This window comes from Ovis canadensis, chromosome 5, assembly GCF_042477335.2.
Source record: "Ovis canadensis isolate MfBH-ARS-UI-01 breed Bighorn chromosome 5, ARS-UI_OviCan_v2, whole genome shotgun sequence".
NCBI lineage: Eukaryota > Metazoa > Chordata > Mammalia > Artiodactyla > Bovidae > Ovis > Ovis canadensis.
The window spans coordinates 39,126,873-39,198,961 of NC_091249.1; the positions used below are offsets into that span (position 1 = coordinate 39,126,873).

Here is a 72,089-nt window from a genome sequence, read left to right on the forward strand (position 1 = left end):
AGTTAAATAAGCAGGGTGACAATATACAGCCTTGACGTAATCCTTTTCCTATTTGGAACCAGTCTGTTGTTCCATGTCCAGTTCTAACGGTTGCTTCCTGATCTGCATACTAATTTCTCAAGAGGCAGGTCAGGTGGTCTGGTATTCCCATCTCTTTCAGAATTTTCCACAGTTTATTGTGATCCACACAGTCAAAGGCTTGGCATAGCCAATAAAGCAGAAATAATGTTTTTCTGGAACTCTCGCTTTTTCCATGATCCAGCGGATGTTGGCAACTGATCTCTGGTTCCTCTGCCTTTTCTAAAACCAGCTTGAACATCAGGAATATCATGGTTTACATATTGCTGAAGCCTGGCTTGGAGAATTTTGAGCATTACTTGACTAGCATGTGAGATGAGTGCAACTGTGTGGTAGTTTGAGCATTCTTTGGCATTGCCTTTCTTTGGGATTGGAATGAAAACTGACCTTTTCCAGTCCTGTGGCCACTGCTGAGTTTTCCAAATTTGCTGGCATATTGAGTGATTCAGTGATGCATATGTACACATTCTTTTTATATATATTTTCCATTATGCTTTATCACAGGATATTGAATGTAGCTCCCTGTTCCATACAGGAGGACCTTGTTGTTTATCCATTCTATGTACAATAGTTGCATCTGCTAACCTCAAATTCCCATTCCATCTTTCCTCCCCCTGCTTCGTTCATCACAAATCTGTTCTGTCTGTGGTTTTTTTTTGTAGATAGGCTCATTTGTGGCATCATTCAGAATCCACATGTAAGTGATGTCATATAGTGTTTGTCTTCTTTGACTTACTTCACTTAGTATGATCTTCACTAAGTCCATCCTTGTTGCTCCGAATGTTATTATTTCAGGCTTTTATATTGCTGCATAGTATTCCATTGTATATATGTACCAGAGTTTCTTTAAAATAAATTTTTTTTTTCGGCTGTGCTGGTCTTCATTGCTGCCTGAGCTTTTCTCTAGCTGCGGTGAGCAGCAGCTACTCTTTAGCTGAGGTGTGCAGGCTTCTCATTTTGGTGGCTAGTCTTGTTGTGGAGCAAGGGCTCTAGGCACATGGACTTCAGCAGTTGTGATATGTGGGCTCAACAGTTGTAATTCCCAGGCTTAGAGCACAGGTTCAGTAGTCATGGGGCCTGTGCCTAGTTGTTTCAAGGCATGTGGAATTTTCCCAGATCAGGGATTGAACCTGTGTCTCCTGCATTAGCAGATGGATTCTTTACCACTGAGCCACCAGGCAAACCCAGCACTACAACTTCTTTATCCGTTCGTCTGTCAAATCAAATGGACATGCAGGTTGCTCCCATGTCTTGGGTACTCTAAGCCAGGCTGCAATGAACATGAGGGTGCAGATAGCTTTTCAAGCTATTGTTGTTATTTACTTTGGATAAATGCCCAGAAGTAGAACTGAGGGATCCATGCAATAGTTCTATTTTTAACTTTGGGGGGAACCTCCATACTGTTTAATAGCAATTTGCATTCCCATCAACAGCGCACAAGTGTTCCCTTCTCTCCACATCCTTGCCAACACTTGTTAATTTTTTTCCAGTTTTATTGAGGTATAATTGGCATACACCACTGTATACATCTAAGATATAAACCATTACAATGGTTTGACTTACTGTGAAATGAACCCTGCAGTAAGTTTACTAAGCATCCCTCATCTCACCAAGGAAACATTAAAAAGAGGAAGCCAAAAAGAAAAAAAAATTTTTTTTTTAATGATAGCTTTTTAGGATGTACTTTCTTTACAGCTTTTATATATATCATACTGCAGTATTAAGTACAGTCACTCTCTTATACAATATCCCTAGTACATCCTAGTCCCTAGTCCCTTTTGATCATCTTGATTCAGTTGTCCCTTCCCCCAACCCCGTCTTTGGTAACCGCAAATCTGATCTCTTTTTCTATGAGGAGTTCGTGGTTGCTATTATTGTGCTGGTGGTTGTTTTGTGGTGGCGACATCATTTAGTATTTGTCTTTCTGTGGCCTGTATTATTTAGCCTGATGCCCTCAAGGTCCATCCATGTTGTTGTAAATGGCAAGATTCTCCTTCTTTTTAAATGGAATAATATTCTATTTCCTATATGCATCACATCTATATTCATTCATGCATCAGGGATACTTAGGTAGTTCCACATTTTGGCTATTATAAATAATGTTGCAAGGAATATGAGGGTACAGATAACTTTTTGAGTTAGTGTTTTCTTTCTGTCTTCTTTCATTTGGATAAATACCCAGAGTGGAACTGGTAGATCATGAAGTAATTCTATTTTTAATTTTGGGAGGAAACTCCATACTGCTCTCTGGTGGCCATGTGTGTGTCTTATTTGGAAAAATGTCTACTTAGGTCTTTTGCCTGTTTTGTTTATGGTTTCCTTTGCTGTACAGAAGCTTGTAAGTTTAGCTCCCATTTTTTAATTTTTGTTTTTTTTTCTACGCCCTTGGGAGACTGACCTAAGAATTGTTACAGTTGTTACAATGTCAATTGTTACAATTGACATAAATCGTTACAATCTATGTCAGAGAGTGTTTTACCTATTTTTTTTCCTAGAGATTTATGGTTTCATCTTATATTTGAATCTAAATGACTTTGATTTAATCTTTGTGTATGGTCTTAAGAGTGTGTTCAGTCTTCATTGATTTTCCTGGGACTCTCCAGCTTTTCCAGCACCATTTGTTAAAAGAGATTGTCTTTTTCACATTGTCTATTCTTGCTATATTGGTCAAAGATAGATTCTAGGTGTTTGTGTTTATTTTAGGGCTCTCTATTCTGTTCCATTAATCCACATGCCTGTTTTTGTGCCAATACCATGCTAGTTTCCCTGGTGGCTCAGACGGTAAAGCATCTGCTTACAATGCAGGAGACCCAGGTTCAGTCCCTGGGTCGGGAAGATCCTCTGGAGAAGGAATTGGCAACCCACTCCAGTACTCTTGCCTGGAAAATCCCATGGATGGAGAAGCACGGTAGGCTACAGTCCATGGGGTCACAAAGAGTTGGACACGACTGAGTGACTTCACTTCACTTCACATGCTAGTTTGACTTTGCAGTATTGTCTGAAGTCTAGGAGCCTTTTGCCTTCCACTTTGACCTTTTCCTTCAGTATTGCTTTGGCATTTCTGAGTCTTTCACGGTTCTATATAAATTGGGGGGAGGGGTGCTATTTGTTCTAGTTCTATGAGTAAGTGCCATGGGTAATTTAATTGAAATCACATTACATCTGTACATTGCTTTGGGGACTAGGGCCATTTTGTAAGAACACTAATCCTTCCAACCCATGAGAATAGGATGTATTTCCATTATTATTACATTGCTATTTATTTCTTTTTAACTCTGTTAGCAGTCTCTGTCTTTAAAAAAAAAAATCTCTTATAGGCAGCAAATCATTGGATCTTATTTTTAATGCATTCATTTAATGCCTTTTGATCAGAGAATTTAATCCATGTATGTTTGAAGTCATTGTTGATAGGTAAGGACTTACTTATTGTCATTTCCTTAATTTTTTATGGCTGTTGTATAGAATCATTCCTGGTTTCTTATCCTGCTGACTTCATTTTGGTTTCTTTCGGTATCCATATGCTTGATCTCTTTATCATGTGGTTTTTGTGTAATTACTGTAGGTTTCTCCCTTTTGGTTACAGTGAGACTTACAAAAAATATTTTAAAATTAAAACACCTTATTTGAAACTGATAACTTTCTACAGCATTCCTAAACTTGACCCTTTCTCCTTCCCTGCACACTTTAGATTACTGATGTTACCAATAACACCATTATTAGTGTTATTTTATTAATATTTTAATAGCCATTAATATTTTATATAAACAATTATAGTAATCATTATTTGAGTTATGGTTACTTTCACTATTTTTTAAACTTTTATACTAGAATTTAAGTGCATTAAGCACCACCTTTTCCATATTACAAAATCTAACTGACGATATACTTACCATTACCAGTTAGTTTTACACTACCTCCTTATATTTTTTAAACATGTTAATTGGCATCTATACTTTCATTCAGAGAACTCCCTTTAGCATTTCTTGTAAGCAGGTCTAGTGGTGATGAACTCCCTCCACTTACGTTTATTTGGGAAAGTCTTTTATCTTCTTCATTTCTGAAAAACAGTTTTATCAGATAAAGAATTTTAGGTTGACCGGGTTTTTTATTTCAGTATTTTGAACATAACATCCCATTCTGTCTTGGCCTGAAATTTTTCTGTTGAGAAATCTGCCTGTAACCTTATGGGGATTCCCTTGTATGTAACGTCTCTCTCTCGCTTACTGTTTTCAAAATTTCCTTCAACTTCTAACAATTTAATGATAATGTGTCACAGTCGAGCCCTACTCAGGTTCAACCTCTTTGGGGTCCTTTGTGGCTCACGGATTTGGATGTCCATTTCTCTCCCCAGGTTTGGGAAGTTTTCAACCATTGCAACTTTAAATGTAATTTCTGTCCTTTATCTTTCCCTTCTGAAATCGTCATAATGCAGATACTGTTTCTTTTGATGGCATCCCATAATTCCTGAAGGTTTTTTCATTCCGTTTCTGCCCTCTGACTCAATAATTTCAGTGTCCTGTCTTCTAGATCATTGATTATTCTGCACAGCCAAGTCTGCATTTGAGCTTCTGAATTTAAATCTTCAGTTTAGTTACTGTGCTTTTCTGTTCTAAGATTTCTGGATTATTTATTTTCAGTTCAGTTCAGTTCAGTCGCTCAGTCGTGTCCGACTCTTTGCGACCCCATGAATCGCAGCATGCCAGGCCTCCCTGGTCATCACCATCTCCCAGAGTTCACTCAGACTCACATCCATCGAGTCCGTGATGCCATCCAGCCATCTCATCCTCGGTTGTCCCCTTCTCCTCCTGCCCCCAATCCCTCCCAGCATCAGTCTTTTCCAATGAGTCAACTCTTCTCATGAGGCGGACAAAGTACTGGAGTTTCAGCTTTAGCATCATTCCTTCCAAAGAAATCCCAGGGTTGATCTCCTTCAGAATGGACTGGTTGGATCTCCTTGTAGTCCAAGGGACTCTCAAGAGTCTTCTCCAACACCACAGTTCAAAAGCATCAGTTCTTTGGTGCTCAGCCTTCTTCACAGTTCAACTCTCACATCCATACATGACCACAGGAAAAACCATAGCCTTGACTAGGACCTTAGTCGGCAAAGTAATGTCTCTGCTTTTGAATACGCTATCTAGGTTCGTCATAACTTTTCTTCCAAGGAGTAAGCATCTTTTAATTTCATGGCTGCTGTCACCATCTGCAGTGATTCTGGAGCCCCCAAAAATAAAGTCTAACACCGTTTCCACTGTTTCCCCATCTATTTCCCATGAAGTGGTGGGACCAGATGCCATGATCTGTTTTCTGAATGTTGAGCTTTAAGCCAACTTTTTCACTCTCCACTTTTGCTTTTATCAAGAGGCTTTTTAGCTCCTCTTCACTTTCTGCCATAAGGGTGGTGTCATCTGCATATCTGAGGTTATTGATATTTATCCTGGCAATCTTGATTCCAGCTTATTTTAGTGATTTCCATTTTTTTGAACTTCTCATTTGTTCAAGCTTTGTTTTCCTAACTTGGTTTAGTTGTCATTATTTCTACAGTTCACTGAACTTCTTTGAGGATTATTCGTAATTATGTCTGATGGTTCATAATCTCCATTTCTTTACAGTTACCATTTAGGTATGTATGTTTCCTTTGGTGGTGTTATGTTTACCTCCATTTATGTGATCCTTGATTCATTACATTGGAATCTGTGCCTTTGAGTAAGCCGTCTTCTTTTCCAGAATTTACAGGTCCACATTGGCAGAGAAAGTTAATCACTGGTCAGCTCAGTTTGAGTGTCTGGCCATGTCTGCTGATAACATTCTTGGGCAGGTGGTACTTGCTATCAAGGTATATTTTGGGGTGAAGTCACTGCCAAGTTGTGAGGCTCAGTATGAGGGTACCACTGGCTGAAAACAGTTGGATAAAACTTCTGGCTTGATATTCTGTCCAAGTGAGGCTACAGGATGGGCTCTGCAGCTATCTGGATTCTCTGGTCAGGCTTACTAGGCAGTCAGGGTTGGATATATACTCAGCAAAGATGGAGCAATGAGTTAGCTTCCTTGCTATGGCAGGACAGCAGAACAGACCCCAGGGCCTGTACAGCTTGTTTTCTGGAGACCCAAATCAAGCAAGACTAAATGAATTCCCTGGTCAGGTGGGGCCAGTGGCTTTGCTTGCAGATGGGGAAAACCATGGGCTGTGTTCTGTGTGTCAGGTTCCACTGTAAGCATGGCTGTTGGATGGACTACACAGCTTCCTGTGTGTTCTAGTTAGGGTCCCTTTGAGTAGGCTGATGGTTGTATCCAGGAATTGGCGGTGCTTCAAATTTGTTTCCCTGTCGGGACACAGTGGGAAACCAAACCTCAAGGCCAGTAAGGCTCGTAGTTTGTGATCATGACTCAGGTCGTCCTGTGCCCAAAATCCTCTGGCTGAACAGAACCACTTGGCTTGCTCTACACTCTAAACTCTGCTGGCCAATCCTCTGCTCAAGTATTGCTGGGCTGTTCAGTTTCTAGGCATTCATGCCAGCCTTTCTGGTCAGGCAGGCCTTGTCTCCTGGCCTGTGGCTAAACCCCTTTGTCTGGACTGGGGCAGAGCAGGTTCCACGACTGATTAGGCTTTTCATGTGAGGACCTGAATTGCACTTGCGGCCTCCCTGGTCAGACTGCTCCACTGACTTGGTTCTGTAGATAAGCAAAGCTGCTCTTAGCACTTGAGTACTATAGGTATGAACTCGGTTTCCCAAGATCTAAGATCTGGTTCTTGCTTCTCCCTTCTCCATCACAATCAGATTCCCAGTGGGTCACGCCCTGAAGATTCTCCTGCACCCTCCAGTGGAGACCAGAGTAGCAGCTTCCGCAAAACCACCCACAATACTGGGTGTCACTCCTAGGCGTTTTTCCTACCACCGGCTCACAGCATGGTGCTGTTCCAGCCTAGGAGAGGAGCAGTGCAGTTGGTGTGCAGCCATTCCTTTTTACCATCTAACGTGGTGTTTTGGTCTCTGTGGCACTGGGAAATGCTCAAGAGCCTCATCTCCACGACTTGGGATTCTCTTAATGGTAGCTTGTCCATGAATAATTCTTAGTTGGTCTTCTTGTGAGAGGAGGCAAAGTCAAGAACAACCTGTGTTGCCATCTTGGTGACATGGCTCTCTGAAATATCTTAGTAAATGCAGAATGAGTCAGGATTTATACTATAGCGGTGATTCTCAAAAAGATATTTCTAAAGCACCTGTAGGTCTTTTTATAATGTTTAATAATATATGTGGTCATTATCTTTCTTGAAAACTAGTTTAACAATGACATTTCTGGCATTTATCCTAAAAATGATACTCAAAGGTAAACCTAGTTTATGGTTTCCTAATTTGGGGAGTTAGAATAATCAGACATCAGAAGTATATTTTCCTACCAGCAGCAAAGCCCAAAATAGCCCTCTCAAATGAAAAATAAAAGCATAGTTTTCCTTAAACATAATATTGTAAAATTAAAAGTACACTACCACTCCCTGGTGGCTCAGAGGTTAAAGCATCTGCCTGGAATGCGGGAGACCCAGGTTTGATCCCTGGGTCAGGAAGATCCCCTGGAGAAGGAAATGGCAACCCACTCCAGTACTGTTGCCTGGAGAATCCCATGGAGGGAGGAGCCTGGTAGGCTCCAGTCCCTGGGGTCACAAAGAGTCAGACAGGACTGAACGACTTCACTTTATCACTTTACTTTATCAAAAGTACACTAGGGCAAAGTCCTCATGCCACTATTTGAATTCAGTTAGATTCAACAAGTAATTGTAAGTGATTTACCCGTTAATTTCCTGAAGCAAATATTCAGGCTATCTTGGAAGAAAATGTTTTAGCAAGTCACACCCTCCATTTGACTTCTATCTTTGTAATTCGTTTGTTGTGATGATACTGGAAAAGCAGCTTAGTGTGATTCAGTTATGTCATCTATAAAAGTTAAGTGTCTACTCCATTGTCTAACTGTAGGTACTTATCTCATAAATGTTAGCTCCTCTTTCCTTTCTGACTGCTTTAAATCCTTAAAATGAGTTCACTTTATGGACTGTTCCAAAGATTTCCTTCATCCTTAAATTATTAAATTTCCTTAATAATGACTTTGCCAATTTTGTTTCTGCTGCCAAATATTTTTTCCCCTCTTCCAGTTCCAAAGTATGAATTCAACAGGGCTTTTCCTGGGCTCCAAACTGCTTTTTTCTTGTCTACTGAAAACAATACTTTGTTGTTATTCAGTCCCTAAGTGTGTTGGAACTCTGCCACCCCATGACTGTAGCACACCAGGCTGCACCGGAGTTTGAAAGTGAAAATCGCTCAGTTGTGTCTCTTTGCAACCTCATGGACTATACAGTCCATGGAATTCTCCATGCCAGAATGCTGGAGTGTGTAGCCATCCCCTTCTCCAGGAGATCTTCCCAGCCCAGGGATTGAACCCAAGTCTCCCACACTGCAGGCAGATTCTTTACCAGCTGAGCCACCAGGGAAGCCCAGGAATACTGGAGTGGGTAGCTGTTCCCTTCTCCAGGGGATCTTCCTGACCCAGGAATTGAACTGGAGTTTCTTGCACTGCAGGCAGATTCTTTACCAGCTGAGCTACCAGGGAAGCCCCGGAGTTTGCCTTTTGGCAAATAAACAAAGCCCTCAAATCAATATCCTATTGTGTTTGGCATGTACCCCCTCCCCACCAAAACAAAAGAAAAATCTCTTATCTTAGGATCCAAGACTCAGAATAGCAAACAGAGTAAGAAATAAACTTTTTTTTTTTTTTTTTTTTTTAAGGAGGATACTCCTGGAGGTCACGGGTAAATTAAACTCATGACCAGAGAGGGTTCCTCATGAAAACAGCCTTAACTTCTTGCCTTCTACCTCCAATGTATCCTTTTCCCCCAAATATCCTGATTTCTTTAACCTTGAAGTTAGAAACTCTGGCACACAGTTGTCCCTTGAACAACATGGGTTTGCACTGTGCAGGTCCACTTATACACAGTTTTTTCAATAAATATGCAGAACAGTACTACACAATCAGTGGTTGGTTGATCTCTGATGTGGAATTATGGCTATGGAGAGCTAACTATAAAGTATGTGGACTTGATGTGGACTTGTATGTTTAGGGGTCAGCTCCCCAAAGCCTTCATTGTTCAAGGGTCAGCTGTATTTGAATGTTACCATTCCACTTGAAAGATGGGCAAAGTTGCTATTCCGTAATTCTTGGCAGCCAGTAGCAAGTTGAGACAAAAAGGAAAATGGGCACTTCTAATATAACATGAATATGATTAACATTTGAAAAATCACTTGGGATATAAGTTGAGGTATTATTTATTTATGACATATTTACATATGTACAAAATTGGCTTTATCCAATACATTATCCTGCATCAGTTCAGTTCAGTCGCTCAGTCATGTCCGACTCTTAGTGACCTCATGGACTGCAGCATGCCAGGCTTCCCTGTCCATTACCAACTCCCAGAGCTTATTCTCCGTATTCTGGGAGTAAAAATCCAAGTTTCTTAATTTATGTATAACCCAACATCTTTTAGAACATAGAATGTTACCAGTTTGGCTTCACAGAACACAAATTCCTGTTTAAAAATTTTTCTAGGCAAGAAACAAAGTAAATTTCAACAGCATCTTAAACTAATTTAGCTGGCCCTGAGTGTATTAGTAACTTGCATGATTTTGAATTAATGTATGCAATACACTTTCATCTGTTATCTACTTATATTTACTATCATACTACCATTCTGTCTATATCCATTCATCTCAATTTTCTACCTCATTAACCTTTGAGAGAAAGCACATAGAAAGGGGAAGTAATAATAAGAGACTCAGAGGAGAAAACTACTGATACTGGCTCAATCTTTTCTACTCAGAATCTGGGGCCCAGCTCTAGGTTACCCAATATACTTAGTAACAAGATGCTATTAATATGAGTAATCTGAGTACCTTCTGTCAATTGAGGTTGATGTAAAATTACTCGTCCTGCATTTTTTTCCTATTTTCTTTCACACTTCTTAACTAAAAAGTATACAAACTTCTCAAATTCAGTAAGTAGTTCTGGGAGCACTTCAAAAGAAAAAAACAAAACACACACACACACACACACACAAACATGACCAAAACAGTAGTGGCAAAGAACTGTGTTAAAGATAAGTAGTCCCAACATGCTTGAGGGTAAAATGAAAGAAACAGTCTCAGCTCAACTCACCCTGAAAAATGCTATGAGGAGTTATGAGGAAGCAAGCAGGAACAGAACAGGATGGCTGGATAACTGGTGAAGGGATCTGGGGCCTTAGGCTGATGAGCAGCATGTCTTGTGCTGTTACCAACAGTAAAAGGCTGCCTGGCCCAGGATGCCGTGGTGTGTGAGAGATTACTTTTCTTGTACCTTGTACGACAAGGAAATCCAAACATGAAAAAATAAACAAGAAGCTGGGAAAGTTGACTGTGTGGAATAGGTGATGAGCATCAGCCTTTCAAAGGTAACTCTGGGCCAAAAAAGGAATAAGTGGCCAGGATGAGATTATGTATTCATCTTTTCCATCTGCCCTTCCCTAGTCCTTACCCACTCACAAAGAGCAGAAGGTGCAAATTACCATCTACCGGGAAATCAGCTGCACCCAAACCACAGGATAACTCGCATTGCTATCTGATGACCTGAAGACTCTCCTTTAATGGGATGTCAATGTTAGTTATTTTATGAAAACAATCCCCAAAAACATCAATTAAGATATCTGACATTTGGTAAGATCAAAGGAAAACTCGGATTATTTTTAGGATCTGTAAAATTTCCCTATAATAGAAGGGAAAAAAGCAGAAATACGAAGTATGGACATATGTTCCTTCATGCCTAACAGTGATGTGTCGTTAGTCTGACACCATGATTAAGGGCAGCTTTTTAAAATAAATGTTAGAGAAAGGCTTCCCTTAATCATGGAAGATGGAGAAAACACAGATGAAGTGTTCCATAAATACCAGTAAAAAGGGAAAATAAGTATTCTGTTCCTGTTATGCTATAGCAACTGGCCGCATCTTTCTTCTCTCTCTCTCATTAATTTTAATGACACAGATATCTGAATTGCACTCAACAGTCATTATATAGGGCATGGAAATTAACACATAACATAGGTGGGAAATTAATAGGTAATCTTATTACCCTCAGGTTAAAAAAAACAGAAGTCAAATAAGTACTTGAAATGATATTAAAACAAAGCAAACGACACATAACGACAGTACAGGATAACAGCTTCAACACCTTAAAAGATTTTATAAGATTGTGCTAATTTTTTTTTTACCTCTAAAGAATTATATAGAAGAGTAAATAAAATTTAAATTACATTTATATAAGAAACAATCTTCAAAAGTTATTTAAACTTTCATATATAGAGTTCAAAAGTATATGACAAAGTATTTATTTTTGATTTGTATAAATCCCAAATTGGTAAAATATATTATTTGGGGGGGGGGGGAAGCTTTCGTTAAATACAAACATAATACACTGAATAAACCAGGTTCACTATAAAATCGTTTCTTTGAAAACTTGCATAAAAAGTAAAGGCAGAAGGGCACAAAGTTAGAAAAGCAGTGTTTAAGGCAAACTAAATAAGAAGTATCCTTAAAGTAAGTCGTATAATCTCATAAACAATAACTTCCTCTCAAAAATTTATCCATTACAGCTGGAGAAATAAGTTAAAGCAGAAATAATGGCTGCTGTCAAGACTTTACTTGGAAGTGCTGAAGAGTATTATGCAAAAAATACCCAATGCTTCTAATTTAAATAGACTGGAATCCTTTGCCACTTAGTTGTCACAGATCAATGAAAAAATCAAATGTATCATCCCAATGTTTAGCATATAGTATGAATGTGAAATGCTGAAACTTACTTGAAAAAAAAAATTTTTTTCAGACCATATGTGTATAGTATGATAACCAAAAAGAAAATATCAATTCTGCTATTGTGGCCCATGTTAAAAATATGCATAGAAAAGTGCACCATCTCCCTCCAAGTAGGTGTCTTACAGTCTGTTGGTGAGCCCACAGCTTAGCATCAGACCTGATCACATGCACACACAAAAAGCTTCAAAGACTGGCAGGGAAGATATTAATCATGAATTAAAAGAAACAATGCCTTTAAACAATATTCAGTAAATATGTTCTTTAGTCAACTATTTCTTAAAAAACAAAATAATAATCAAGTACACATCATTAAGTTAAATACCTCAGCACATGAATTTGCACCTTATAAATCTGGTATATCAAACTGTCCTATAAAAATATTTATGCATTTTTTGAGAACTATGGTACGTGAAATTATATAATCATAAAAAGGACATGTTTCTTTTCATCTACTGGAATGATACCACACCTTTCTAGAAAAGAAAAACTGCAGCCTACAGGAAATGATCAGAACAGCTGGACTGACCAAAGTTGTCCAGTTTAAGGGTCTGTCTCTTCTCTACCAGTAGCTCCAAGTGAGCAAGTGTCAGTAGCCCAGGGCCAGGCTTCTCACACGGTCCTGGGGGGCAGGCGCTGTTTATACATGCCCGCTATCGCTTTGGCCGCGCTGTAGATCATCTGCCGACGAGACATGCCAGTGAAAGCCATATGCCAATCAGTCCGGCTGACATTGAGTAAACTCTTCTCCAGGACTTCACCCACTGTCACCAAAAGGCCAGACCACCTCAGATTGTAGTCCTGGGGAGTCAGACTTTGAGCCTCAAGAAAAAAGAAATTGAGATTTTGTTAATACATTAAAAATAAAATCACTGGAACTAGCTCTAAGTGACATTTCAAAGTCCCTCAAGTTACTTTTAGTAGAGATTATGACAAACCATGAGAAACACAGCTATGCTGCCAAATGTATGAAATTATAAGGCAACAACAACAAAAAAAATTGCACGCATGTACTTGATTTAAAATGCCCACACTAACACACTAAACTCGTGGTTAAAATACAATCTAGATCTTTAAAAAATTTTTAAAGATGTTTCTTTGGGGCTGTGCTGGGCCTTCGCTGGTGCGGAGGCTTTTCCGTAGTTGCATGTGCAGGCTTCTCTTTGCAGTGACTTCTCTTGCTGTGGAGCACGGGCTCTAGGGTGCGCGGGCTTCAGCAGCCACGGCACATTTGCAGTTCCCAGGCTCTAGAGCACAGGCTCAACAGTTGTGGTGCCTGTTGGCCATCTGTACGTCTTCTTTGGAGAAATGTCTATTTAGGTCTTCTTTTTGATTGGGTTGTTTTCTTTGATACTGAGCTTCAAAAGCTGTTTGTTTATTTTGGAGATTAATCCCTTGTCAGTTTGTCATTTGTAAATATTTTCTCCTATTCTGAGGATTGTTTTTTCATCCTATTTATGATTTCCTTTGCAGTGCAAAAGCTTTTAAGTTTCATTAGGTTCCATTTGTTTATTTTCATTACTCTAGAAGGTGGATCCAAAAAGATACTGCTGCGATTTATGTCAAAGACTCTTCTGCCTATGTTTTCCTCTAAGAGTTTTATAGTGTCCAGTCTCACATTTAGGTCTTTAATCCATTTTGAGCTGACTTTTGTGTAAGGTGTTAGGGCATATTCTAACTTTGTTCTTTCACATGCCGTTGTCCAGTTTTCCCACCACCACTTACTGAAGATGTCCTTTTTCCATTTTATATTCTTGCCTCCTTTGTCATAGCTTAGATAACCATAGGTGTGTGTGTGTATCTCTGCACTGTCTATCCTGTTCCACTGACCTGTGTGTCTGTTTTTGTGCCAATACCATACTGTTTTGATTACTATGAAGTCAGGGAGCCCAATTCCTCCAGTTGATTTTATTTTCTCAAGATTGCTTTGGTTATTTGTGGTCTTTTGTGTTTCCATACAAATTGTAAAATTCTTTGTTCTAATTCTGTGAAAAATGCCATTGATAATCTGATATGTATTGCACTGAATCTGTAGACTGTTTTGGGTACCACAGCCATTTTCACAACATTGATTCTTCCGATCTAAGAACATGGTATATCTCTGCATCTGTTTGTGTCATCTTTGAGAACTCTAAGATATTGATTGAAGAACAGAGTATAAGTCTCTGTCTCCTTAGGCAGGTTTATTCCTAGGTATTCTTTTTGATTCGATGGTAACTGGGATTGTTTCCTTGATTTCTCTGATATTTCATTGCTAATGTATAGGAATGCAACAGATTTCTATGTATTAATTTTGTATCCTATATTTTGACTGAATTCATGGATAAGCTCTAGCAGTTTTCTGATAGCATCTTTAGGATATTCTATATATAGTATCATGTCATCTGCAAACTGTGACAGTTTTACTCTTTTCCAATTTGGATTTATTTCTTTTATCTTCTCTGGTTTCAGTGGCTAGGAATTCCAAAATGTAGTTGACTAAAAGTGCTGAGTGGACATACTTGTCTCGTTCCTGACTTTAGAGGAAATGCTTTCCATTTTTTACCACTGAGAATGACTGCTGTGCATTTATCATATATAGCCTTCATTATGTTGGGGTAGGTGCTCTCTGTGCTCACTTTCTGGAGAGTTTCTATCATAAATGGGTATTGAACTTTGTCAAAAGCTTTTTCTGCATCTACTGACATGATCGTATGGTTTTTATTCTTCAATTTGTTAATATAGTGTATCACACTGGTTAGTTTGCAGATACTGAACAATTCTTGCATCCCTGGGATAAATCCCACTTGATCATGGTCTATGATCCTGTTAAGGTATTGCTGGATTCAGTTTGCTAGTATTTTGTCAAGGAGTTTTGTGTGTATGTTCATCAGTGATACTGGTTTGTAATTTTCTTTTTTTGTGATATTTTTGTCTGGTTTTGGTATCAGGGTAATGGTAGCCTCACAGAACATGTCTGAGTGTTCCTTCCCCTGGGATTTTTTGGAAGATTTTAAGAAAGATGAGTGATAACTCTTCTCTAAATGTTTGATAGAATTTGCCTGTGAAGCCATCCGGTTCTGAAGTTGTTTTTTAATTATTATTATTGGAAGATTTAAAATCATAGTTTCAATTTTAGTACTTGTGACTGAACTGGTTGTATCTTCTACTTCTTCCTGGTTCAGTCTATAAAGGTTGTACCTTTCTAAGAACTTGCCTGCTTCTTCTGGGTTATCCATTTTATTGGCATACAGTGGCTTATAGCAGTCTCTCATGATCTTTTTATTTCTGCTGTGTCAGTTGTAAACTTCCCCTTTTTCATTTATAATTTGATGGATTTGAGTCCTTTTTCTTGACGGCTAAAGCTTTGTCAATTTTGTTTATTTTTTTCAAAGAACTGGCTTATGGCTTCATTGATCTTTCCTATTGCTTTCTTTGTCTCCATTTCTGCTCTGATCTTTATGATTTCTTTTGTCCGCTAACTTTGTGTTCTGTTTCTCCTTCTTTATCTAGTCCCTTCAGGTGTAAGGTTAGGTTGTTTATTTGAGGTTTTTCTTATTTCTTGAGGTAAGACTGTATTGCTATAAACTTCTCAGAACTGTTTTTGCAGACTCCCACAGGCTTTGGATTGTGGTTTTGCTGTCATTTCTCTAGCACTTTTTAATTTCCTCAGTGATACACTGGTTATTTAGTAACACTGTTAATCCTTCTGTGTCTGTGCTTTTTTATAGTTTTTTCCCCCTTACCTAATTTCTAACCTCATAGTGTTGTGATTAGAAAAGATGTCTGCTATGGTTTCAATTTCCTTAAATTTACGGATGCTTGATTTGTGACCCAAGATGTGACCCATCCTGGAGAAATGTCCCGTTTGCACTTTGAGAGGAATGTATATTCTGCTACTTTCAGATGGAATGTCCTATAAATATCAATTAAGTTTATCTGGTCTAATGGATCAATTAAGGCATGTGTTTATTAATTTTCTATCTGGATGATCTAACCAGTAGTGGGTTGTTAAAAATCCCCCCTACTATTGTTATTTTTTTCAATTTCTCTTTCTATGGCTGTTAATATTTACATTATATATTGAGGTGCTCCTATGCTATGTGTATATATGTTTACAACTCTTGTATCTTTTTCTTGGACTGATCCCTTGGCCATTATATAGCGTCCCTCCTTGTCTCTTATAACAGTTTTTATTTTAAAGTCTATTGTGTCTGATAGGAGTACTGCTACTCCAGCTTTCTTTTGATTTCCAAGCATGGTTGTTACCTCTAGCAAATTCCAACTAATGAAATCCTTTTTCTCCCTTAATCTGTTCATATATTCACCTCATAAATTGATTCACAGGCATTTGAACCAACTGGCCAATTTGGGACAAATCCTTGGTCAGAACAGAATGTTTGAGATTCTGTGACTTATAATTTAAGAAATGCATATTTGGTCTTTGTCCCCAGTTTCTGACAACAAGCTGCCCTGGACTTTCTAAGCAATAAGGGCCATACAAAGGTTATCTTTTGTTGTGTTGAGGGGATATTTGAAAAGCTCTCAGGTAACCTAAGGACAGAAGTTTGTAGCCAAGGGAACCAACTCTGTGACAAGAGTTGGAACTTTCATTCCTGTTCACAACCTGCATCCCACCCAACCTCTGGGGAGGGGACAGAGGCTTGAGGTTCAATCAGTCATAAAGCCTCCATAAAAACTCAAAAGCAGAGGATTTGCTGATTCCAGGTTGGTGAACATGTGAAGATTTGAGAAGAATGGGGGTCAGAGATGGCTAAGAAACTGTATGTCTTTATCCCATACCTTGTCCTATCCATCTCTTCCATCTGGCTGCTCCTGAGTTATATTCTTTTGAAGAAATTGGTGATTGAGTGAGTAAATGGACTTCCTAAGGAGGAGGTTGGAGAAGGAAATGGCAACCCACTCCAGTGTTCTTGCCTGTAGAATCCCAGGGACGGAGAACCTGGTGGGCTGCCGTCTATGGGGTTGCACAGAGTCGAACACAACTGAAGTGACTTAGCAAGGAGGAGGTAACTGCAACTCTCAGTCTATATATAGTATGCCAGTGAGAATTCCAGGTGATAGCCTAGGCTTGCTACTGGCATCTGGGAACTGGGGACAGTCTTATAAGACAGAACCCTCGGCTTCTGGTGCTATCTCTTGGTAGACAATGTCAATACTGAACTATAGTACACTTAGCTATGTTCTAGAATGGCTTGGTAGTGTGGGGGATAAAACCCTCCCAAACATTAGAATTGGATTTAAAACCTACATAACTGCTATCCAAAGTAGTATTTTCAAGAATGAGCCTGGCTCACAGAACTGTGTGGTTTGAGAAGAAAGGATGAAAGACTGGGGGATGAGGAACCTGATTTCTGGGTGGTATGGAGCAGCAGCTGTGCAGCAATCAATTATTCAAGGTAAAAAAGTTGATAATGGAGTGTAGAGATGCATCCAACTCCTGGGGAGCAGGCTCACTGAATGCATAACGAAATGAGAACTAATTTTTTGAAAAAGGTAACTATTCAATCTTTGGTTACAATTATGTACAACAGCTAAACTAAAAGAAAAAAATGCTGGTTTGGGCCTTGGAAAACAGACCAAGCTCAGATTTTGATTAGTCTGAGCTTTGGTCACTTGTCTAAAAGTCATCTCCTCCCCAGGGAGAAGTTGCCCAGGGACAACAGAAAGATCTCTAAGACCTCTGGTCACTAAACAGATAGTCACTAGGGAGGGGAGTCAAAATCAGGAAACTCATGAAACCAGGGGTACAGTGTGGAGGAGCCAGCTCATTTTGTGGATTCAGTAATAGTTAACCTTTGCTAAAATAGATCGTGAAAATAACCAATTTAGGGGCTAGTCTTTGGTTTTTAATGCTGCAGAACAGAATAGCATGTTTGTAACAATGCAGGACCCACAGTTTGTTGCAGAACCATTAGAGACAATTATATATGATCCAGACACACAGGAGACTACTTCTGAAGGAAAAGCCAGTCTGGTCAACTAGATAAAAGCACTGTAAGGTTTATTTACCCTGAGAGGGGTCTGTCCATCATGCCATTATAAAAGTCAAGTGGAACACCCAGATGAAGCAGCCAATATACCTCCTATGCAGGCCATGTGCAACCAGCTCTGTGATGACCGAGCTATTCACCTGCTCATATAATATGGCTGTTTCTCAGGTCATGGTGGCACATCCCTGGTGGCAAAGATGGTAAAGAATCTGCTTGCAATGCAGGAGACCTGGATTTGATAATCCTTGGGTCAGGAGTGGCAACCACTCCAGTATTCTTGCTCGGAGAATTTCATGGACAGAGGAGCCTGGTGGGCTACAGTCACTGGGGTTGCAAAGAGTCAGACACAATTGAGTGACTAACACTTTCACTTTCATAATGTGCTTATACGTGAAAGAGCTAAATCGTGCAGGATAACTAAGTAGGAAATCAGTATGTACAAGAGTGGAGAACATAAGTTTCCAGGACTTGACACGGGAGTCCCTTGAGTTGTGTTACCAAAGTCCACTGGTGAAGGTCTGAAATGTGCTACAATCAGACTGAAAATAAAAATGTAATCACTGATGTGATTATGAAGTTGAATATTTAAGCAGGTGTAACAAAGCTGGGTCTCTCTTACACAGCTGGACGGATATCATGTCTGGCTGGGGAACATGTCCCCTATCTAGTATTACAAAACCAAACCTGTTGATGAAGTCTCAGTGGTCAGTGCAGTGAGGAACAGAAGTGATGATGGAATCACAATATGTGTAAGTTTGTAGAATTGGTGTTTGAGCAGGTTTTGTTAAGTGACTGTGTTTTGTCTCTTTTTAACCGGATTGTACTTTGAGGATGGAGACTCTCTCTCATTGGAGAATGGTTCCTCTCTAGCTATTGTTGTAAAACAGAAGGGATGGAAAACCACGCTTCAAGCGTTTTCAACTGAACATGCTATTCGGAACCAGTGATATTGTCTGAGCCCGCAGCGTAGAATAGAAGCTGCAGTGCTGGTAGGGACAAAATTCTCTGTGCCATAGTCCTATGTGAAGGGCAGACTGAGGCTTATGGCAAAAATCTGAGTGCCTCCCAGCAAAGACGTCTTGGACTTCAAACGAGAGAGTTTCTACTTAAAGGGTGTTTACTGCTAGTCTAGGATATTATTAATTAAAGCTACTCATAAACTAAAGGACATAAACTGATCTTGAAATCTGAAATACCCATAACATCTGGGATGATGCAGAAACACCCATATAGGGAAGGCAGTGCCTAGAAGTGTTCCGTAATAACATGGAAATGGTTTATAAAGAAGCATGCTCTCTGGGGAATATGAGGAGGAAACACTCACAGCTCCAGTGTCGCTGTTCCTCTAGGACAGACTTTGGAATCAACAGAGGACCTGCTGGAACCAACTGCCAGGTAGACAGCACACTATGAACAGCTCTAAAGTGAACAACCAAGAGCTGCTGGGATTACGGATGGCAGCTCCAGGGTGAATAGATGACATCCTATTTGGAAGTCCACCACTCTGACTGGGGAAGTTAAAAACAAATCAGTTGGATCAGTAAGGTTGAAATGCATGCTGTTTTCCCAGCAGTGATGGAAGAACTGAATGGTGCTATCCCTTATCTTTGACTTTTACTGACTCATGGGCAGTGGCCAATGGCCTGGCCATATGGTCAGACAGGAGGGCAGTGGCAACCTGGCCTATAAAAGGGATGTCCATATGGGCCACATAGCCCTGTGGAAATCTGTGGGAATTAGAGGGATGCATTAAAGTAGGACATGTTGATGCCCATCAGAAGAACTCCTTTCCAGGCTTGGAAGGTGAATGGAATCACAGGCAGATATCCCCCTGTGCTCTCCTGAGACAGCCACCTGCATCCAAGAAGTAAGTGGATACGGGGTTAGTGCAGCAATGTGAGACTGGCTTAACCTAGACACACTCTTCTTTTTGTGCATTTTGATGCACAAAATGCCAAGAAGAACTGTTCTGTCTGCCAGCAAAAAAGGACAGAGACTGCAGATGGCTGTGTGGCAGCTTCCCGGGAACATATTCCCAGATATGTTCCCAGCCCTGAACATTTATTGGCAAGTTATCGGGTAGCCCTGGGTGACTTTGCTGACTCCAGGCCAGGCTTTTCTCACCCAGCGGTAGAGGCAAGTGTTCAGAGTGTTGTAAGAGAACTGGAACAGAAGACAGTGCACCAGTTTGGATGGCTGAGCCCCATTTCTTCAGAATAAGGAAAACACTTGTACAGCCCATAATGTCCAGTGGGTAAAGGCAGCCCCTCAGAGAGAGTCTGATAGAGAACTGAACAGGTAACCGAAACCCTAGTTGTCTAAATGGGGAGAGAAAGGTGAGAGAGGCTGGCCTGCAAGACAAGAAGAGCTAGAGGAGGGTCTGCACAGGGTAGAGTCCAGCGTTGTTCCGGGAGGGAGGAGGTGGCGGAGGGTGCTAGTGTGATCAGGCAGTTCTTACCAAGGGCAGAGGACACTGCGATAAGAACTTTTTTTTTCTTTCTTTCTCAGATCACCTCAACCTTTTTCTCCCTCTGAGGTAGCAGTGAGATGACCAAAGTGGCAAGTGCAAGAAACAGAGATGCTTTCTAAGCCAGAAACTGTAAATGTGTGTCTTAATCTTTGTTACAGTTCCTAAGGGCCTGGATGAACCTTCACTCCATGGAGCAAAACCAGGGCTGACAGTGATTGCCTGGTGGTGAAGACAGCCCACCCACTCTGCACCCCTGTAACTTTACCTTGTTTGAGAAGCGGATGAGGGGGAGGCACTTGCCAGACTAAGTACTGCTGTCTGTAATCTAGACTGGCCCAGAGGCTGAACCTAAGTCACTTCGAAAGGTAGAAAAATTTGAGTACGAATGAAGGAAAAAAGGGGGGGAAAAAAAAAAAGACTCAGAGCATTATACCATATGTTTGAAAGGGTGAAGCCATATCTTACTTCTGAAAGCACTCCTGCTTGTTTTCTAATTGAGGCGTTGTTGATTTACAATGTTGTATTAGTTTCAGGTATACAGTGAAGTAGTCCAATTATATGTACATATGTATATATGTTATTTTCCAGATTCATTTTCACTATAGGTTACAAGACACTGAGTAGTTTCCTGTACTGTGCAGGCTATATCGTTATCTATTCTATACACAGTCGTGTACAGCTACTAACCCCAAACTCCTAGTTTATCCCTGCCCCCAACGCCTTCCCTTTTGGCAACCATAAATTTATTTTTCATGTCTGTGAGTCTATTTCTGTTTTCTAAATGAGTTCATTTGTATCTTTCTCTTTTTTTAACATGTACATGAGATCATATGCTACCACTTATGAGATCTGGACTTGTACTGACCCCTTAATCTGTGGGATCCAACACTCTTTATAGGTAGACAGTGTCAGAATTGGGTTGGATTATAGGATATCCAGCAGGTATTGGATAACAGCTTGGTGGTGTGGGAAGAACCACCTCACCTCCTCACACACACAGAGGAACTGGTTTCAAAACCCTTTTTACTGTTCTGTTTCTAAATTTTATTAATTTTACCAATTAGTTCTTAAGTAATACTGTATTACTGTTTTTGGTTAGGTTACAAGCCAGACTCACAGAATAAACTGGAAAACTTCTACCTCTGTGCATTAGATGCATCAGTCATCTATTCTTTGAATATCTTTTATACCTCACTTATAACACCACTGTGTGTGTGTGTGTGTGCGTGCTAAATTGCTTCCGTTGTGTCCGACTGTGCAATGCCATAAACCGCAGCCTGCTAGGCTAATCTTACAACTCAATTTTGGGGGAGCTAGGTGAAATTCTTGCATTAAAAGGCTTCACTAAGATAGTCAACTTAAATCACATCAAACTGCCAACATGTAGCTGTTAACTTCAAAAAGCAATTTTGTACGGTTCAACCTAATAGTTATAAACTGCCATTGTTAATTCAAGAATATTTTCCTAGAAAATCAACAATAGTATGTAATTTTTCTAAATTATTGGTATAGCAGTAGGCATAGCATTTGTTTACAATATTTTAACGACCCTCATATTGGAGTGAATTTAACATTACCGTGTATATAAAAATGCTTTCTTCAACTCTTAAAGAGAAATTGTGGTAAAAATTATGGTATCAGTGGTATGGTATTATGAAACAAAACTTTATAAGCATCAATTCTTATTTCCCATCTAAAATGTAAAGCCCTAAGAAGGTCACAGGTTGCTTTAAGGGGCTCCATAAACACATAAGCCAAATTTATATGTGAGTGTATACATCATACATACTTTCTCTTGGGGGAGAACCCCAGGAGAATTCTCAAAAACCTAAGGTCCCAAATAACTTTTGAGAGTTTTGACATGACATTTATGAGTATAAAGAGTCCAATGTAAATAACTCATATTCCATTTTGTTCAAGAAAGGATTAAAAGTAACAAAAATGTAGATGGAATGAAACTCATTATCGCTTAATGCTTACATTCTTCTGGAAACTATGTGGATAAGTAAACATTTTTCAGCAGACTGGAGAGACATTTGCCTTTCATCCAAGGTTTGTAAACTTGCTTCTAAATATGTTTCCACATGTCTTTACCGATGAACAAATTAAAGACGAAGATAAGGACAAAGAAAAAGGAACTAGAGTAACCAGGAAGAAGGACAATGTGAGACAAATGAGACAATATATGAAGGGTTAACCTAAAATCAGAATAGGTAAATTTTTTTCTAACCCAAAGGTAATGAACACAATCATAAAAACAAACAAGCAAAACAATGAAGAAAAGAGCAAATAACCATGTAATAGATTTACCTTTGCAAAGACCGCTGGAAAATAAAAGTAGGGAGGTACTGAAACAACGTGAAAGGGACAGAAAATTGAAAAAGAGAAAAGATTAAAAGGGAAAAGAGGGAAGAAAAATCAAGAATATACCATATTTCCAATAAAAATCTTATTTTGAGGACAATATTTCAAGCTTTTCTGGAGCATAATGAAAAAGGATAAAACCAACCTGTTGCACGAACTCCAAGGGTACTGGTGTGGCTTGTGTAAATGCTTCCAGATGAATGCCATGCACAGGGTCTTCAACGATCAGGCAGCCAATGTCAAACCACCTGCAACAGAATGTATGCGTTTCAAGCTGTGTATGTGCTAAGTAAGTTCTATGAATTGGCAAAGTACTGTCCTTTGGATAAAACACTAGCAGACTGATTAAAAGATAACTCATAAAAGCAACATATAAAATTGCCCTGTTGGCTTAATTTCAAGAGGAGGGGGAAAAATGGGGAAGAACAACAAAAATAACTGAAAACCATGCATCATGGAACATTCCTTTTCTTGCTAAGATTTAGGGAGAAGAATGTCAATTAGAGGTGCTCAAATATGCAACAGATAAATTTATTCATCTGAAAATGCGAATAGCTTATCATAATTAAAAACATCATTTGCTAATACATGGGAAATTTTATACTACCAACTCTATGATTCGTATATACCCAAGCTGCAAAGTTACTAGCTGACTTAAAAAATAAGCTCATTCAGGAAATAACAAACCCTCTCCTCATTCCTGATAAATTTTTCTAATCACAATTTCTGAACTGTTCACAATGAATCAGACTTTGAGGACAGCTTCATGAAATCAAGAAAAATTTCTTCCATTTTAAGATACACATTAAAAAGTGAAAAATTTTAAAACTGACTTAGGTGAGGTTATCCGTACATCATCAACATTTTAATTAACCAGAAGCAGGAAATCATGGTTTTAGATGAGAAGATACAGAGCAAGAAAATTTTTAAATATGCAGATTAAAGTGCTATGAAATATAATACAGATTAGGAAACTTTTTTTTAACATATTCAAAGAAACAACAAAACAGTAAACAGAATAACAACTTTGCTTGAGTGGTAAAATGGCAGTTCATTATGTCTACAGTATTCATATCCCAAAACTGCTTCAAATCGAGAGCCTTAGATAATTATCTTATATGAATCATTATTTTAAGTATCTGGGATATGAATCATTATTTTAGTTGGGATATGACTCAGTATTTGATTGTACACAGCTGTGTGTCGTGCAGACAGCAGAGGACTGCAGTGACTCAGCCCCCAGGCACAGCACGGACTTCCTGGAAAGCAGGAAAGCACCCTGAAGGTGCGAGCAGTCTTCGCACGCTGCCTGTGAGCACACTCCCCGTCTCCACACCGCTCTCGTGCCCCGTGTGTCTACCTGAGCATCCCATTCTGCTCCAACTCAAATCTAAAGTGCCGTCACTGTCATGGTCAGAGACCTCTTCAGCACCTCTCCCTGGTGCTGCTGGCCGAGGAACTCTGCCTTCTCCCTCCGCCCTCCTGTCCTTCTACCCAAGCTCCACTCTCCACCCAGAGGAGGAAGAGCGGCAGTCTCCACTGTTCATGCTCAAGGACAGCCACCAAGGAACTCTCTCCTCCTCACCCTCTCCTTGTGGCTGGTGAAATAAGGCAGACTTGGCCAAATCCTATAAGGAAGTCACCTGGACTTAAGCAGAATGGTAGTTCCAAGACTCTGGATTTTATGTAACAGAAAAAAATCGAAAGAGAACCTGAGGAGCTAATACAGGTATGCCAGTTTGTATTTTACCAAAGAAAGACTATCCACTATCACCGGTTACTTCCCAAAAGGACATTTTAATCCATTTCACACATAACCCAAATATTTTTAAACTTGATAGGTTAATTTCAGAATAAGGACAGTTCATGCTTACATAGGTATTTTTCCATTTTGGTACAGAAGATGCTCATTTTCCCCGTGGAGCATGAACTGATGCAAAGGCCATCACAGAGAGCTAGATCTTTACTCTGTTAGGCTCTGCACTGTTAGGGGCCAAACAACACTGGTCTTTTCTTGCCTTTGTTATAAGCATGCATTTCTCTATCTTCTGCGCATTTATTTCCTACGGGAACATCACAAAGATTAGTAGCCAAAGCAAACTATCAAAGTGTTGTGGGTTTGCTCTCATGCACTACTTATTTGCTCCTCTTCTGCCCAAAAAAGCATTAATATTTGGCAGGAAAAATACCATGTCTAGATATGATGGTGCAGTTGATGGTGGACCAATGAAAAGCTGGATGAGGTTATAAACTATAACCAAAGGTATCCGAGAGCTGCAGGAGCAAGGAAGACAAAATGGAGTAACGTTTTCGACAGAGACAACTTTATAAAGGTACCCTTTAAGACCTTCAGCTGATGCTGAGCACTACCCAGCCTGGACTCAGGTCAGTCATGACTGCAGTGCACCAAACCACCCTTCACACACCTCACGACTGTTTACTACAGCAAACAGTGAACCTTCTCAGGATTACCTGAAGACTCTCGAGTTGCTTAATACCCAGCTCTAAAAGAGAGGAGGCATCGACAAAGACAGTGCCGTATCGTTACACCAAAGGGAGGTTAAATGAGGCCCATACATTGGACTCAGTAGACAAGGATCTTTACTGACTCACACTACAGAAAACAGAGGGAAAGGTAGTCACAACAGAAGAAAAGATATATTCAACAGATAAACTGAATCTATTAAAAAAAGTGTACAGGCTACACAGCAGCAGACAGGTAAATGGAAGATCCTCAGTTAAAGAATAGAGAGGAAAACTAGAGTGAGCAAGTAGAGGGAAGTGGGGACTGACCACCTGAGAAAAGTAGGGTACAGTCAGAAGGTGAACAATGTGTCACTGGAGTCCGAGAAAGAGAAAATGGGCCAGAAGCCAATGCTGATGTAAAATGGCTAAGAACTTTCCAAAACGGACAAAAGACATAAGTCTAGTGAAAGAAAGAATCAAGCTCGGTGAATCCACAGAGGTTTAAAACATAAGCAAACACAGCACACCTATACATACCATAGTAAAACTGCAAAAACACAGTGACGAAAAGAATCGTAAATGCAGGAAAACAACACACTCTCTTCACAGAAACAACAAGCTGGATACCTGATGCAGCAGAAATGATGGAAGCCAGCAACAGTACAAGGGCAACTTTAAAGTATTACATAAGAAGAATCTGCCCATCTTTTCCAGAGAAAACACCCTACGGAAACAAAGGTACGTAAAGGTATTTTCGGACAAAAGCTAAGAGAACTCGTGGCTAAAGTCTAATGTAGTACAAAGAATGGTTTTAAGCACAGTGAGAATGATCCCAGACTTAAAACCAAAAATGAAGGACGGTCTTCAAAGCGTAAATGTAAGTGAACAGAATGCACAGAATACTAACAATATCTTGAGTTTAAAATATATGCACAATTAAGATAACTTACAATACTGCACAAGATGTAGGGGGTAAATCATATTATCAACAGTCATAATTTGTACGGTAATGTAACACATGGAAAAGGCATGATGGAATCTCTAAGGTAACCCTTACATCAATATTAAAAGGTTAATAGAGGGGAAAAAATGAAATAATAATGATCAGTGGATTGTTGCTTGGTGCTTATACAGAAAGTTCAAACTTCCCAACCGAACAGTCAAAGCTCTTTAATCTGTCCCCAAACTACTCCTGACTTTCTGTCCAACAATGTTCAGCCAACCTGATATAATCCCTGACACCCAAATGTATCTTAATCATCTTTACACTCTTCCTCCACATAGCATGTCCTACCTATTCTTTTTCACTTATCCAAATTTTAACTACTCTTCAAACTTCAGTTCAAGTACCAATCATTCATGACTCTTATTTGACACTATTTCACATCAAATTATTTCCAGTGAAAAGGTATGTAACATTTCCTATAAGTAAAGATTTACACACCTACAGAGTCATTTAAAACTGTTTATCTGTGTATATATTTTCTCTCCCACCTGGTCTATAATAGACCCTCAAAGCTGCAGTACATTTTTGTATACTATAGCTACAAAGCACTAAGCACAGTGTTACTCAATACTAAAACAAAAATTAAATGTGTCAAAGTCAAAGTCGCTCAGTCATGTCCAACTCTTTGCGACCCCCTGGACTGCACAGTCCATGAATTCTCCAGGCCAAAGTACTGGCGTGGACAGCCCTTCCCTTCTCCAGGGGCTCTTCCCAACCCAGGGATACAACCCAGGTCTTATGCACTGCAGGCTGATTCTTTACCAGCTGAGCCACAGGGGAAGCCCCAAAGCAACAAAATCACACGGTAAATAGGAAAAAGTTAGCTCTCAACGGTTGGGAAGCTATTTTAATATAAGGCAATTCTGCAAATTAAAAAAAATTCTCTGATCAAAAAATCCATCTATTAAAAGTTTAATGCCCTCAAAAACAATGGCAAATTATGCTGTTAGAGGTTTTTTCCCAACCTACATAGATGAGAGGTAGTGCTCAACAGAACTCTAACCTGGTGACTGCCTCTAGGCCATCTTGCCAGACCTCCCATTACCCTGACAGCTATGCAAGATGATTGTGTTTGTTACCGAAGTCGGCATTCAAGTCAAAGCTACACCACTGTATCTTATTTAATTGATAATTAACACAGTCTTAGAATTCAGGCAACACAATGTAAATTTTATAATTAAAAAGGAGAAAACAAGAGTAGAAATGTGAGCTAGGCTACACAGGTCACATAATGAGATGATACAGCTAGACCATAACATATTTTCTGTCTAGTTCTAAAATAAGATACATTTTTTACCAGACATTCAGTGTGAGCAATACTATTTTTGCTCCTAAGAGAAATGTAATAAGCCACTCACTGAACCCATTATACACCAACGAACTGGACAACCTAGAAGAAATGCATAAATTCCTAAAAACACACACAATCTACTAAGACCGAAGCATTGCAGCATTATTTTCAACAACCGAGGCATGGCAGCAACCTAAGTGTTTGTCCATGAAAAACAAAATGTGATTTACATATATACATTCAAACACACACACATATACATACATGTGGTGTGGTATATATATTTATATGCATGTGCATATAAAATAGTATCTTATTCCATTAAAAAGGAAGGAAAACCTTGCCATTTGCAATAATATGGATGGAATTAAGGTAATTAAAGTAAGTCAGACAAAGATAAATACCATATGCTCTCCCTCACCTGTGGAGGGGGTGGGGGGGGGGGGAGTAAATTCACAGATACAAAGGACAGATTGGTGGATGTAGAGGCAGGAGTGGGAGGCAGGGTAAATGGATAAAGGGGATTAAAAGGTACAAACTTCCAGTTATAAAATAAGTCATGAAGATGTAATGTACAGCATGGGGTTAATAATGAATTTTGCATATTTGAAAGTTGCTAAGAGAAAAGATGACAAGATCCTGTCATGAAAGTTCTCTTTATAAGAAAAAAACACTTATAACTATGCTTTTTTTTTTTTTTACTTACTTGTCAGGAAGCAATTCTGCAATGAAGTTTTCCACTGACACAGCAGTCTGTTTTTCATGAATCACTCCAGTCCGACGCAAGCTATCTATCCGTTCCTGGGCACCCTGAATAGAAACAGCGTATATTAGAAACTATTTCAAGTTGATCAGTATGAAATACGCTAACTGATGATTATATAAGTAATATGTGTATACATTTATACCCAAATACATGTATACTCATTATAAACATGAAAATATACAGAACAACAGAGAGTAAATAGTGAAGACGCTCGCTCATACTCCCCTTAGTATTGATAGTCTGCAACACATCCTCCAAGTTATTCTTATACACATTATTTTGGTTGCTATTGTGAAATGAATAATTTTATATTCCATGTTCTAATTGGTTATTACTAATATAAGAAATCTATGTGCTTTTTAATGTTTATCTGGCAAGAGGCCATCTTAAATGTTTCAGTCCTAGCAGTTCTTTGGTTGATTCCCTCAAATTTTTCTAGGTAAGCAGTCTTATCAATAGTAAATATGTTTTTTTCTCTTCTGAGTCCTTTTATATATATGGCCATGGATGGAGGAACATGGTAGGCTACAGTCCATGGGGTTGCAAAGAGTCGGACACGAGTGAGCGACTTCACTTTTAAAATATGCACCAAAATGACAGTCTTTTTGACTGCAATGTATTCATTACACCAAAGCTTATTCAAGAAAATAATTGCCATTTATGAAATAAAACTGAGGGGCTGAGAATACTATACAGATAACTCAAAAATCATGAATGAAATATATATCGATAGTAGGAAACTAAAAGCTGGATTAACGAGGACAAGGCTGCCATTCACTACTTTCATTTTAATCACTTCAATCACTTCATTCAAGTACTCATGAATGATGTTGTGAGAATGAGTTCAAAAAGCTAGATAAAACACTTCTGAGTAAAACTAGTCATGGATAATACACCTATTTTTATCATGAACAGCAGGACTAAGCAGTGAATGAGATTATGAGGTCAATTCTTCAAAAACAAAAATTAAGAAAGCAAAGGCACTTTTAGAAACAAAAGCAGCTACTTCAGAGACAAATAAAAAAAAAGAAGTGACAACTGTGTGAGAACATGTAAACCAACTTGTCATTAGTTGCTAAACATGAAAGATCAAAGAAGATGTGACTTAAACGACAACGGAATCCAGCTGTATTTCTGCTTACTCTGATATCTCGGCTACCTAGCATAGCATCTAACTTAACAGGTACTCAGTAAGAACTTACAACGTGAAAAAGTGAACAAGAGAAACATCAAGGGCTTCTCAAGGCCTACAGAGCTAACATTAGGAATCTAAGTATGTAAATATGGCATCACCAAATTGAATAAGGACGTCACTACTGAATTTGGAAGAAAATACAACAGCTAAGATGAACTTAATTCTTTGTATGGGATAAAGTAAATCTGCCTGATTCACTCCTCCCAAAAGGTAGTTATGGCTAACTTTTATTATAAAAATGTGTAAATAAATGTTAATTCAGTAAAAACTATTAGGGGATTAGCGGGCTGTTTAATTCATTTGCAACTTTTTAAAGATGGTATCTCAACTATGTACCATAAAAAGTAGTCCTAGATTTCATGCTCCCAGGAAACAGAAACTCAGTCGGTTCATTTTTAACTACTCTATAGCACAAGGCTTATACTGCATAAGGTTCACAAAATATTTACCTGAAATGAACTAGTACCTATGAAAGACAGGATAGTGAGTTTACTTCTTGTTTCTATTCATGGAATCCAGAAAACGCAGAGTGGGTAAATCAGCCTCTCTCCTCCTCTGACCACAGCATTTACTTAAATGCACATCTTTTAGAATCACAAGTAGAGACACTTTGATATTCATCCCATCTTTTGAGAAGGGAATTTTAACTTTATTTTTCAGCAGTGAAAGTGAAGTCGCTCAGTCATGTCTGACTCTTTGTGGGCCCATGGACTGTAGCCTACCAGGCTCCTCCATCCATGGGATTTTCCAGGCAAGAGTACTGGAGTGGGTTGCTATTGCCTTCTCCAGAGGATCTTCCTGACCGTGGGATCGAACCTGGTCTCCCACATTGTAGGCAGACGCTTTACTGCCTGAGCTACCAAGGAACTTAGCAGTGAAGTGGAATAAAAAACCAGGTAGTTTAAAGGCTTGGATAATTTGAAGTAATTATCTCAGAACTAAAATAAGATGCAGAAAGGCCTCTAGAGCTTACACTGTGCTCTGAGAGCTTAAACTAAGCAACTTGGTCCAAATAACCAAAATTCCACACTTCTTCATAACTTCTAATGGATAGTAACAACATGTCTGTTGAATATAACCTAAAAGACAGTGGTCATAAATATACCTGGTTTTTCAGTAAAAGTTAATACTTAGCATTAGAGAAGTCTCGGAGCTTCCTAACTTTAATTATGGTTGATTGATTTCCTTTACATCGAGAAAGCAAGAGAGTTCCAGAACAACATCTACTTCTGCTTTACTGACTACGCCACAGCCTTAGACTGTGTGGATCACAATAAACTGTGGAAAATTCTTCAAGAGATGGGAATACCAGACCACCTGATCTGCTTCCTGAGAAATCTGTATGCAGGTCAGGAAGCAACAGTTAGAACTGGACATGGAACAGACTGGTTCCAAATAGGAAAAGGAGTACGTCAAGGCTGTATGTTGTCACCCTGCTTATTTAACTTATATGCAGAGTATATCATGCAAAATGCCAGGCTGGATGAAGAACAAGCTGGAATCAAGATTGCCGGGAGAAATATCAATAACCTCAGATATGCAGATGACGTCATACTTATGGCAGAAAGCAAAGAACTAAAGAGCCTCTTGATGAAAGTGAAAGAGGAGAGTGAAAAAGTTGGCTAAAAACTCAGCATTCAGAAAACTAAGATCATGGCCATCTGGTCCCATCACTTCATGGTAAATAGATGGGGAAACAATAGAAATAGTGTCAGACTTTATTTTGGGGGGCTCCAAAATCACTGCAGATGGTGACTCCAACCATGAAATTTAAAGATGCTTGCTCCTTGGAAGAAAAGTTATGACCAACCTAGACAACATATTAAAAAGCAGAGACATTACTTTGCCAACAAAGGTCCATCTAGTCAAAGTAGTCATCTACAGATGTGAGAGTTGGACTATAAAAAGCTGAGTGCCGAAGAATTGATGCTTTTGAACTGTGGTGTTGGAGAAGACTCTTGAGAGTCCCTTGGACAGCAAGGAGATCTAACCGGACCATCCTAAAGGAAATCAGTCCTGAATATTCACTGGAAGGACTGATGCTGAAGCTGAAATACCAATATTTTGGCCATCTGATGCAAACTGACTCATTTGAAAAGACCCTGATGATGGCAAGGATTGAAGGCGGGAGAAGAAGGGGACAACAGAGGATGAGATGGTTGGATGGCATCATCTACTCAATGGACGTGAGTTTGAGCAGGCTCTGGGAGTTGGTGATGGACAGGCAGGCCTGGCATGCTGCAGTCCATGGGGTCACGAAGAGTCAAACACGACTGAGCAACTGAACTAAACTGAAACAATCTCATATGAGTAAAGGAAAACTTAGGTTTAGTTCAAAAAACCACTCACTTCAAATAAAAGCAGATAGATAGAAAAAAAATCTGGTTTGAAATTTTAATATTCTGCTTTATTTTCTTCTCATTAGCTCCCTCTAGTGTACCCAAAATAAACAACAGATAAAATTACAAATCAGTTTGATATTTGTTATCAGTTTCAATGAATTTGAAGCTTGTATTAAAGACTGTGGAAAAGGAAACCATGTCTAAATTTGAAGGGCAAAAACCAATACTAAAACAAATCTGTCAAATAATAACAAAATCACAACATAAACTAAACTATGTTCATAAAATAAGGTTTTTACAGAAAAAAATCTCCATCAGCCTTTCAAGTTATGTACTCATCTGAAGTATCTTTGATGTAATGATATTTAGCACAACAAAATATTGAAGACTCAAGCCTTAAAAACCATTAAATTTGAGTTATATTCCAAAAATCATGTAGTGATCTATCATTAGAAAGTATTAACAACTTATCAGCTGACAACTTTATCTGGTCCTTTTTCTGTTTTGTTTTGTTTTTTTCCCAGAACAATCAGAAACCACATGACTTGCCAGAAGATTTTAGTGAGTCACTCTGTTATTTGTGTCCATAACACCCAAAACGTTATCTGAAGTTGTCCCTTTGGATGACGCTTGGGAGGATTTCACATTCTGAGGTAATCTGGGGACATGAGGTATGTCTTTATTTTCTAATGGGAGAGGGCAGAGCTTATAAAGAGGAGGTGAGAAAGGAGATTCCATTACAAGTATGTATTCAGTCAGAACGTTTTAGGAAAGAATGCATGTGGAAATTGAGGGAGGAGAAGCAGAGTTCCTAAAAACTCTCTGGGTCTCCCTCGACCTTGCACTGTCTTCGTGTCTCACCAGAAGCGCACAGAGACAAGTGTGAAGACGGTGCACTGTCTGATGGCACAGGCACTATCCCAGTATGGCAGCAGATGGGCAGCTAGAGCTCTCTTAAGGAAAAGATCTCTGCTGGTAAGGTTTGTTTACCCCAAACTTTGAAACAGCTCCCAGAGTGAAAACGTCTTTTGCATTAGACTGTTTAGTTGAGAAAATTACTTTGAAAAGTTTACCCTAGCACTTTGAATTGTAGTGTTTGTGGTTTGATACCAAATTACCTCCATAAGGCTGCTAGACATTCATTCAAAAAAAAAAAAAAAGGCACTATTCTAAGAGTTCATCTCTGTAAGCAAACAAAGATCTATGCTCCTGTAGAACAAATTCTAGTGGGAAAAAAGGCATTAAAAATAAAAATGATACAGTAGATCAGAAAATGCTGAATGCTATAGAAGAAAAAAAAAGGAGGGCTAGAGGGATCAGGAGTGCAGGATCAGTGGGTGCAGCCTGCAGTACTGAACCAGACAGTGAGGACAGGCCTCGCTGCCCAGGGAAGACTCGAGGACTTGAAGGAGGTTAGGGAGTCAACCAAGTAGCTATGTGAGAAAAGTGTCTCACAGAGAGCTAGTGCAAACACTGTAAGAGAGCAGCCGGATAGACAAGGATGAAGACCTGCAAGGAGGCCAGTACAGCTGGCATGGAGCGAGCAAGGGGGAAGACTAGAGGAGACGAAGCCAGAGGAAAAACAGAAGGCCACTGGTGTTGCTGCTGTGGAGAACAGTATGGAGGTTTCCTAAAAAACTACAAACAGCATTACAATATGATTCAGCAACCCCACTCCTGGGCATGTATCTAGAAAAGACAAAAACTCTGTCTTGAAAAGATACATACACCCCAATGTTCATCAATAGATGAATGGATAAATAAGATGTGGAATGGCCATTTGCAGCAAAATGATGGACCTAAAAGATTATCACACCAAGTGAAGTAAATCAGAGAAATACAAACATGATACTGCTTATGTGAAATTTAAAAAGAAAAAGTACAAATGAACTTATTTACAAAACAGAAACACATTCGCAGACATAGAAAACAAACTTATGGTTACCAAAGAAGAAAGGGGATGTGGAATAAATTAGGAGTTTGGGATTAGGCTTCCCTGGTGGCTCAGATGGTAAAGTGTCTGTATGCAATGCAGGAGACCCAGGTTCAATCCCTGGGTTGGGAAGATCCTCTGGAGAAAGAAGTGGCAGCCCACTCCAGTACTCTTGCCTGGAAAATCCCACGGACTGAGGAGCCTGGTAGGCTATAGGCCATGGGGCGGCAAAGAGCCAGACACAACTGAGTGGCTTCACTTTCACTTTGGGATTAGCAGATACACACTACTATATATACAAAACAAACAAACAATAAGAACCTACTGTATAGCACAGGGAACTATACTCAATATCTTCTAATAACCTATAATGGAAAAGAATCTAAAAAAGAACACACACACACATATATATGGTATAACTGAATTATTTTGCTATACACCTGGAACATTGAAAATCAACTATACTTCAATCAAAAAAAAAAAAAAATTGGCCAGTTCAGACAGGTCATATGGTGCTATGGAAACCATGGTAAGAAATTTGGACTTTTACACTAAGGGAAACAAAGTTCTGAAAAGAACAGTGACATGGGCTGACGTAGTGTGCTGAAAGAATTATCCTGGCTCCTCTGTTGAAGATAACCTACAGGGCTACACGGGTAGAAAGTGATGACCTGTTAGAAGGTGAATGCAAGATTTCAGCAAGACCTTGTGATGGCTTCACCCCAGGGTGGGGGCAATGAAGACACCGACAAGCAGTCGGATGCTGGATGTACTCGAACGTACAGAGAACAAGATTTCTTGATGAGTTGGACATGGGTAATGAGAGAAGTCAGGGATGACTCCAAGTTTCTCACCTGAGAAAATGGAAGGACACAGATGTCATCGACTGAGATGGAGAAATCTTGGGGAAACAGATCAGAAGGTAAGAAAAGTAGCTGAGGACTAGACATATTGAGACATTCAGGTGAAGGTGTCAAAAAGGCAACTCTTATATAAACCTAGTTTACATGAGAGATCTGTGCTAGAGATATAAACTCAAATCTGTGAGCACACAGCGGCTATTCAAAGCCATGGGGCTGGATGAGATCACCAGCACAGTGAACATAGATGAAGGGACAGAGATCATCAAGAGGCTGGGGAGAAAAGGAAGTGCCAACCAAGAAAGCATAAAGGAACGAGAGAGGCAGGGAAGAAACCGAGTGTGGCGCCCGTGAGCATAGAAGCCATTAGAGAGGAGGCTTAAAGCCCACGCTAGAGCAAAGGAGACGGAGCTACACTCGTGACCGTGAGCGCATCCTCAGTGGAGTGGCGGCAGGTGGCCCCTGGCTGAGGTGAGTGTTAGGACAGCATGAAGACAAGAACTAGAGATAAAAGGGTCGGCAACTCTGGAAGTTTTGCTGCAAAATGAAGCAAAAAGCTAAGGTAGGAGGTGATGGTGAAAGAGGGGTAAAAAAACTAAGGTTTTCTTTGGTTTTTCAAGGTGGGGGCAGTGTTTGTATGCTGATGAACTGTTCCTTTGTTCTTGCATGTCTGTATACTGATGGTGACGATAAAACATGTATGAGAGGGAAGGCAGAACTCTTGGAACTTAGCACCTGGAAGGCCAGAGGGGACTATGTCTAGTATGGTAACAGGATTGGTTTGGATAACTGACAGTTTTTTGTTTGTTTGTTTTTAATGATTATAGGCCAGAAGACAAAGTATGTGAGATTCAAGTGGAGGTGTGAGTATGCAAGTGTATGAAATCTGTCTTCAAAATAAGCCATTCTATCATCTGCCACTGTTATGTAAGGATTATAGACACCTACAGATGCAATCACAAGGTTGTCTTCCTTTACCAAAAAGTTCAGCAGTGTCTTACTTTTGGTGAGTGCATTATAAGATTTAATAGGTTTCTACACACTGGTGAGATCCTGGCAAACTCTGGTTATACACAGGTATTGTGCCTATAACTTGCCAGGTAGTTGGGTCTCTAAGGTAAATTAGTTAAAAGGACAAGGAAAGAGAAGACTCAAAGTAAGCAAGCTAAGAAAGATTTTTCAGTGAGTGGCTGAGTCCCTTTACCAAACACAAGAGAAAAGGGGGAATCGCCAGGTAAATTTAAAACCCTGCTCCCAATAATCAGAACATATTTTTAGGTTTCTTTAAAATTCCACTGTATCGTTGTAACACTAGAGAGTTGTCCAATTAAAATCCAAATCAGTATTTCAGTATGTAAAAACCCAACAGCTCCACAGAGACCATCAAATTATCATCAAAATTATGAAAAAATAAACCAGCAGTTTCTATATCCTAAAAAGATGTTCTATTACTCACTTTTAATCCTGCTGCATAGCCCACTGGTTGTGGGGCAATGTTGGACTGTCCAGCTTCCCCTATAACCACAGCTAGGCCAAAGACCTCTTGGAAGGCGTCTCGGACGGCAGCAACTTTTACTTCTTTATTCGAGGTCACTACAATATCCAGTTCACCTCCAGATTCTAAAAAGACCAGAAGAAAAATTCAAATTAATGAAATTCTCATATTTACTACATGCACTAACATTTTATGACATCATTAGTACCAACCTGGCACAACGACACAAGATATAGATTAATCTTTTAATTGGCTGAGGAAACTGAGGCCAACAAGGTCTTGCCCAAGGTAACACAGCTACTTAGCAGTGATATCAGGACTCAACCCTAGGCCTGTACATTTTGACTCTACCATGTGAGGTAAGCACACACACTTCACCTGTCATCTAACATCTTGTCCTGAAATTTCTCAGAAAAGCTGTGAAACATTTGCTCTTGAAACAACACTATGCTGTTCCTTAGTAACTGTCTTCTGGAGCAGTTGAAAGTATTTTCCAAATATCTGAGCTTTTTATTATGAACTTTTTCCTGATTGAAATAATGTTCCACAGATCCCATCTTTATTGGAATTTCTTAAGTCATCAAAACCTAAAAGCAATGGGTTACATAGGAAAGAAAATGTCTTTTTTTCCCCTCCATGTGGGACATAGCTCTTGACCCAAGCAAAGTACTGTTCCATTAGGCTTCAGCTCAAAAAGCTGTTCAGTTTGTGATGACTCATGTCACTTTTAATGATTATAAAGACAGCTCATCAAAAAAAATGTAGAAACTTAAACTGTGTTAAAACCCATTTCTAATAGTTCCTATGCTTTCTTGATGCATTTGAAATTGTTATAGTGATTTTCTAAAATATTTGTATAAAAATATGGTTAAGTTCCGCTAGAGTTTTGTTAGATCCAAATGGTCTAGTTTTTGTTGTCAATAGCTTTTTCACACTCAAGTCTTACTGCTTTTTATCTGCTAATAATAGAAATTTCATTTTGTATCTTTCTCTCCTTTTTTTTTCCCCTTTTTCTAGATGTCATGCAGAGCACTAGCCTGAGGAAAGTCTTGGGTTTGAGTCCCAGTTTTATCATTTACTAGCTCCATTACCTTGGGGAAGTCACGGAGCTTGTTTCCTTATAGAAAAATTCCTGCCACCTCACAGAGCTTGCTCTAAGGATTAATAAGGTAAATGTTTCAAATAGGTAATGGGTCTAACACAATACCCATTCAAACAACAAGAGCTCCAAAAATACTAATTCTCTTCTTCTCATTAAAAATAAGATCCTGTAAAAAGAATATATATACTACAAATTATATCAAACTTGATTACTATGAATATATAAAATCAATACACATGGTAGGGTCCAATTCTAAATAGTGACAATTAGAAACACAGAGACCAATTCAACTGAATTAATTCTTTGATTCAATTTTCTACTTAAAGGGAAGCAAAGTGGCTGTTAGCTCCACCAAGTTGTATGACAGAGAATAATAATAAATTTCTCTGAACACAAGTTCCTCATCTAAAACTTGGGGAAAATAACACCTAGCTTGCAGATCTCTTATGAGAATTAGTATCTGGCAGATCATAAATGGTACTTATCATTAGTAGGTCTTATCTTTTGACATTTACTAGACAGTCAATTATCAAGAGACTCAAGACTTGAGAAAGTTATTAACTTTTTATTGCTACTGAAAATCTCTGTTCAAGCACCTGGTGCATAGCTTTGGCCACTAATTATTATCTTCAATAGATTTACTAATAATTGGTCATAAATCCTGCTTAGAGATTATGTTATTTTACTTATTGGATATGTATATTAACCATCTGGAGAATTCTTGGTAATGAGGGTTCCAAGGTGGTTAAAATTAAAATAGCTTTCCTAGCAAACCCAGTAATAAGATATTATTAGTAAACAGACTAACAGCCTCTAAAAATTTTATTCCTGAGTTACACATAAACACATGTAATTAAAATAGATAATTGGAGAAATGTCAAAAGCCAAATATGAACAAAACAACACTTCAAATGTCAATAGTGATAGTAAAATTCATATAAAGCAACACTAACCATATTTATAATTAAAATCAGCAAGTATACCAATAATTCAAATAATTTTTACTCCTGCAAAGTTCGTGCTGTGACGTTTTCAAAAATTTTAATGATGACTAAGGAAAACATGAATTAAAAGCACCAAGACTAACAATCAACTAAGAACATAGGATTGCCACTGATTACAAGACCTGTAGGATTACATTCAGTGGCTGACATGAGCACATACTTTACATGGCAGATGGTGCTCTAGTTTAAGTACATACTGATATACGGAGCCATGCCAGGGTCCAGCGTTGTAATCATGCTTTCTACTGAATGTTTTGTTTTATCAAGCACGGATTTCACCATAGGGTTCCCAGCCACACCCTGCACAGAACAAATTCACATGTGAATACTCATTCTAAGCAAAAATCACTGTGATGGTGAAAAAAATTTTAAGTTTCCAATGCACTGCAGACCTATGCGTCTCTAAAGTGTAAGAAAAATAAGGCTATGGCAAAGTCAAATTGCTATGAAATTTCAAACGCTTCCTCTCAACTTCTCTTTATCTCATTGTGGATTGACAGCAACCTACAGACCCCATTTCAAGCAGCACTGACCTGGAAAGTATGTTTATTGTATATATGCATATGTGTATGCATATATGTTAATTTCATTTCTATGTATATACATATATTTTTACTTCACTTCATTATTAGTTATCTATTTAAAAGACTAGGCAAAACTTGTCCATTAGGGTCCCAAATAAAGACTGTAATCAAGTGTTTCTCCAAAGACTCATATTTTGTTCCCTAATAGTAAAAACAATTTATCTTTACTTCCCAGAAAAATTACTTATTACTTTAATATTTAATACTTTATATTCTATGAAAGTTTTCTTTTTTCCTACTTCCTATTTGTTTTGTTCCCCAACTCTCACTTTTAAAAAAGTCAGACCTATCCCTCTGAATTCTTAAAACCACACTATTAGATAGAAAGAACCAGATCTGAGGAGTTCCTTCCATGTATGCTTCTCCCACAGTCAAAGAGACTTAGAGGAAGCAATGCCTCCTGAGATGGCATCTGGCTAACAGGCCATGATTCCATCTGTCTCAACCTACTATTAAACCAAGGTGATTCAAAACATTCATAACATTGATATTTAAGACTGTCAACCCATCTTATGCTGAATATTAGAAGAGTTATTTACAAAATCTGTACAGCTGAACTATTACAACTGGCAACTGACATGCTAACACAGGCTCTTAACAAGAAGAAGTGATAGTTCCTACACAAAGAAAACTTTTAAAAAGCACAAAGTGATAAAAAGAAGCAAGCTTAGGAAAAAATGCCATCTAATACATAAAGCTCAAATGCTATAAATCAGTTTAACTACCTAACAATTAAAAAATATGTTTGACATATAATCAAATTGCAACCAAACCCTCAGAATACTGAAGAGAACTTGACAAAGTGACTTTGGAATCATTCAAGAAAGTGGTTAAGAAAAATAAATGGAAAATACCAGTAGAGAAAAATTTTGAAGGAAAAAAACAGAAAACTTATACAACCAAGTGCTGATCTGTCTTTAAGAATGCAAAGACTGCAAACTTACCTTTCTATCTGACTCAACAGATATTCCGATCCCCACCTCAGCACAGAGTAGGCTCTCAATAAATATTAGTGTAATAAACAGTTACAATTATTAAAACAGTGTGGTACTGCTGCAAGGACAGGCAGAGCACGGAATAAAATACAGAGCCCACTAACTGACATTATCACACAATTTAGTAACTAAGGTGAAGGTGACATCAAATCACTGGGATATGATTGTAGAATACTCGATTAAGCGGTTGGAAAAAAAGTAAGTTTAATGTTATGGAGGCAGACATCAAAGTATCAGCTATATCAAATGGTATGGTAAAAAAAAATACTGCCGTAAGAAAATTAAAAGAAATCATAAACAATTATCACAATGTAGTAGGTAAAGTTCATTTTTATCATTTAAAAAAAACTCCCAGAAATGACTCCCAAAAATTTAGAAGATTTTGTCAATAAAGCATAATAAAGTTGAAATGTAAGATAAAAATGGAGAATATGGCAATGTATGACAGCATAAAATAAAATATTACGAGTTCTTATGAAGTCACTAAAGAAAGTAATCCCAATTCAAAACTGGGCAAAGAATACGAATATAGACTTCACAAAAGAAAAATACAAATGGTCAAAAATCACAGTTTAAAAAAAACTCAAATTCAGTAACAAAGTAATGTAAATTTAAACAAGGTATTATTTTCTTTGCCTATCAAATTAGAAAATACTATATTTCAATTAATAATCACTTCTCACAAGTGAAAGATCTTACAGCAGGGTGTTCTGGTATAATTTACCTGGAGAGCAATATATATCTGTAGTTTTAAAAATGTTCACACTGACACTTATTAGGAATTAACTCTGATAAAGCAAAGGTACACAAAGATTTGCATACAAGAGGCTCATCATAATTTCATTAATAAGAATTACAACCAGAAAATGCCAATAACGGGTTAGTGAAATACAACATGGGAAATCAATGAATAACGTGTTGGGCAAAGTATACTGAAGAATATGTTATGGTTGGGAAAATGTTCATGATCGCTAAGTAAAGATAAACGAAGGACACAAAACTGTGTCCACATGTCACTACTCCACTCTGCTTTTAATTAGAGAGATGTAGCTACCTAGAGATGCACATCCAGAAGACTAAGAGGAACTATAGGGAAAGTACAGTGAAAGTGAAAGGCACTCAGTCATGTTCGACTCTTTGCAACCCCATGGACTATACAGTCCATGGAATTCTCCAGGCCAAAATATTGGAGTGGGTAGCCTTTCCCTTCTCCAGGCGATCTTCCCAACCCAGGGACTGAACCCAGGTCTCCCACATGGCAGGTGGAATCTTTACCAGCTGAGCCACAAGGGAAGCCTAAGAATACTGGAGTGGGTAGCCTATCCCTTCTCTAGTGGATCTTCTGGACCCAGGAATCAAATCGGGGTTTCCTGCATGGCAGGCAGATTCTTTACCAACTGAGCTATCAGAGAAGCCCAGAAGTGTAATAAGACTAAAAAGATATTTTACAATGATTTTTCCTTATACTATTCTTTTTTATTTTCAAAATTCTCTTAAGTTTTATAATTAAAAACTTACACACGGTTTTTAAAGTAAATACCCCTTACCTTAATAAAACCCCAGAGTCCACCAGCTGAAGCTTCATCCTGACTTCTACCAATTCTAGGGTCTTCCTGCTCCTCTGGGAAAGTGATGGCTGATGTGGTTCCAGTTCCCTGTGCCACAGATGTCAAACCAGCTTGCTGAGTAATAGGAGTTGGCAAAATACCTAGTTAATGGCAAAAATGTTAACATATGTAATTTATTCCATAAAATATCTCCTATAAAAAAGATGATACAATATACGAAATGAATAGTTCAAAACAGCTTTAATCATGTTACTATATACTCAAGCATTTCAACACTGAGATATGAATTCAAAGAATCACCTAAATTATACAAACTCCAAAAAAGAAATTTCTTTCCCTCTTCTTAGGCTTATTATCTAGTGCCCTGAAAATGGACCAAAAAAACACCCAAAAGTACTTCATGTTTGCCCAATGTAGCACATGGACGCAAACAGCTATAGCCTGATTCTCCTTAAAGCATAAAAATAGCTGATTTAAGCACTCAAGCTCATCATACAAAATGCAAATAAAAATTAGTAAACATATCCATATACAATATTTTAACTCAAAAAGAAAATCCACATATACATAAACATGGGCGTCATACCTGCACTCTGCAAAAATTTTTGTTAAAGTAGATAATCCAAACTGGATTAAAAAAAAAAATTACAACAAAGGTGTTTCTTTTCCTAAAATTAGAGAAACAATAGGAAGAATATGACAGGATATAGTTTTAATACTGATTTCCAACAACCATTCCAGGGAAGCCAAAAAAAAGAAGATGTTCTTGACCTAGAAAATAAAATAGTCCGATACCACCAACTTACGGTACATACACTTACTTGATTTTGATCTTTTACATGGCTAAATAAAACTACTCCCTGGATCGTTGAGTCCTGATAATTTTTAAGTAAAGCTATACTCAGGACTTCACCTTGGTGTTTCTCTATAACTGCACAAAATGTTAGGACAAAATTTTGTAATTTTGTCTTACATTTCCCTTTCTTCGTGGCTCAGCTGGTAAAGAATCTGCCTGCAATGCAGGAGACCTGGGTTAGATCCCTGCGCTGGGAAGATTCCCCTGGAGAGGGGAAAGGCTACCCACTTCAGTATTCTGCCCTGGAGAATTCCATGGACTGTATAGTCCATGGGGTCACAGAGTCAGACATGACTGAGCAACTTTTGCTTTCACATACTAACCGTGTTCTAAGTTTTATATCATATAAAAATCATATTAAGTAATATCAGTTTTATTTCAATACTTTAAATGAAAATAGGAAGCTCTGAAAATCAAGGAAAAGGGAATAAAACATTCATGCAGAGTAACAAGAACCCTCCTTTACTGGTGCTAAGAAAGTAAAATGAATGGTGCAGCTGCTTTGGACAGTAGTCTGATAGCTGTACTAAATTCAGCAATTCTGACATGCACCCCAACAGCAGCACTATTTACAGGAGCCAAGACATGGAAGCAGCCTAAATGTCTATCAACAGGTGATTCAATAGATGTGGTGTATGTATACACAACAGGATATTACTCAGCCATAAAGAAAGAATGAGATAATGCCACTTGCAGCAACATGGATGGACCTAGAAATTATCATACTAAGTGAAGTAAATTAGACAAAGACAAATATCACATTATTACTTACATGTGGAATTTAAAAACATGATGCAAATGAACTTATTCACAACACAAACTCACAGACAGACCAAAAAAATTTTTTTTAATTAATGGTTATCAAAGGCGAAGAGGAGGGGAAAAATTAGGAGTTTGGGATTAACAGAAAAACATTGCTATATATATGTATAACAGATAAATAACAAGGACCTACTGTATAGCACAGGGAACTCTACTCAATATCTTGTAATAACCTATAATGGAAAAGAATCTGAAAAAGAATAGATATAGATATATGTATAACTGAGTAACTATGCTGTATACCTGAAACTAACACAATGTTATCAAGCAACTTTACTTCAATTTATTTAGAAAAAAAATAAAAATGAAGCCCTTCAGGAAAAAAAAAAAACTCAGCAATTCTGAACCTAGGTACATACTCAAGAGAAATGAAAACATTTCCACTTAAAACTTGCACACCAAGGTTCATAAAATCAGTACTCACCATAGCCAAAAAGTGGAAACAACCCAACAGTTTATCAACTGATGAATAAATAAAACATGGTATATCCATACAATGGAATATATTTCAGTCCTAGAAAGGAAGAACGCTCTGACACCTGTTACAACATGGATGAATCTTGAAAACATCACACTAAGTGAAAGTGGCCTGTCACAAAAGACTACATATTAATACAAGTCTATTTATATGAAATGTCCAAAACAAGCAAATCTACAGAGACAGGAAGTAGATTAGTGGTTCTGAGAACCATGAGGATTGGGAGAAGTATGGAGTGACTGCTAACAGGTATGCAGTTTCTTTAGGGGTGATTAAAAGCTTCTAAAATTGACTGTGGTGATGGCTGCACAACTTGGTAAATATAGTAAATACTATCAAACGGTACATGTGAAAGTGAATTGTATGGGAATTACACCTCAATAAAGCTGTTTAGAAAAACAAAACAGATAAAACATTCCCCATATATAGCCACCTGTTTCAAAGTGTCAATGAGAGAATACCTGTCACTGGAGGTGCAGAAAACGACGGCATCAGGGGTGTCTGTGGAGCTCTTCCTGCATGTCCCCTCGTAATGTCGTAAGCTGAGCCAACAGAGAATCCCGAAGTGGGAGGACCCGAAGGGGGTGCAGATAAGAGAGTGTTTGGGGCAGAGGTGGAAGGCGGGAAGTGGGATAAAGGAGGATGACTGAAGGCAGCACCAGTCGGTGGAGAAACAGGAGGTGGCAGAGAGGTGACGAGCGGAGGAACCGAAGGAACTGGTGAAGATGGCACAAAGGGCAAGGGTGCCGCAGGCTGCACAGGAGGCAGGGACGGCTGGGGGGTGGAGAACACCTGTGGCGGCAGGCTCTGCACAGAGGACCCGCTTGGAGAAGAGAAGGTGCTGGCTGCGGCTAGGAAAGAGGGGAGGAAAAATCACGCTTCAGTGACATGCTTTTCACTTAGTTTTCAAAGTATCTCATTATCATCTTGGAAGATTTTTAAATTTAACAGATCCTATTCCCAAGAGTTACCTTTAAATACATAATTTAAAATACATGAGTATGACTGAGTGCAAATGATTCAATTCCCATCAGTAAAAACAGCAGGTATATACAACTAGGTTACAGTATTGCAGATCTTTGTGTTTCCGTTTGTTTTGTTGTGCTTTTAATAAAATAGACCTGCTTTTCATCTCTGCTAATACGAGCATAAAACCTCACAATTTAGGGCTCAAAAACTTTGGTCAGAAGGTTAATCTCCACGAAGTCACAGAACATTAGACAAAGCTAACGTGCTTTTTAGGATATTTCTGTCATGACAAAGATGATTTCTAGTTAATATGAAAACAAAAAATAAAAATTAAAGCAAACAAAGATGTTTTCTGCCTTTGGGCTTAAATTAAAAAGGCTATTTACCTTCATCCTGGCAAAGATTACAAAAGTTTTAATATATAGGCACACCTCAATTTATTTTGCTTCATTTTACAAACTGAAGGTTTGTGGCAACCCTTATGTCAAGCAAGTCTATCAGTGCCGTTTCACCCGGCAGCATTTGTTCTTCATGTCTCTGTGTGACATTCTGGTACCTCTCAAGATATTTCAAACTTTACATTATTATTGTATTTGTTATGGTGATGCATGATCACTGATCTCTGGCACTGCAAAAAGACTGCAACTCGCTGAAGGCCCAGATGATAGTCAGCATTTTAAAGCAATGCTTTAGCAAAGTATTTAACTGAAGTGGGTACATTGTTTTTTTTTTTAGACATAGACATAATCTATTACACACTTAACAGACTACAGTATAGTGCAATCGTAATTTCTATATGCACGAGGAAATAAAAAAATCCACGTGACTTGCTTTATTGCAGCGGTCTGGAACTGAACTCACAGTATCTCTGAGGTATGTCTCTAGGCTTTTGTTAAATGACTCTGAGAAAAGATGACAGTACCCTGACTCTCCTCAAAACCCACTGATGCTAGACAACTGCACGTACCTAAAGGAGCCGGGGAGGAGGACAGTGCAGCAGAAGCGAGGCCCCCGGGATTCGGTGGAGGGGTCCCAGGTGGCGTTGTCTCTATTCCACTTTCTTCCATCATTTTTCAATTTCAGTAAAACTGTAAAAATATTAAAATGTAATAAAGATTACACAGTAATAAAAAGTATACTTTTAAACCTTGTTATCAGTTCAGTTCAGTCACTCAGTCGTGTCCGACTCTTTGCGACCCCATGAATCAGCACACCAGGCCTCCCTGTCCATCACCAATTCCTGGAGTTCACTCAGACTCACGTCCATCGAGTCCGTGATGCCATCCAGCCATCTCATCCTTGGTTGTCCCCTTCTCCTCCTGCCCCCAATCCCTCCCAGCATTAGAGTCTTTTCAAATGAGTCAACTCTTCACATGAGGTGGCCAAAGTACTGGAGTTTCAGCTTTAGCTTGTATAGTTAGCAAATAAAGCATTTAGAGAAGAGCTAACACCTATCCTTCTCAAACTCTTTAAAAAATAATAATAATAAATTGTAGAGGGAGGAACACTGCCAAACTCATTCTATCAGGCCACCATCACTGACCAAAACCAAAGACATCACACAAAAAGGAAAATCACGGGCCAACATCACTGATGAACATGGACACGAAAATCCTCAGCAGAATACTTGCAAACAGAATCCAACCACACATTAAAAGGATCACACACCATGATCGAGTGGGGTTTAATCCCAGGGATGGAAGAATTCTTCAATATATGCAAATCAATCCATGTGACACACAATATTAACAAACGAAGGGGTAAATCATAGGAAAATCTCAAGAGATGTAGAAAAAGCTTCCAACAAATTCCAACACCTGTTTATTACAAAAACGCTTCAGAAAACGGGCACAGAGCAAACCTACCTTAACACAGTAAATGCCATATATGACAAATCCACAGCAAACACTTCTCAGTAGTGAAAACTGAAAGCGTTTCCTCTAGAACAAGACAAGGGTGCCCACTGCGGCCAATAGTATTCAACATAGCTAGTTCTAGATATCCTAGCCACAGAAATCAGAAAAGAAAAAGAAATAAAAGGAATACAAACTGGAAAAGAGGAAATAAAGCTCACTGTGGATGGCATGGTACTGTACATAGAAAATCCTAAATATGCCACCAGGAAACTACTAGAGCTAACCAATAAAGTTGCAGGGTACAAAATCAATACACAGAAATCTCCTGCATTTCCACTCACTAACAATGAAAGATCAGAAAGAGAAATTAAAAAAGCAATCCCATTTACCACTGTAACAGAAAGAGTAAAATAACTAGGAATAAACCTACCTGCAGAGACAGAAGACCTGTATGCAGAAAACTGTAAGAGCCTGATGAAAGAAATCAAAGACGACGCAAACACGCAGAGCTACACTACGTTCTTCGTCTGAATAAACAATATTGTGAAAATGACTGCATTATCCAAAGCAATCTACAGATTCAGTGCAATCCCTCGTAAATTACCAATGCCAGTTTTCACAAAACTAGAAGAAAAAATTTTTACAATTTGTATGAAAACACAGAAGACTCCGAACAGCCAAAGCAATCTTGAGACAGAAAGAGCTAGAGTAATCAGGCTCCCTGACTTCAGACTGTACTACAAAGGTGCACTAATCAAGACAATACAGTACTGGCACAAAAACAGAAATACAGTTCAATGTCTAGAGATAACCTGAGGCACCAATGGGCACCTAATCTTTGACAAAGAGGCAAGACGATACAATGGAGAAAAACAGCCTCTTCAATGAGAGGTGCTGGGAAAACTGGACAGCTACATGTAAAAATGAAATTAGAACATTTCCTAACAACATCACAAAAATGAACTCAAAATAGATTAAAAATCTAAATGCAAGTCTAGACATTATAAAATTCTTAACAGGAAAACAGAAAACACCCTGACATAAAATGCAGCTGGATCCTTTCTGGCCCACCTCCTAGAGTAACAAAGATAAAAACAAAAATAAACAAATGGGTCCTAATAAAACTCAAAAAGCTTTTACAAAGCAAAGGAAACCATAAACAAGAAGCCATTCCTTAGAATGGGAGAAAGTATCTGCAAATGAAACAACTGACAAGGGATTGATCTCCAAAATATAAAAGCAAATCATGTAGATCAAAAAAATTAACAGCCCAATCAAAAAATGGACGGAAGACCTAGTCACTTCTTCAAAGAAGACACACAAATGAGTGTTCAACATCATTTATTACTAGAGAAATGCAAATCAAAACTACAATGAAATATTATCTCACACTGATTAGAACAGCCATCATCAAAAATCTACCAACAATAAATGCTGGAGAGGGTGTGGAGAAAAGGGAACCTTCATACACTGTGAGACTGTGAACTGATACAGCTACTAGGGGAACAGTGTAGAGGTTCCTTAGAAAACTAAAAATAGAACTAACATATGATCCAGCAATCCCACCATTTGAGCACATACTCTGAGAAAACCATAATTCAAAATACACACACACCTCAATGCTCACTGCAGCACCATTCACAGCACCCAGGCCACGGAAGCAGCCTAGATGGCCATCAACAGATGAATAGATAAAGAAGATGTAGGGGTATGCATACACAATGGAACATTACTCAGTCATAAAAAGGAACAAGACTGGGTCAGGGATAGACCCAAGTCTGTCATACAGAGTAAAGTAAGTTAGAAAGAGAAAAATATTCTGTATTAACACATGTGCATGAAAGCTAGAAAGATGGTACAGACGAGTCTGTTTGCAGGGTAGGAACAGGGGCGCAGACACAGAGAAGAGACGTGGGCATGGTGGTGGGGTGGGGAGAGGGCAAGGGGGAGATAAGCGGCAGAGCAGGACTGACTATACATGCCACCACGTGTAGGACAGACAGGGAGGGGAAGTGTGAAACAGTGTAACAGAGGAGCTCAGCTCCATACACGCCACCACGTGTAGGACAGACAGGGAGGGGAAGTGTGAAACAGTGTAACAGGGAGCTCAGCTCCGGGCTCTGTGATGACCTACGGGGAGGGACCGGGGTGGTGGGGTGGGAAGGAGGGTTAAGGGGGAGGGAATATATGTATTCATGTAGGTGATCCACTCTGTTGTCCAGCAGAAACTAACACAACATTGTAAAGCAACTATATGCCAATAAAACAAAATAAAAATTACATAGCTCAAATGTAAATAAATAACCAACAGATAGATGTCCGTTTTTACTGTATACAATGCTACTTATTTCCAGGTGAAGGATTTGTCAAAATTTCTAAAAAAGTAGTCTGTGAGACTATTTAATGTGCAAACAATCTGAGACATTGTCATATACCTACTTCATAACTGAGAAATAATTTTGTTAGCTATGTAATTACCCAATATATTTCAAACAGTAAATTACTAATTTAATTTCTGCCACAGAAACGCATGTTAGATTTATATCTAGATTCCAGTCACTATTACTTCAAAAATAAATTATGTAAAGTATTTTTGAAACACGTCCTCCCTCCTCACTAAGCAGTGTACATGGGCTACTCCTGTTAACAGGCTACTCCACCTCCCAGGTGGCTCAGAGAAAAGAATCTACGTGCCGATGCAGAAGATGTGGGTTCAAACCCCATATGTGGGTTGGGAAGATCCCCTAGAGAAGGAAAAGGCAACCCATCCAGTATTCTTCCCTAGTCCCAGTTTTTATTTGCTTACATTCTAAAACGTACCCCCATAATGGTTAACCCACCTGCCAAGCCAAGAGAAACGGGTTTGATCTCTGGGTCAGGAAGATCTCCTAGAGAAGGAAATGGCAAACCACTCCAATATTCTTGCCTAAGAAATCCCATGGACAGGAGAGCCTGGCAGGCTAGTCTACGGGGTTGCTATAGTCAGACATGACTTAGCAACTAAACAACAACATAATGGCTAAATGATTAGGTCTCAGCTTTTAGAAAAGGCAGGTTTTAGCAAAAGTGCCACAAGCATTTTTCCTAACAGACAAAAATGGATTACAAAATGTTAGAAAATGTCCTTAAAAATTACAAAACTTTCAAGCCTGCTTCAAGTATAAAATCAGAACTTCTAACCACATCAAATACGTTTTTAAAGTTTTTATTCATTTTACAAATATTCCACAAAGGTCAACCACTTGCCAAGCACTACACTGGTGCCTCTGGAAATAAGAGTGTAAGCAAAAACAAACATGACACTTATAGTCCAGCCCAGGAGACAATCAATAACACCAACATACAGTGAACTGCAGCCTGAATGATATGCTCTGAGGATAAGAACAATTCTGTTTGTTAGAAAATGATTTTGACTTGGGGTCAGAAAGGGATGATCAGGATTTAATTAGGAAAGGGAAAGAAGACAAGAAGGGTACATGCCAGGAAAAGTGACTGTATAGAAAGTCAGAAAGGAACAGGAATGAGGATCGGGGACCTGGATGGGAGCCCAGACTGTACTGAGATTTACAAGCCATGTTAAAGAGTGGAATCTTCTAAGAACAGAAAGTCATTGTGGGGGCACTCAAACTAGGGATGATGTATTTGCCTTTTAACTTCTTTGAAGGAATGTTAGGCTCACAAGAAGAAGATGCCAATGTAGAGCAGAGTTCATCAGTACCCTAACCCAGCTCCTTCCAATGACAGCATCCTACATAACTAGGGTTCAACCATAAAGTCTAGGAAATTAACTCTGGCACAATATGAGTAACTGGAAGTATAAACCTTCTTTGGATTTCACCTGTTTATTTACATGTGTGAGTCTGTATGCAGTTCTATGACACTTCATCATATGCACTGACTCACAGAGCCACCACCACAATCAGGACACAGAACTGTTTCATCTCCCCAAACGAACTCCCACATGCTATTCCTTGGTTACACCCTCTCATCTGCCATACACCCTGACAAACAACTGTTCTCTATTTTCTCATTTCATGAATGTTACAAAAATAAAACCGCACTGCATATAGCCTTCTGAAATTGGCTTTTTTCATGCAAGAGTGCTCTCAAGATCCATCCAAGCTGTTGGATAGATCGGTGGTTGGTTCTTTTTCATTGCTGAAAACTATTCCATTTTATAGATGTACCAGTTTGATTATCCATTTATTTGCTGAAGGACATTTAGGCTGCTTTAGGCAATTCATATTTGTGTTTTGAAAACATTCCTCTGACCAAAGAATGCAGACCGTGCCATAGGGTATCTACGCAGAACAGACGCAGGGAGACCCTTAAGAAGGATACACAAGTATTTCAAATAATATTCTAGACTAGTGATTCTCAACAGGGAGTGGAGAAGGGTGATTTGCCCCTCTGGGGTCATCTGGCAGTGTCTGAAGCAGGAAGAAGCACAAGCTGGAATCAAAATTGCCAGCAGAAATATCAATAACCTCAGATGCAGATGACACCACCCTTACGGCAGAAAGTGAAGAGAAACTAAAAAGCCTCTTGATGAAAGTGAAAGAGGAGAGTGAAAAAGTTGGCTTAAAGCTCAACATTCAGAAAACGAAGATCATGGCAACTGGTCCCATCACTTCATGGGAAATAGATGGGGAAACAGTGGAAACAGTGTCAGACTTTATTTTGGGGGGCTCCAAAATCACTGCAGATGGTGATTGCAGCCATGAAATTAAAAGACGCTTACTCCTTGGAAGAAAAGTTATGACCAACCTAGATAGCATATTCAAAAGCAGAGACATTACTGTGCCGACTAAGGTCTGTCTAGTCAAGGCTGTGGTTTTTCCAGTGCTCAAGTATGGATGTGACAGTTGGACTGTGAAGAAGGCTGAGTGCCGAAGTATTGATGCTTTTGAACTGCGGTGTTGGAGAAGACTCTTGAGAGTCCCATGGACTGCAAGGAGATCCAACCAGTCCATTCTGAAGGAGATCAACCCTGGGATTTCTTTGGAAGGAATGATGCTAAAGCTGAAACTCCAGTACTTTGGCCACCTCATGCGAAGAGTTGACTCAATGGAAAAGACTCCGATGTTAGGAGGGTTTGGGGGCAGAAGAAGGGGATGACAGAGGATGAGATGGCTGGATGGCATCACTGACTCGATGGACATGATTTTGAGTGAACTCCGGGAGTTGGTGATGGACAGGGAGGCTTGGTGTGCTGCAATCATGGGGTCGCAAAGAGTCGGACACAACTGAGCGACTGAACTGAACTGAAGACATTTTTGTGGTCCAGTGGTTAACAATTTGCCTTCCAGTGCAGGGGTCATGGGTTCGAACCCTGGTTGGAGAACTAAGATCCCCACATGCTGCAGGGCAACCAAGCGTGCACGCTCCAACTGCTGAGCCTGCAAGTTACAACTAGAGAAACCCATTCACTGAAAAGAACAATCTTGCATGCCACAGCTAAGACCCAGTGTAGCCAAATAAATAAATATTAAAAAAAAAAAAACCAACTAGAAAGTATTAGGGGAGTATCTAGTAGGTAAAAGTTGGGGATAGAGCTAAAAATTCTACAATGCACAGGACAGTCACCACAAGAATTTTCTGGCCCCGAACACCAATAATGCCAAGGCTGAAAAACTCTGGTTTAGCCTCAAGTGATGACAGTGGAGATGGAGAAGAGTGGATAGACTCAGGAGGTGTTTAAGTGGTAAGAGCCAGCAATAGACTGGATATGCGGTCCAGAAAAGAGAGAGGCGTGACTTGTACACCTGGACAGATGGTGGTGCCATTCTATAAGATAAGGAACGCTGGAGGAGGTCAAAGTGTGTGTCTGATGTTTTGGGAAAGAAGGGATTACACAGTATTTAATACTGGACATGCTAAGTGCAAACTCCTTGAAACAACCAAGTACAGCTCACTTGGTTTGCAGCTCAGAAACCACATAAATGTGGGCTTCGTCAGTTCACTGATAGTCTCTAAAGTCATGTGCTGAAAAGAGATAATCTGAGAAGACTAAGTGAAAAAAGGAAGACGGCTCAACGAATCCTTGAAGAATAGCCGAGGAGGGGAAAAAAACACCTGCAGAGAAGAATGAGACCACAAAAACAGGAAAGAAACCAAAAGGCAGCAGTGTCCAAAAACCAGAGCTGAGTGTTTCAAGGCAACGGTATCAAAGGCTGCAGAGAAGCCAAACAGGATGATATATGAAAAAGTCAATAGATTTGCCAAACTGTAGTTAAAACTTAGTGAGAGCTGTTTCCAAAATGGAGTGAGGATAGAAGCCAGTTTCAACTGGACTGAGGTAGGAAGTAAAGCGAATATGTACAACACTTTTAAAAGTTTTGCTGTGAGTGGAGATGAACGATCTACGGGCAGGAAGTAGAAAGCAGATATCCAGACAGGCAAAATCCTTTCATTCAACAACATCTACTTCTGCTTCACTGACTATGTTAAAGCCTTTGACTATGTGGATCACAATAAACTGTGGAAAATTCTTAGAGATAGAAATACCAGACCACCTTACCTGCCTCCTTAAAAATCTGTATATAGGTCAAGAAGCAACAGTTAGAAGAGGATATGGAACAATGGACTGGTTCAAAATTGGGAAAGGAGTATGTCAAGGCTGTATACTGTCACCCTGTTTATTAAACTTATAAGCAGAGTACATTATGTGAAAGGCCGGGCTGGATGAAGCAGAATTTGGAACTGAGATTGCTGAGGGAAATATCAACAACCTCAGATGTATAGATGAGACCACCCTAAAAGGCAGAAAGTGAAAAGGAACTAAAGAGACTCTTTATGAGGGTGAAAGAGGAGAGTGAAAACGCTGGCTTAAAACTCAACATTCAAAAAACTAAGATCATAGCATCTGGTCCCACTACTTCATGGCAAATAGATGGGGAAAAGGTGAAAACAGTGGCAAATTTTATCTTCTTCAACTCCAAAATCACTGTGGCATAGTGACTGCAGCCATGAAATTAAAAGACATTTGCTCCTTGGAAGAAAACCTAGACAGTGTATTAAAAAACAGAGACATCACTTTGCCAACAAAAGTCCGATAGTCAAAGCTATGATTTTTCCAGTAGTCATATACAGATGTGAGAGATGGACCATAAAGAAGGCTGAATGCTGAAGAATTGATGCTTTTGAACCATGGTACCAAAGAAGACTCTTGAGAGTCCCTTGGACAGCAAGGAGATCCAAACAGTCAATCCTAAAGGAAGTCAACTCTGAATATCCACTGGAAAGACTGATGCTGAAGCTAAAGCTCCAATACTTTGGCCACCTGATGCAAACAGATGGCTCACTGGAAAAGACCCTGAGGCTAGGAAAGATTGAAGGCAGGAGGAGAAAGGGGTGAGCACAGAGGATGAGATGGTTGGATGGCATTACTGATTCAATGGACATAGGTTTGAGTAAGCTCTGGGAGACAGTGAAGGACAGGGAAGCCTGGCATGCTGCAGTCCATGGGATTGAAAAGAATTAGACAGGACTCAGTGAGTTAACAACAGATCAAAGATAGATAATATGGGACAGAACCACCTGGGGACTTTATCACTCCCTAACAAAGCTATTTCTTTTCATCTCATTTTTCCACTGGTTATTCATCTTCCTACTACAAATACTACCAATCCTCAAAGTGATTAGTGGGAGTCAAATTCAAAGATAAACATTACTGAATGCACTTGCAAACAAACTTGTACAATGAATACAACCCATAAAATGGAATATTGGTCAATCTCTTTATGTCTTTAAAAGCTAGACTGTTTGAGAACTAGCTTAATGACAATATTGGGTAAATCTTGGATTCATAAACAATGTGCTCAATCGTGTCTGACTCTTTGTGACCCTTGGACTGTAGCCTACCAGGCTCCACTGTCCACGGAATTCTGCAGGCCAGAATACTGGAGTGGCTAGCCATTTCCTCCTCCAGGGGATCTTGCCCACCCAAGGATCGAACCCAAGTCTTCTGCACTGTATGAGGATTCTTAACCGCTGAGCCAGCAGGGAATATAATAGCATCTACAAAAGAAAAGTTACTGTGATAAAAGTAACAGGGAAATGTCAGAGTTGGGAGAGGTCTCAACACAAAAAATATATTAATGTATCAGCATTGAAGAAAAAGTGATGGAAATGGGTTGGAAAACTGGGTCCGTTTCTGGATGCAGTCTGTTCTTCCAATTTGCTTGTGCCTTGGATTCTCTCTTAAAAGTAGGTGGCTACTTATAAAGATGCAAGAGATAGAATAATGAACCTCTGATAAAATCTTATTAAAAATGATTACTACTGTTGATGTACTACCGGTTCAAAAGATGCTCTCTACTACCCTTTAGCCAGCACTGCTGCAGGAAGGTCTGAGTTTTGTCTCTGCATTCCCAGTTGTGATCCCAAAAATAACTTCTATAAATGTTCACTGACCAAATAGCGGCTGTAAAGGAAAAAGACTGGAATGTCAAAATGTGTCATGTTCGCAGAAACATACAGGCTGTCTCTCAAGAACTACTTCCAACGACACTCTCTTAAACTGGACAAATTCTGCCAATTTAGGACACAAGCTATCCCGCAAACGTGCTCGAAGCAGGCCCCAGAAATGAACAAAGAGACAGCAGAGTGCCAAAGCCCTCCAGAGCGGCACTGGGCATCTATGGGGGAACCCACTGTTACAGAAGCTACTTTTTAATGCCCACCCCCATTTGTTGACCCGGGAGTCTCCTAGGCGGGAGCGGCCTCCCCCCAGGCTCTGCCACGTCTCCAGGCGGGCTGGGCCGGGCCAAGGTCGCCTGCCTCCGGTCTCTCCTCTCTGGCCAGCGCGGTGGAAGTTGGAGCCAAACAGCCCTGGGCGCCGGTGTGGGTCCGGGGACTGGACCCTAGAACCGGCCAAGACCCCCGGGCCGCACTCTCCGCAAAATCCACAGCGGGAACGCTTGCTTCGTGAAGCCTACCGGTGCCTGGGCTGAGGCCTGGACGCTCCAACAGCGGGAGCCTGGACTGTACCGCTGAGGAGCTCTCGAGCGACCCTCGCCTCCCGGCCCGGCCGGCCCGCCCACCTCTCAGGCAAGGCGCCTCTGGGCGCTGGTTTGGGCGCCTGAGCCCCATCCCGCTGCCCACATGCACCCGCACTGCTGCCGGACTAACGCTTACCTGCAGGCTCGAGATAGTGTCTGCGTGGCAGTGAAAAGTGGAGGCTAGACAGGCTGGGTGTAAGACTACGGCTGTGAGAAGACGAGCAAGACGCAGGTAAGACCCTGCAGCGCGCGCGCCCGCCTCCAAGATGGCCACCGGAGGCGCCCGTCCCTGAGGCTGCCACGTCCCCGGCGCGCCGCCCCGCCCCGCGCTGAGTCCCGCCCACTCCCCACCCCGCGCCCCGCCCCGCTCCCCCAGAGCCCGGCCCCGAAGCCGCCAGTTAAACCTGCTGGAGCACCTGGGTCCAAAGATCTTCGTGCCACCAGGCCGGGCGCTGCCCGCTCCAGAAACACGACTGCCCTCCTTTCCACTACGCAACCTCAGCATGCGAGAATAGAACCCTTGTTATTGGGTGTAGCTCACTTACTCCATGGCCGCCCCCAGGGAAGGTGATTACCTCCCCCCAACCCAAGGGCATGCCGCCTCCAGGCAACTTCGCTCCCCAAACAGAAGTATCCTATGTACTTTTAAAGATTTCCAGATAAGAGCGGTTGCCTCAGAAAAGAGAGAGAGCAGGGTGGCAGATACTATACTGATTTTCCCCAAGTTCATGTATTACACATATTTTTAATGGAAAATCGAAAATTATCCACTTTCTTAACCTTATGCGCTGCACTTAAAACAGGTCCTGAAAGTCGGTGCTCAATAATGTACCCTAAATAAATCAATCAATGCAGTACAATGGAGGAATATAAAGATTTGCGATCAGAAGTCCTGGTTTGAGTCCCGACTTCCCTAGTGTTCCTTGTGCTGTCATGTAACCTTATACAGATCGCTTATTCTCCTTGAGTCTCCATATTTCTATCTGTAAGATAAGAATACTTGCCATCTCTAATCAAGCAGGTAAGAGAATCAAAATAAGACACACAAAAGCACTTTTAAAACTGCTGAGTGTTAAATATATGAATAACTGTTGTTTACCATATTTCCAAATTCTTTCAGGAACACATCTGTAGAATTAGCATTAATGTATTTCTCAGACTTGACAGCTAAAAGCATTTTAAAATACCTCGCTAAAGAGTTAATACTATTTAACTGGGCCCTAACTTCACACAAAATGATTTGCAGCTCCAATGGATTGGTCCCTGAGGTAGTGACTCTTACCTTGTCCCCTGAGAATGTGTGTAGGTGGCTGTCTGGGTTACTCCCCATAGAGTGCTGTTTGGGGTGGTGCTGAAAAGAGTTACCATCTCCCATCCTTTTTGGTCAACACCCTTAATAACTGTAAGAACTGCTGGTTTCTCCAATCAACAAATATTTATTAGTGTCTGCAATGTTCTGAGCATCAGTACTAGAAATGTAGCAATGAACAAGACAGACAAGATCCTTACACTGAGGGAGAGGCAGATCTTCTCAAGGGAGAGGCAGGCTATGAGCAGAAAAATAAAGTGAGTGCTGTTTGTGATGGGCACTTTGAGGAAAGTCAATGGGGTGATGTGATCTTCACAATAACTGGGGGAGGCCACCTTGGGTGGGCCAGAAGTGTAAGGTGTCTCTGAGTAGGTAGGATTTTAGTTGATATCACAGGGAAGCAGCCCTGTGATTCTTTGAACAGAGGGAAGAACACCCAAAGGCTTTGAGGGAGGGTGCCTGGCATGTCTGCAGAACAAGAAGGAAATTGGGACTAAGACGGTGGTTAGAAATGAGGTCAGAGAGATAGCAGGGCCAGATGGTAGCCAGCCTTGTAGTTTAAGGCCTTTGGGTTATATCTGGAGAGAAATGAGAAGCAAGTGGAAGGTTTTGAGCAGAGGACAGATAAGATTTGACTTCCATTGTAAGTCATATTCTGTTTGCTGTTTGAGAACTGTGAAGGGGGTGGGGGTGCCAAGACAAAAACAGAATGATCACAATGAGGTGATACTGCCTTAGAGCACAGAGTAGCCTGGCAGCTTACAGTCTGTGGGGTCTCAAAGCGTCAGACATGACTGAGCACACTCACATGCCTTAGTGTAGCTAATGGGGCAGGCAGGGGAGGGAGTACATGGTGTGGACATCTTTTGAAGGTTAAGCTGTCATGATTTCCTGATGGAGTGGATGTGACTGTATTAATTTTCTGAGACCTCCAAAACAAATTACCATGACTGGTTGGCTAAAAGCAACAGAAATTTTCCTCTCACAGTTCTAGAGAACTGGAAGAGAGGCAGGGCCTCTCTGAGAGCTCTTCCCTGTCTCATCCAGCTTGAGGGGTGCCAGCTGTTCTTGGGATCATGCCAGCCTGACTCCAGTCTCTGACTTTGTGTCCATATGGACTTCTCTCCTCTCTGCCTTTCTCTTATAAACATGCCCGTCATTGCATGTAGTGACAGTCGCTCAGTCATGTCCAACTCTTTATGACCCCGTGGACTATACAGTCCATGGAATTCTCCAGGCCAGAATACTGGAGTGGGTAGCTGTTCCCTTCTCCAGGGGATCTTCCCAACCCAGGGATCGAACCCAGGTCTCCTGCATTGCAGACGGATTCTTTACCAGCTGAGCATGTAGGACCCACCCTAAATCCACAATGATCTCATCTAAAGGTCCTTGAGGGTCTAGACCCTAGTTCTAAATAAGCTCCTATTCACAAGTTCCCAGTGGACATATCTTTTTTGTGAAGGGCGCTGTTCTATCCACTATATGGGTCGTGAGAGACAGGAGTTAACCAAATAAACAAGATTATAAAATGAGTTTTGACATTAACCTTGAATTGCATTTATAATATGTTTTACTCGCCACTTTTCACTTGAATTTCAAAAGAACTGGTATGTCAGGTATTATTATTATTATTCCAGTATTAGAAATAAGAAAACTAAGGCTCTGAGAATTGTGTGTAGACCTGAAATTAGAACCCAGAATTCTTTATCTCTACCCCCAAATCCTTGCCTAATTTTGAGGTGATAGGTTAGAAGGTATGCTCTTACACAAAGGGCAGTGAAGGGAGTCAAGGGGAAAATATAGCTTAATGACAACAAACAAACTACTTAGGTCTTTGGCTTTAGCTAGTAGTCTTGTCTTGTGTCCAGTCATGCCCAACTCATTGTGGCCCCATGGACTGTAGTCTGCCAGGCTCCTCTTTTCCTGGAATTTTCCAGGCAAGAATACTGGATTGGGTTGCCATTTCCTCCTCCAGGGAATCTTCCCGACCCAGGGATCCAATGCGCGTCTCTGGCGTCTTCTGCCCTGGCAAGTGGATTCTTTACCAAAAGCACCACCTGGGTTACTAGCATAACTCATCAAATTTCTTCTTAGAGGAAGTCTCTAATACATAAGAGTTCATTTCTGAGCTACTATGAGACGTACAGTGCTATAGTAGGCTTTTGTTTTTATGGCTCAAAACCAAAAGCAAACCAAACTATTTCCCATTTGAGTTGAGGCTTTTTCCTAGCTCAGTTCAGAGCTAACAGATCTATATATAGTCTTAAAACAGTCCATAAAGTTTGTGCTGTTCATGTGAATATTGATGTGTGTTTCTCCAGGTGGAAAGGAGACCAGGCTGAGGTTCTGAGCATCTACAGCACAGTCAGGACTAGAGACAGAGTTGAGTCTGTTTGAGAGACCATGGGCTCTACTGAGAGAGCAGTCTGTGAGTTGTATAGCCCTGAAGGACATGTCAGTGGATGTGTCGAGGGTACTGGCCCAGGCATAGAGCTCAAGGTCTCATGTCCACACCCAGCTCCTACAAAACAGGATATGAAGTGCCTTTGGCAACTAGGAATGAGGAGGGTTGTCCCAACCACCGCATGGAACATATGTGTTAGTCAGTCATGTCTGACTCTTTGTGACCCCAAGGACTGTAGCTCACCAGGGTCCTCTGTCCATGGAGCTCTCCAGACAAGAATACTGGAGTGAGTTGCCATTCCCTTCTCCAGGGGAATTTCTCAACCCAGGGATCAAACTTGGGTCTCCTGCATTGCAAGCAGAATTCTTTACCATCTCAGCCACCAGGGGCACCATACCCTATACCAAAAAATTATTCTTTGTTTATCTAGAATTCAAATTTTGGAGGCAAGCAAGCCATGACCAAGAGTCTGAGAGGCAGTACGAGGAAGATTGGGACACAGATGTTGGTACCAGATGCCCTGGGCTTGAATCCTGCCTCCAATAAGTCAACAGCTGGCCTTGGGCATATTCACTTAAAATCACTGTGTCTGGATTTTTTTCACCTATAAACTGAGAATTTATATTAATACTTTCCTTAGTCTCTTACTTGTGGATTGAATAACTAACTAAATATGTAGCAAGTGCGTAGAACAGTGCCAGACTCACAGTAATCTCTGTGTAAGTGTTACTCTTTGACTTTTAAATTGTCTAAATATTCACCCGACAATGACTATTTTAAACGGAAAAGATTTTTTATTTAGGTGAGTCTGAGTTGTAATTTCCAAATAAAGGTTTGATGTGCTTGTTTGTTTTCAACTAAAGAAAACTTCATCTAGTTACAAAGTAACTCAACCTCTCAGTTTGCCAAGGACACTCCCAATTTACGACTGTATTCCCGGTGTAACTAGTAAAAGCAACCACTTTTTAGTCTCAAAAGTGTTCCAGTTTGCACAGTAAATTTTGTGTTTATGCTAGTTACAGAGCTATTAAAGAGTTACTCTCTGCGCATGTGATACAGTGTGGAAATGTCAGTAACTGCCCCTTGCCTGCACAAACAATCATCACCAGAGTCCACTGCAGTTTGCTTCAGCGAACCAACTTACCTTCCTAAAATAAGCATTTATAGGAACTTCCCTGGTGGTCCAGTGGTTAAGAATCCACCTTGCAATGCAGGGGACACTGGTTCAATCCCTGGTCTGGGAAGATCCCACATGCCGCAGAGCAACTAAGGCCATGAGCCACAATTACTGAATCAGTGATCTGGAGTGTGCAAGTTGCAACCACTGAGCCTGTGCTCCATAACAAGAGAATCCACTGCAATTATAAACCCGCTGCTGCTGCTGCTGAGTCACTTCAGTCGTGTCCGACACTGTGTGACCCCATAGACGGCAGCCCACCAGGCTCCACCGCCCGTGGGATTCTCCAGGCAAGAACACTGGAATGGGTTGCCATTTCCTTCTCCAGTGCATGAAAGTGAAACGTGAAACGTGAAAGTAAAGTCGCTCAGTCGTGTCCGACTCTTTGTGACCCCATGGACGGCAGCCCACCAGACTCCTCCGTCCATGGAATTTGCCAGGCAAGAGCACTGGAGTGGGGTGCCATATAAACCTGCATGCTGCATCAAAAAGTAACCCCTACTTGCCACAACTAGAGAAGGCTTGCATGTGGCTACGAAGATCTACCACAGCCAAAAAAGAAAATAAAAGAATCTTTTAAAAAAAATATGCAAGTATAAAAGGATGCTGTCTCCTTATTGCTCACATGGTAAAATATTAAAAACTCAACTTATCAGGCCTTTCCTGATGGTCCAGTGGTTAAGAATCCACCTGCCAGAAGACCTAAACAGACACTTCTCAAAAGAAGACACACAATGGCTAATAAACATGTGAAAAGATACCCAACATCACTCATTAGTAGAGGAAAGCAAATCAAAATCACAATGAGATAGCACCTTACACCAGTCAGAATGGCCATCATCAAAAAATCCACAAACAATACACATTGGAGAGGGTGTGGAAAAAAGGGAACCTTCTTGCACTGTTGGTGGAAATGTAAATTGATACTGCCATTACTGAAGACAGTATGGAGATGCCTTAAAAAAAAAAAAAAACAACCTAGGAATAAAACTACCATATGACTCAGCAATCCCATTACCAGGCATATACCCTGAGGAAACCAAGATTGAAAGAGACACATGTACCCAAATGTTCATTGCAGCACTATTTATAATCGCTAGGACATGGAAGTAATCTAGATGTCTATCAACATATGAATGTGAGAGGCTAACAGGTAAGAAGGCCAGAGGTCCCAAAGCAGCAGGAGGAAATGAACTGCAAGTGGCATGCATATTTTTTTCCCTTCTCTGTTGATGAAACTGTTTCTACCTAAGACTAACCTCTTTTTTTCTTTTCTCAAACCTTGGACTGATAATGGCTCAACACACCAGTTTTCATGTCAATTGCTTTATGGCTGGGGATGACAAAAAATGTGCCATCCTATCTCAAAAAAACACACTGTGGCAGAGGGGCCTGGTGAAACTCCCTCAACCTTGAGGTGTTTCTTTTATCTGATTAGAAGCTCTCCAACAGACATAAAATGCCTTGCTGAACACTAGCAAGGGGGCACTCTTTCTTTCCCCTTCTGATGTCTGTGTCAGAAGCTTTCCCTATCTCTATTACACTTTAATAAAACTTTGCTACACAAAAAGCTGCAAGTAGTCAAGCCTCATCTCTGACCCCAGATCAAAATCCTCTCCTCTGGAGGTCACGAATCCCGATGTAACACAGGGCTTGCAGCAGCAACCTTTCAAATGAAGAATCTGTGGTACATATATACAATGCAATACTACTCAGCCATAATACTTGAGTCAGTTCTAATGAGGAGGATGAACCTAGAACCTATTATACAGAGTGAAGTCAGAAAGAGAAAAACAAATATCATATATTAACGTATAAATGGAATCTAGAAAGATGGTACTAATGAACCCTTTTGCAGGGCAGCAAGGGAGATGCAAACATAGAGAACAGACTTGTGGACACAGTGGGGGAAGGAGATGGTGGGATGAATCGAGAGAGTAGCATTGAAACATCGACAGTGAAACTCATGTTTGTTTTCTAGACTCTTCTCTTCCTGCATCTTCCTCCATCCCCAGGCACCAGCCTCAAGGATCTGCTACCTCACAAGCCTTTGCTCTGTTCACTCCCTCTTCCTGACATGCGTTTTTCCCTTTGTGTTGTGATATGCTTAGTCACTCAATTGTGTCCAGCTCTTTGCCACCCCAGAGGACTGCCAGGCTCTGCTGTCCATGGGATTCTGCAGGCAAGAATACTGGAGTGGGCTACCATGCCCTTCTCCAGGGGATCCTCCTGACCCAGGGATTGAAACTAGGTCTCCCACATTGCAGGTGGACTCTTTTTACTGTCTGAGCCACTCCTCATTTTTCAGGAACCAGCTCAAAGTTTTCTTCCATTATAAATCTTTGTGCATTGCATTTTTGTTGGTTGTGTCTATATTCACTGTTCATTTATAAGTTCCTTGATGGCAATAACGTTGTCTTTAGAATCCCAGTATATTCAAATGCTTATGCAGAGTGAGTACTCAATAAACTTTTTTTAAATGGATTTGAATTTTCTATGAAGATCTATGCATAGAACATTCACTGCATAAAACACTTAAAATCATTTCCTTTTCTCCTCTAAATGAGATTTTGCTAAAAATAATCATGTAGGAGGCAGAACAAATATGCTTCCTTTGGAAAATCTGAAATTTTACTTTAAACAAGAAACCAAGCAACTAAAATGAGTTTTCTGGTAAAACAAATGAAAAAAAACCACACTGATAATATGTGGTAATACTACAAAAGATTCTAAATCTTTTTAGACTTTTGTATTTTTACAAAGTTAAGTTTGCATAATTTTAACTAATTGTTTCCAATGCATAATAACTCCTAAATACTTATATCTATAGTAGTGCTTCTCAAACCTTTGAATGTAAAAACACTCCACTTCTCCCCTCTAGGTTTCACATCATAGTTTAGAAAAAAGAAAAAGGAAAAACAACACAGTTGTTTTTAATAAGCACATTCATTTTCAAGCAATAATTACAGCTCAAAACTTGTATTTATTCTTTTGGCAATTCAGCATTTTCTTAAAGGCTTAGAAATGAAATTTTGGAGAGACAGCCTAGGAGATAAATGACTCTAGGTCACATGCATGCATGCTCAGTTGTTACAGTCATGTCTGACTCTGCGACCCAATGGATCATAGCCTGCCAGGCTCCTCTGTCTATAGGATTTGCCAGGCAAGAAATCTGGAGCAGGTTGCTAAGCCCTCCTCCAGGGGATCTTCCTAACTCAGGGATTGAACCCATGTCTCCTGCATTGCAGGCAGATTCTTTACTGATGAGCCACCGGGAAAGTCCCCTAGTTCACATATCACATACCAACCTAACAGCATGTACATAGCCATTTGGTGTCTTCCCACTGGCATTCTTTGAAGAACTGTTGCTGAGCAGATCATCAGAGTAAGGTAGAAAGCACATTAGACTAGAAATCTAATACTGCCAATAATTAACAATGCAACTCTGGAGTTACCTTCTCTGAGCTTCAATTTCCTTCCCTGAGATGTGAAGGGTTGCTAAGTGATTTCTGAGACAGATGTTAATTATGGTTGACTTCCGAACAACATTAGTCACACAGTCGTGTCAGACTCTTTGCAACCCCATGGACTGTAGCCCGCCAGGCTCTTCTTTCCATAGGATTCTCCAGGCAAGAATACTGCAGTTGGTAGCTATTCCCTTCCCTAGGGGATCTTCTGAACTGAGGTATTGAACGTGGGTCTCCCGCATCATAGGCAGATTCTTTACCATCAGAGACACCTGGAGAAGGAAATGGCTACTCACTCCAGTATTCTTGCCTGGAGAATTCCATGGACAGAGGAGCGAGGAAGGCTATATATAGTCTGTGCAGCCACAAAGAGTCAGACATGACTGAGTGACTAACACTTTCACTTTTAGTTTCCTAACAACATAAGATGAGAAAATAAGGCATTGTATTCATGAATATAGATGAAAAGTACTAGATAAAATGTTGCAAAATGGAAATGCAGAGGATACAAGGATGATGATGGCAAGGATGATGATATACGTTGTGATTAACTAGGCTTTCTCCCCAGGAGTGCGAGGATGTTTCCATTTCAGAAGAATGTACTGATGATTTAATAAATTTTAAGTGTGAGAAAATCAATCTAATAATACCAATGTGCCCTGTGCTTAGTCGCTTAGTCGTGTCTGACTCTTTGTTACCCCATGGACTATAAGCCCTTCTGTCCATGAGGATTCTCCAGACAAGAATACTGGAGTGGGTTGCCATTCCCTTCACTAGGGGATCTTCCCAATCCAGGGATCAAACCCAGGTCTCCCGCATTTCGGGCAGATTCTTTACCATCTGAGCCACCAGGAAGTCTATAATACCAACAGATACAGAAAAAAGCATCTGAGAAAGTTCAACTCTTATTCACAATAGCTCTTGGTTAGCAAGTCGGACACAACTGAAGTGACTTAGCAGCAGCAGCAGCAACTAGAATTAGAAGGCATCTTTCACCTGATAAAGAGTATATGCAAAACAGCATAGAAGATATCATACTTAATGCGGAGCTATTAGAAGATTTCACTTAAAGTCAGAAATAATAGAAAAAGATTAAAAGTTTTAACAGGAAAAGTAAAAACCAAAACTGTTCTCATTTGCAGTAAAACTTCCTGTTGAAATCTTAAAAAAAAAAATAACACTGCACCCCTGTTTTCAAGGTCTTAGTGATCTAGTCCATGGCTTTAAATTGCATCTATATTCCAGAGATTCCACCATCTATATGTTCAACCATTAACTTCTCTCCTAAATTCTAACCTATTCGGTAGCTTTAGCTTTGTAGTATTTAATCAGAAGTCTAATTAAAACGCTTGATGTTTCCAAAATCACTCCACTTATACTGTTCCTGGTCAATGAATGGCAATTCTGCTTTTCCATTTGCTCGTGTAAAAAAGACACCTTGGCTCAAACTCAGCGTCAACAGTGGTAAGCCATGTTGGTAGAGTCTACCCTCCATACAATGTGATTAAAGTGGCACTTTCTTCTGTAGTCTTTTGCCCAAAGACCCATAATCCTGAGGAACCATGAGAATATATATTCTACAACATATCTGACCAGTATTCCTCCAAACTGTCAAGGTCCATAAAAAGGAACATATTTGACTCAGTTCTAATAAGGTGGATGAACCTAGGGCCTATTTTAGACAGTGAAATAAGTTAGAAAGAAAATATTGTATACCAATACAACAAAATACAAAGAAACTATAAGGGGTTAAAAATAACTGAACACACACAGCTGAGGAAAATTATGGACAAGATACAGAGAAGACCCAATAGCCCATTTGCCATGTCTGAGGAACCAAGAACAAAAGCAGGTTACAGCATATGCCCCCCCACCAGCCCCGCACACAACACCACACGCAAACCACCTAAGGCAGTCCTCTGGCCCAACCTCTGAACACCCTAACCCGCACCCTATATAAGGGACCAGCTTGTGCCCCTCAGGGAGCAAGTGAGCACGGGAAACTGGTGTTTGCTCTAATTCTCCCTTGCTGCAGCAGGGGCCCCAGTAAAGCCTTGCCTGAATTTTATGTCTGTCCTCTTATCAATTTCTATTGATTAAGGAGGCCAAGAACCCTGGTCAGTAACATAATTTGTGGTAACCATGGAGGGCCAATTGTCCCCTTCCCAGGAGAAGATCCAGGCACCCTCAGGCCTACTTGAAAGCAGCTTCCCCACGGGTGACAAGCTATCACCTGACTCACTCTCTTGTCTCAGAGTTACTACGTTTGGTAAGTCTGCCCTCCTGGCCCCTTACCCTCATTCGGGCAAAGTTTGCCGCCTTCTCTTTGTCTTTTCTCCCTCGCCATTTTCCCCTCTCTCTCCTGAAATCTCTCTGCTTCTCCTCTCTCTGTCCTCTCCAGCTTGTGTCCTACCCACCCGAGACAGTGGACGTCAGACAGCCCCAGAATCACTCCTCTCAGCTTGTGAGACCTGCTCACTCTGGCCGGGACTGGCTCACCCTGATGGGTGACAAGTAGCGGGGGAGAGATTCCCCTCACACCGGGGAGACCTTGGTCTCTCCCAGATGGGAGATTTACAAGAATGATAGCGGTTCAGACCTCATGTCGTGCAGTGGCTGGAAGTCCTATCACCCCAGTACTCTCTGTACTTTCCTGCCGCCAAGAGAAGCCCCCCTGGGAACAAGCTGAGGTGGCAGATTTCTACTGACTGGTGTATGCATAGGTGAGAGTCCCACAGATGACGTACAACTGGCTGGTTCCTGAGCTTGATCACCCTGGGGGACAGTGGACAGGGTGCTCCCTCCTTCACTCGCCCTTTCTAGAAGTGCACAGGTTGGTGCCTGAATAGACACCCACAGGGGTGCAGATTGAAATGGCAATCTCTCTGTCTGTCTCTTTCTCTTTTTCAATCTTTTCTGTCCTTCCTCCCTTTATCTCTCCCTTGGTGCTCACCCCTACACTCCCATCCCCTTCATCATGAAGACTCTTTGTTTGTATCTTTAAGTTTTTGTCATTGGTGGTGGTGGTTGTTTAGAAGCTAAGTTGTGTCTGACTCTTTGCCACCCCATGGACTGTAGCTCGCCAGGCACCTCTGTCCCTGGGATTCTCCAGGCAAGAATACTGGAGCTGGCTGCCATTTCCTACTCTGGGCGAGCTTCCAGACCCAGGGATCGAACCCACATCTACTGCACTGGCAGGCGGGGTCTTTACCATCTGAGCCGCCAGGGATGTCCGCCTTCTGTTATTGGTGCATGTCTTTAACAGGATCTTTGTTTTATGCACTTCTGCAAGTCTCTGTCTACAGTGTGGGCACAGTGGAGCTTTTAAGTCTTAAAATGCAAAGACAGCCCACATTGCCTGAAACTCCAGCCTTGCGTTACTTAGTAGGATTTTAAAGAGCAAAACAATAAAAGAGAGGAGCTTGCATCTTTCTCCTCTGCCTTTGCAACGTAACTATTGTGCCTGGACTCTCGGAAACCACCCGATCCACCTGGAGTCCCCCAGACTGAGGGAGCAAAAAGGAGGCCTTTTACATTCAAGTGGGAAAACTATGAGATATCTGGCTTTGTCAAAAATTAACTGGTCTAGCTTAAGCTTGTGGATTTAATACAGATCTGTCTTTAGAGTCATGTCCGACCCTCGGCGACCCCATGGACTGCAGCCTTCCAGGCTCCTCCATCCATGGGATTTTCCAGGCAAGAGTACTGGAGTGGGGTGCCATTGCCTTCTCCATTCTTGTACCTTAGGTCACTGAAAGTCACTAAGTACGTATTGTTTCTGTTAGCAACTTTGTCAGGAAGGAAAACTGCCCAATATGATTACTCTATCCTAGTTATATTTACTTAAAAGTCCCTCCAGATTTTGGTAACTTAAAACTAAGTTAAGTTAAATGATAGAAATTCACTGAGTTTTCAGGTCATTTTAAGTAAAATGAAATACTGGAACATTAATTGCTAAACAGGTCTACATTTACCTACTTTCGTTTTCTCGTAAGAGGCAAACTAAAGATGTTTGGGTTTATTAGATACATCTTGCACCATAGTAAGGAAAGGAACTGTGCTTTGGGAAGACACATGTTTCTGGAGATTATAGGATATTCCAGTCAAGGAATGCTAATGTCAAAGACCCTTCATGGTTGCCACATGGGGCCCCTGGAGCATCCCAAAGAGAGATCCTAAACTAACTGGCTTCATTTGGTATGTTAAATTACAAGGGAAACATTGTTCAAACTCACTGTTGCCTGTGTCAGAAGGAATCATCAGGGTTTCCCCCGTTTTATCATGGCTGCCAAACAGAAAAGGGGGAGGGTTTGGGGTTCTTCTACTTCCTAGTCTCACAGCTTACTCTATGTGAAAAAAAAAAAAATCCCCTATGGGAATATTCCCTGTGGCGTTTTTCCATTGTGCCCATCTCCAATTCATCTAGGAGTTCCTTTCTGTACCTCTAGGACCCCACTCCAGTACTCTTGCCTGGAAAATCCTGTGGACAGAGGAACCTGGTGGGCTGCAGTCCATGGGGTCGCTGAGAGTTGGACACCACTGAGTGACTTCACTTTCACTTTTCCCTTTCATGCATTGGAGAAGGAAATGGCAACCCACTCCAGTGTTCTTGCCTGGAGAATCCCAGGGATGGGGGAGCCTGGTGGGCTGCAGTCTATGGGGTCACACACAGTCGGACACAACTGAAGCGACTTAGCAGCAGCAGCAGCAGCAGCAGCAGGACCCTCTGTGCTTCAGACTTTGACAGCCCAGACACTGTGACAGACTCCATATTGGACTGGCCACTTCTGAGCAGCCAACATCCTAGACTTCATAGATGCTCAATCTCAAGAAACATCTTCAGTGTAGGGAAACTTATTATAGGACAAAAGCCTCCTGGTAAATGTTTCCAGACTTCACTTCTGGAAGGGCTCTTTATTGGCTGCAGGTTACTCAACATGCGAGGATCCTCTTCTAAGCCAGAAGAAACATCTCTGCAGTGTATCCTTAAAAACTGGAAAATTTTCAAAATAGGCTGGGAAGAGAAAAACTACTGTAACATTGCCTGGCCCTGGCATAAGTTAGGGAATGGAGGGAAATGGCCTGAAAATGGGTCTGTAAACTATAATGTTGTTGGTTAGTTCTCAGTTGTGTCCGACTCTTTGGGAGCCCATGGACTGTAAGCCCACCCAGGCTTCTCTGTCCATGGGATTCTCCACACAAGAATACTGGAGTGGGTTGCCATTTCCTTCTCCAGGGATCTTCCAGACCCAGGGATTGAATCCTCATCTCCTGCATTGGCAGGTGGATTCTGTACCACTGAGCCATCAGGGAAGCCCTCTTTTCTGATTAGGAAGGAGAATTGATAGAAACCTACTTTTTATGATCCAAAACACCAACATTCTGACCACTTCACCTTGTTTAATATAAAAATGGCAATAACAAATCCTTTCCATTATTAGGTCTACAGCCTGTGGAGATTGTAGGTCCATCAGATTTATAGTCCATGAAGTCCTCCTTGAACTCTCAAAAAATTTCTTTTCTCTGAACCTTTATTAAATTTTATCTGTATAATATAACAGATAAAACTATCTGTTATAAACTATCTATACCTTTTAACTATCTGCCTTGCTTTGTTTCTTACTTTCTATCAGACTCCTAGGACAAAGACCACAGAAAACATGTTCAGTTCAGTTCATTTCAGTCACGCAGTCGTGTCCGACTCTTTGTGACCCCATGAATTGCAGCACACCAAGCCTCCCTGTCCATCACCAACTCCCGGAGTTCACTCAGACTCATGTCCATGGAGTCGGTGATGCCATCCAGCCATCTCATCCACATGTTAGCAGATACTAAAAAAATTATTTGCTTGATGTGACCTTCCTATTGAGACTTAAAAGAAACCATTAAACCATACGGCAAACCTCACTGAAACCCACTAATTTTGAATGCCCCAGGTAAAACTGAAAACAAAAATATCTGAAAAATATGTAACCTACTCAAAAGACAGTTTGAAAGTGCCCATTTACAACCACTTGACTCACAATTTATAAGTCCCTATTTGGTGATGTTGATCTGATTGTATTATACAATCAGTACTGTGGTCCTTTGACAATGTTTTGTTAATTAGGCTGCCTTCCCTCTAGCTTATCTAAGAGAAAATCTGTGGTAAGAGCAATCCTGGTAAATAAGAAATGACCCCGCCACCTGAAACATGCTAGGTATATGATACTTACCATTTTGCAATTGGATCTTTGCTGTCGCAAGATGGGAAAAATGAACTGAGGTTCTCTACATTCAAGCATTCATGGTCCTTTACCAAAACCTCACTCAATGTGACTCCTGTAATCAAAAGCTTGGGAAATCAGAAAACACAACATCTTAAATGATCCGCTTTCAACCTTCCTCAGCTCTCAGGGATGAAACCAAGCCCCACCTGCATCCCTGGAGCCACCTACTTCTCAGGTCCTTCTTACCAATCCCAACTTCGCCTCTTTATATCCCTTTATCTCCTCCATCACACCAGGAAGGAGAGACTAATCCCTCTGGGGTCATGTGTAGAGGAACTTCCTGTCATCCAGGATCAGGTTCAAAGTTCACCCACCTCTGTCCCACAAGGCCTTCATGCCCCTCATGAAGTAGCTGATGGGAACAGAGCAATTACTGGAGCGCATGTCCCCTTTCTCAATGGGGGACCTAGGAATCTGTAAGGAGAGGTTTGGCAGGTTCTCAGAGAAGCCTGACAAGTTTAGGGATGGATTTATCATTCTCTCTCACGTGGCAGGACATCATGGTTATTCTGGCCCACTGCTGTACCCCAGATGAAAAGGAGTGAATACCTAGAAAGGCCAGGAAACATGTAGATGGCCTCGTGGCCCCAGTCCACATCAACTTTGTTAGGCAGGTGTGGATGCAATCCCAGAACATGACCCACGTGAGGACTAGGAAGGTTGTGTAGGCCAGGCTAGGATGAGGTGTTATATTACTCGTCTGTCAGATGGACTGACAGGTGTATGGCGAATCCTGTAAATTATGACGAGATCCGAGAGATAACACAGTAAAGATGAAAACCCACAGTCTTACTGAGCAAGCAGACAGAGGCCTTCAGCAAGCATGCCAGTACAGACCCTGAGTCCACAGAGGGCAGGACTCTACAGCTCATGCATTTTACTACCCAGGCTACTCCTAATACCCTGAGAAAACTGCAGAAGTTTGAGGCTGGGCCACAAGTCCCATTGTCACCTTGGTAGAGGAGGCCTTCAAGATCTGTAACAACGGAGACTTCATGGAGAAAGCGAATTAGGTTAAGAGGTTAAGAAAGAAAACACAGCTTTTGGCTGCTATGATCCACCCACCATCTCGAGAGACAGAGCCCTAGAAGCCACCTGGGCCCAAACCAACATGCCTTTTGCCAGAAGGAAGAGCATCAGAAAGGGGTCTGTCCTGAGCACCCTCCTATAGGATACCTGAGGGGCAACGCTGACCACCTTGCAAGTTCCTTGCAAGTCTCTTGGATGAGAGATTCCTACACACTCACAGACGGGGCCCAAGTGCCTGCCTGGTTCCAGATCCCCCTCGATCCATCCTCATTACTCCTGCAAAGCCTCCGGTCACCCTCTGTGTGGCCGTAGAGAACTGAGTTTCTTGTAGATACTGGAGTTGCCTGCTCTGTTCTGACTTGGCCAGCCGGCCCCCTCTCCAACCGTGATTGTACTGACAGGAGCCAGTGGACAGCCAAAGGTAGGGCCGTCTCCCAGTGCCTGTGGTGTCGGGTCCACTATTATTACTCACTCCTTTTTGTATATGCCAGAATGCCCTGTATCCCTCCTTGGAAGAGATTTGCTAAATAATGAGGAGCTAGGGATTCCCAGGTGACTCAGACAGCAAAGAATCTGCCTGCAATGCAGGAGACCCGAGTTTGATCCCTGGGTCTGGAAGATCCCCTGGAAAAGGAAATGACAATCCACTCCAGTATTCTTGCCTGGAGAATCACACGGACAGAGGAGCCTGGCAGGTTACAGAACATGGGAGTCGCAAAGAGTTGGACATGACTAAGTGACTAACACTTGTACTTTATGTAGTTTTAGAACAGGGTGAAGTCCAACGAGACAGAGAATTCAGAGAATGCATCAATTAGTAGCCCCAAATACCCACCTGCTGGTCATCAAAATATTCCACAAGACATCCCCCAAGAAATGAGGAAATGAGTAGATCCTACAGTTTGGGATACCTCAGTGCCAGGAAGGGCAAAATGTGTTCCCCCAATAAAAATAAGGTTAAAACCTCAGGGAAATACCCCTGGAAAAGACAATATCCTTTAAAGCCACTAGTGCTCACTGAATTCTAAAACACAGACTCGTTAGGCCCTGCCAA

The 72,089-nt window shown here is 40.5% G+C and overlaps 1 protein-coding gene across 1 annotated transcript; it reads right to left on the bottom strand.

Annotated features, from left to right (window-relative positions):
• Positions 1 to 9,373: 9,373 nt before the first annotated feature.
• On the bottom strand, positions 9,374 to 55,718 carry PRRC1 (proline rich coiled-coil 1). The gene is made up of 9 exons (XM_069589508.1): positions 55,517 to 55,718; positions 45,490 to 45,610; positions 44,015 to 44,404; positions 41,377 to 41,537; positions 38,448 to 38,550; positions 36,106 to 36,269; positions 28,260 to 28,363; positions 22,936 to 23,038; positions 9,374 to 12,785 (listed from the first exon to the last, which is right to left on the bottom strand). The coding sequence occupies exons 2-9, from the start codon at positions 45,590 to 45,592 to the stop codon at positions 12,576 to 12,578; spliced, it is 1,338 nt and encodes a 445-aa protein (XP_069445609.1). The 5' UTR covers positions 45,593 to 45,610; positions 55,517 to 55,718; the 3' UTR covers positions 9,374 to 12,575.
• Between the last annotated feature and the right edge of the window lie 16,371 nt (positions 55,719 to 72,089).

Excerpts from the sequence above, each read along its gene's own strand:
- PRRC1 (XM_069589508.1), bottom strand. The coding sequence starts at position 45,592 with ATGATGGAAGAAAGTGGAATAGAGACAACGCCACCTGGGACCCCTCCA. Across the intron at positions 44,405-45,489 it reads CTCCTCCCCGGCTCCTTTAG|CCGCAGCCAGCACCTTCTCT; the intron begins GTACGTGCAGTT and ends CCTCTTTCCTAG. Across the intron at positions 36,270-38,447 it reads TGGCATGGCTCCGTATATCA|AATCTGGAGGTGAACTGGAT; the intron begins GTATGTACTTAA and ends TGGTCTTTTTAG.